We start from the raw sequence: 72,089 nt of genomic DNA, 5'->3' as shown, positions 1-72,089 counted from the left end.
ATACTGAATGCTCATATAAACCTCTATATGAGTGCATCACTACGGATAGTCACAGCATATGAAAACATAATCAAACCAGTTTCTTTATAAAAACAAGGGATTCTATTGAGACATTTATTTGAGCCTATGTTACCTATATTTACTTTTTGTGGCATTTTACTGATTATTACCACTCTTCTACATGCTATTGTACTATACCTGAAATGTAACTACTGATGTCTTTCTCCGACTGGTGATAATAAAGCTCCCTTAAAGCTCTAAAATATACAGCACGGGAGAGGTATTACCCCTACATGACACCCGAATCAGCTCACCTAAAGGAGTCTCCTTACACACTCCAATACCCACTGTTTTGAGCCGAACCTTAATTCACGGCCAACTCAAGTACGCAACAAACCTACATATGATCAGCACTAAATCTAACCATTCGATCCCAGTGCTACCCCATGGAGGAGCACTCCATACCACTCAACCAGGCCTCTAGACCTCACATTAATGAAACTAAAATATACTATGTTGAGTTTATTGTTCTCATGATATAATATAAAAATGTGCTGTTAATCTGCATGCTATATCGAATTTCATACTGATTGGTATTCCTGAAATGGTCAATGTTGAACTGGCATTGTATGCTCATGCATTATTCTTTGCACAAAAAAAATAAAGAAAAAAAAATTATTTTTTACAAATTTGAGGGACCTGCGAGTCTCGAATATAATGAATACAACATGTTGGACCTGCGATTCCCCAATGTTAACCCCTATCCTCGCCTATTGGAAACTTTTTTAATAAATAGATATTCACCTATTCTGTTTGAGAATCCATAGGTTTATAAAAGAACATGCTGTGAATTTCTTCTTTACCAAAACAGCATTACAAGATTGCCACCTAGTGTTTAAACTACTTTTTCTTAATAGTAACCATCAAAAATAAGTGTATATATATATATATACACACACATACACACACACACACAACATACAAAATACTTCCTTACTGGGCATCTCTGCAAGTCAAGGCTAAATAGAGCCCTGGAATGAGGCACCTGGACTCCCAAATATATAAATGAAACCAAGAGGGCTGCACTCACCTGAACATGCATAAATTATATGCATGTTCAGGTGACTGACGCCCTCTTGGTTTAATTTATATATATATATATTATTGCCGTTTATATAGCGCCAACAGATTCCGTAGCACTTTACAATATTATGAGAGGGGGGATTTAACTATAAATAGGACAGTTACAAGAAAACTTACAGAAACGATAGGTTGGAGAGGGCCCTGCTCAAACGAGCTTCCAGTCTATAGGTATATACACACACACACACACACACACACATTTTTGGGGTTACTTTTTCTCACTTGATCTGTGAAAATGCACCTGTCAGTGAAACAAGGGACAAATTTCAGTCCCACAAGCTAGACTTGGCAAAGGTCACATTGTGAGTCTTGTATCTGGTTATTTCAGTTAAAGACTGCTCACCACCTATCATGGTTAGCCCGGCCTGGTTTGTGGTTATAATCATTTAATGAGGATTGGCATTTTTGGTCACGGTTGCACCAATGGTGATTTCATTGAACTTCTAAAATATTCTGGTTCCAGTCCCTACCTTTTTGTGGATTGAAATATTCATGGGGAGGGGACAAAGCAGCTATAATATACAATTACAAAAAAATAAAAATATCTCATCAAATGGAATCTAGTCCTGTCACGCACAGAAAGAATCCAACTAGCAAAGTTAAGGAAAGCAAATACTAAAAAGCAAAGAAGGCGTATTATCTGACCTTAGAAAGGCCGGACTGAACGCTAAATAGAATGGTAGACAAGCTGAGGTCAGGGATTACATGAATCAGAGTAAACATTAGAATAGCCAAAGGTCAAGGACAATTAGAAGGTAGAGTAGTCAAGGAAATGCCAAGGTCAATAAGCCAGAAGAAAATAGAGAAAACAACGCACTCTCTGCTAAACCCAACTAATGAAAACCATGACATGGCATCTAACAAAAGGGTAAGAGTGTTTAAAAAGCCCTAGGAGGGCTCTAAATTTATAATTGGAATATATAGAGATTATATATATATATATATATATATATATATATATATATAGGCGCCTATAAATGTATAATATATAACAGGTTCCTATAAATTGCAGTCTTTGGAAGCGGCAACGCCAGCGCGACCAGTGGCTGTGAAACGTGGAGAGCAGGCCGGCAGCATGACAAGTCCATTGTGCCCATTCGATGACCTTCTCTTAAAAGCAGATCTACTTCCCTTCTACATTACCAGGGGTAGGCAACCTTCTACATTCCAGATGTTGTGGACTACATCTTCCACAATGCTCTTACAGCCTACTCCTACCATAGACTATAATGTGTGACTGCCCAACGTATATTATTGCATGGGTTGTGATTGGTCAACCCCATGGGCTTTCTATGAAAGAGAATTCTGATCATGTAGATAATCTGGTTACTAGAACGTCAACATTGTAAAAGTTTAAATTCCTCTTTATTGCAAATGGTGGTCAATATCCTTGATGAACAGTGACACTTTCAGTCAAAGAAATGATGACTGGGGATTTTCTTGTTTATTAAGATTATGATTTGTGTTAGGTTTCATATTTTCAAATGTTATTAAACCATCTCCAATCCTGATTTACTTTGCTGTTTTCAAACATTCCATTTAAACAGATGTGAAATTCTTATCACACACTTACCAATTAGTGATTTTTTTCCTGCGGTGTAAATTACTGAACTTGCTTTTTATATTAGTCTGTAGTGCTTGAGAAGCTTGTCATTCAATCAGCTTGATTATGCTTTAATTGCAGTTTTCCCATATTAAATCCCAATGGTATATAATACCACTACTCGTGGGCTGTAATCCAGACAGAATTTGATTGTGATTGATTTTATGGAGATACAACATCAAGTCTTGCAGAAAAAAAACAACTAAAAAAAAAAAAACAAAGTAAACGCCATTATTTATTCACCAAACTGGGAATTGTGGATAATTGACCAAAAAATTGGAAGAGAAAATCCCTTTTCATCTGAGAATAATAGCACAGGAGAGTAGAGCAGATTTGTGCTTATCACCAAAACCAGCCAAACAGTCCGCACTCATAAGGATCTCAGAATAATCCACAAGGTAGATCATGGTGTTATGGGCAAATGCAAATATTACAAGTTTTAGAATGAAATGTTGTATTTCTTAAACTGTGTACTTTGTCTTTAAGAGATATTGCAAATTGACAAGGTGTTAGAAATGGAACATATTGTTTTTCATAGATGTTTCTTTAAGCAATAACCTCAGTGCATAATATGTTTGCGCCATTTTGTCCCAGACGAATTACAATAACAATAATGCATAAACAAGCTTCAAGGCTATGCTACGACTCTTTCAGTACACAATATACTGTGGTAACCCCAAGTTAATGGAACTTCCCCAAATCCGTGAATCTCCCACGACTGTGCACTGACGTCTTAGTATAAACAACAGATAAGCTATTCAGACTTTAAGATGCCATCTTGAACTAAGTCAGGAAAATTTCCATGACGTATGCACCCTTTAGTTATGGCCTTGTATGTTTGCCAAATTAAGGGTGGTCCTAAAATGAATAAAGTAAAAAAAGTAACTTTTTCATATATGAACTACAGTGACCGTAAAATGACGACACCTAAGGTATAAATAGGTGTACTTTTTAAATGTTAAGACACAGAGGAGAGACTTGGAGACAGACGCTGCTCTATCTTAAAATGACTGAGAGGCTGACATGATGACATGTTCAGAAGGGTATGTTAACCTATTAATGATATTTGCAAGCATTTAATTTCATCTTATAAACTCTGCTATAATGGATTTTATATGTCTATGTATATTTTATATAATAAATATCTAAAAGACAAAACTATTGCTTCCAAGACAATCCTTATTTTATATTGTATTCTCAATTATTTACATATGTTAAATAGAGGATCTCTTACTAACTATATAAAATTATGGCTAAGATATCTGTATGGTTAGCCCTGCTAAGTTCTATGCTTTAAGACATTATAGTGGTAAGTAAGGGAACCACCTGCGGTTACAATGGAAAGTGCAGCATTTATTATAGAAAAATGGTTAACAACATGTCATAAAAATATGTGCAGATCTCACAAGTGACAGGCAATCCAAAATCTTCAGGCACATGTCAATTAATGCAGATCCTATCTCCCTCAGGGGAGTCTAAGGTTATAAAATAAAATAAATGCAACAATACAAAAATAAAAATAAAAAATGAAAAACCTGCACCTGCCAGAAGAGGGAGTAGGGAACAAAAATATGAAAAAAAACTTACAGTAACTCTGGACGCATTTTGCGCTTGTCATGACGCTTTGTCATCATATGTGCAGGTTTTTCCTTTTGTATCATTGCTTTTTATTGTATTTTATTTTTTAACCTTGGACTCCCTGAGGGAGATAGAACCTGCATTAATTGACATGTGCTTGAGGATTTTGGATTGCCTGTCACTTGTGAGATCTGCGCAGATTTGTATGACATAACCATTTTTCTACAATAATGCATACACTTTGCATGATCTACCTGGGGGAATATTCTGAGATCCTGACGAGTGCGGACTGTTTGACTGGTTTTGGTGATTTCTACATATGGGATTAATGCAGCACCAATATTAGTAGGATCTGGGATACAGCTAATCATGTAAGTATCCATATTGTCTTACATATTTAATTCCCCTGTGGAACTGGAGTTTTGGCGACAAGTAACAAAGATTTTTCCTGTAATTCAGCTGGTTTTATTACAGAACTGTGCTTAGGTCAGAGGCAAGTTCCATGCACCTCCTTGGCCTTACTTCAGCATTGGCAGAAGAGGAGAAGGCCTAAAATGGACCAGGTAGGTGCAGTGCAACTATGCATCTATCATTATAGAGAAACTGCATCCATTTCCCATAAGAACTGTGGCTCCTTGCAGTAAAATAATTTAAAGACTTCCCCTTGCCTCCACCTAGATATTAGCCTTTCCATTGCATCCGGTCATCAATATTGCATCCATAAAAACTCCCCTTTTTTCCAGTCTGCAGTTACTCAGATTCCTCTAGTAATAAAACACTATATAAAGCTCAGTAAAGGTGCCTGTGAGTTAAAGAACAGTTGTTTGCATTGTGTGGGCATTTTTAGGACAAGCTTATCTCTTTGACTCTGACTTCTCCTTTCACCCTCATATCCAGTCGGTCGCCAAATCCTGTCGCTTCCATCACAAAAATATAGCATGTGTCAACTCTTATTTAACACCAGACACGGCTAAGGTCCATGCCGCTATCCTCTCTCACCTTGACTACTACAACCTGCTGCTCAGTGGTCTTACGTTTTCCCATGTTGGCTTTAGATATAGGGCTCAATTTAAGATTTTGGTACTTGCTTACAAATCTCTATATAATGCCAAAGACCTGTATCTATCCTCTGTTTGTACTCCCACCTCTGATTCTCGCCTTCAAGAATTCTCAAGGGATGCAGCGTTCCTGTGGAATTCCCTTCCCTTCTGTGTTGGACTCTCTCCCAGTCTCTATTACTTAAAAAAAAAAATTTGAAAACAAACTGTTAACAGCTTTCCCTCCCGCACTCTGATTCTTCTTCTGCAATAAAGACATAACTTTATTGTTATTTAAACATAATTTAGGATCAGATTGGCATATTATGTAACCCATACAACACTATATAATGCAGTAATCAGTAATCCTAAAAAAAACACTGGCACAAAAATTAAATAGAAATGTCAAATGATTAACCAGAAGAGGAGAAGGTGGGCACGTGATTAACTGCTCTCTTGCAAGCCACGCTGCCTGCTTGGTCTACCTGCACAAGAGGTACAAGTTGTTCCTATAATAATCAAGGCCAAGGTGCCACAAATCTTCATCTGGTTCACTCTGCTGACTTTGCTACCAAAAGTTGCCCCCTTCTCAGGATTGCAGCCTTAAAGATTAGTATGCATGTTATGCACCAATAAAACCAATTTCTGACCAGCAAATGCATGTGGGGTATAATATCTATTTTTTTTAAATCAAATATTAAGACAAAAGACTTTTGATCAGTATTGATCGCCCCAGCATGAGGAATAATAGTGCCTGGCATGACGGCTGTGCCAGGCACATTGGGTATCATGCATAGTGTCGTTAACTCCCTTCTAATAATCCAAATGTAATTTCACAATGTAGCTTTAGCCCTCTTACAGTCTCGGTGTATACAAAAGTGACTAATTAACCCCTGAAGGGTGGGGGCAATTGTACAAGTTCTGATCAAAACAAAATCAAAACAAATCCTAGAATTTGAGCTATAGGTCTGTTCAACAATAATTCACCTCTTTCATATTAAGTGCACCCACATGTATATATCATTTTGTAAAGGAGAATCAGAGTTTTCATTTCACATAAAATATTTAAATATTAAACCATTTTATATGAATAAAAACGAAAAAAAGTGTAAGAAATGAAAAAATGGAGTTATTCGTTATTTTCTGAGTGTTCCGTCTAGGCCCTTACGCTCTGCTGAAGACTTGCGTCTATATTCTGTCCGTACTTTCACCTCTTATGCTCGCGTTCAAGACTTCTCAAGAGCTGCACCGTTCCTGTGGAACTCACTTCCCTACTCTGTTAGATGTTTACCCAGTCTCCACTCCTTCAAAAAAATCATTTAAAACCCACTTCTTCATAAAAGCGTATCAATTAAACTGTTAATAGCTCCCGACTGATTCCACTCTTGCAACTGTCATTAGTCTAATACTATCCTTACCTTTTCTGTCACTTTACCCCACTCCCTCTAGCATGTAAGCTCATTGAGCAGGGCCCTCAGCCCCTCTGTTCCTGTGTGTCCAACTTGTCTGGTTAGAGCTACATGTTATTTCGTCCACCCACTGTAAAGCGCTGCAGAATGTTTGGGCGCTAGGCGCTGTAAGGTAGACCTTTATCATACCAGTATCAGGGGCACGATACATGTTATACAGGTTTGTTTTTCTAATGCTATAGTGTTAAACACTAGTGATGTACCGAACTGTTCGCTGGCAAATAGTTCCCGGCAAACATAGCGTGTTCGCGTTCGCCACGGCAGGCGAACACATGCGCGGTTCGATCCGCCCCCTATTCGTCATCATTGAGTAAACTTTGACCCTGTGCCTCACGATCAGCAGACACATTCCAGAAAATTAGCAGCAGACCCTCCCTTCCAGACCCTCCCACCTCCTGTACAGCATCCATTTTAGATTCATTCTGAAGCTGCATTCTTAGATAGAGGAGGGAAAGTGTAGCTGCTGCTCATTTGATAGGGAAATTGATAGCTACGCTAGGGTATTCAGTGTCCACTACAGTCCTGAAGGACTCATCTGATCTCAGCACCCCCAACAAGCCCTTTTTAGGGCTAAAACATCAGTCTGCATTTTCTTTTTTTTCCTTTTTTTTCTGTGTAATGTAATTGCAGTTGCCTGCCTGTCAGCTTCTGTGTCAGGCTCACAGTGGATACTGTGCCCACTTGCCCAGTGCCACCACTCATATCTGGTGTCACAATAGCTTAAGCTTGCATTTAAAAACAAAAAAAACTTTTTCACTGTAATAGATTGAATAGCAGTTAGTTGTCTGCCAGCTTCTTTGTCAGGCTCACAGTGGATACTGTGCCCACTTGCCCAGTGCCACCACTCATATCTGGTGTCACAATAGCTTAACCCCTTAAGGACACATGACATGTGTGGCATGTCAAGATTCCCTTTTATTCCAGAAGTTTGGTCCTTAAGGGGTTAAGCTTGCATTTAAAAACAAAAAAATGTTTTTCACTGTAATAGATTGAATAGCAGTTAGTTGTCTGCCAGCTTCTGTGTCAGGCTCACAGTCGATACTGTGCCCACTTGCCCAGTGCCACCACTCATATCTGGTGTCACAATAGCTTAAGCTTGCATTTAAAAACAAAAAAAAACTTTTTCACTGTAATAGATTGAATAGCAGTTAGTTGTCTGCCAGCTTCTGTGTCAGGCTCACAGTGGATACTGTGCCCACTTGCCCAGTGCCGCCACTCATATCTGGTGTCACAACAGCTTAAGCTTGCATTTAAAAACAAAAAAAATGTTTTCACTGTAATAGATTGAATAGCAGTTAGTTGTCTGCCAGCTTCTGTGTCAGGCTCACAGTGGATACTGTGTCCACTTGCCCAGTGCCACCACTCATATCTGGTGTCACAATAGCTTAAGCTTGCATTTAAAAAAAAATATGTTTTTCACTGTAATAGATTGAATAGCAGTTAGTTGTCTGCCAGCTTCTTTGTCAGGCTCACAGTGGATACTGTGCCCACTTGCCCAGTGCCACCACTCATATCTGGTGTCACAATAGCTTAAGCTTGCATTTAAAAACAAAAAATGTTTTCACTGTAATAGATTGAATAGCAGTTATCTGCCAGCTTCTGTGTCAGGCTCACAGTGGATACTGTGCCCACTTGCCCAGTGCCACCACTCATATCTGGTGTCACAATAGCCTAAGCTTGCATTTAAAAACAAAAAAAAAACCTTTTCACTGTAATAGATTGAATAACAGTAAGTTGTCTGCCAGCTTCTGTGTCAGGCTCACAGTGGATACTGTGTCCACTTGCCCAGTGCCACCATTCATATCTGGTGTCAAAATAGCTTAAGCTTGCATTTAAAAACAAAATTGTTTTCACTGTAATAGATTGAATAGCAGTTAGTTGTCTTCCAGCTTCTGTGTCAGGCTCACGGTGGAAACTGTGCCCACTTGCCCAGTGCCACCACTCATATCTGGTGTCACAATAGCTTAAGCTTGCATTTAAAAACAAAAAAAAATCACTGTAATAGATTGAATAGCAGTTAGTTGTCTGCCTGCTTCTGTGTCAGGCTCACAGTGAAAACTGTGCCCACTTGCCCAGTGCCACCACTCATATCTGGTGTCACAATAGCTTAAGCTTGCATTTAAAAAAAAAAAAACGTTTTCACTGTAATAGATTGAACAGCAGTTAGTTGTCTGCCAGCTTCTGTGTCAGGCTCACAGTGGATACTGTGCCCACTTGCCCAGTGCCACCACTCATATCTGGTGTCACAATAGCTTAAGCATGCATTTAAAAACAAAAAAAAATTCACTGTAATAGATTGAATAGCAGTTAGTTGTCTGCCAGCTTCTGTGTCAGGCTCACAGTGGATACTGTGCCCACTTGACCAGTGCCACCACTCATATCTGGTGTCACAATAGCTTAAGCTTGCATTTAAAACCCCCCAAAAAATTTTCACTGTAATAGATTGAATAGCAGTTAGTTGTCTGCAAGCGTCTGGGTGTCAGGCCTTCAGCGTGTACTCTGCCAACCTCTGCAAGTGCACTTTGCCACTCATATCTGGTGTCACTATAGCGTGCCTTTAAAAAGCAAAAAAGTTTTTCACTGTAAGCTAATAGCAGTCAGTGTCCTTCAAGCGGGTGTCAGGCCTTCAGCGTGCACTTTGCCACTCATATCTGGTGTCACTATAGCGTGCCTTTAAAAAGCAGAAAAGTTTTTCACTGTAAGCTAATAGCAGTCAGTGTCCTTCAAGCGGGTGTCAGGCCTTCAGCGTGCACTTTGCCACTCATATCTGGTGTCACTATAGCGTGCCTTTGAAAAGCAAAAAAGTTTTTCACTGTAAGCTAATAGCAGTCAGTGTCCTTCAAGCGGGTGTCAGGCCTTCAGCGTGCACTTTGCCACTCATATCTGGTGTGTAATCTGATCGTACAACGCTTTGTGCATAAGTACACCGGCTTACAGGACGTCCTGAAGCAGGCCAGGAAGGTGTGTGGCCATTTCAGGCGTTCCTACATGGCCATGGCGCACTTTGCAGATATCCAGCGGCGAAACAACATGCCAGTGAGGCGCTTGATTTGCGACAGCCCGACACGTTGGAATTCAACACTGCTAATGTTCGACCACCTGCTCCAACAAGAAAAATCCGTTAATGAATATTTGTATGACCGGGGTGCTAGGACAGCCTCTGGGGAGCTGGGGATTTTTTTGCCACGTTACGGGACGCTCATGTGCAATGCCTGTAGGCTCATGCGTCCTTTTGAGGAGGTGACAAACCTAGTCAGTCGCACCGAAGGCACCATCAGCGACATCATACCATTTGTTTTCTTCCTGGAGCGTGCCCTGCGAAGAGTGCTGGATCAGGCCGTAGATGAGCGTGAAGAGGAAGAGTTGTGGTCACCATCACCACCAGAAACAGCCTTATCAGCATCGCTTGCTGGACCTGCGGCAACGCTGGAAGAGGATTGTGAGGAAGAGGAGTCAGAGGAGGAATGTGGCTTTGAGGAGGAAGAGGAAGACCAACCACAACAGGCATCCCAGGGTGCTCATTGTCACCTATCTGGTACCCGTGGTGTTGTACGTGGCTGGGGGGAAAAACATACCTTTATTGAGATCACTGAGGAGGAGGAACGGGAAATGAGTAGCTCGGCATCCAACCTTGTGCAAATGGGGTCTTTCATGCTGTCGTGCCTGTTGAGGGACCCTCGTATAAAAAGGCTGAAGGAGAACGACCTGTACTGGGTGTCCACGCTACTAGACCCCCGGTATAAGCAGAAAGTGGCGGAAATGTTACCAAATTACAACAAGTCTGAAAGGATGCAGCATTTGCTAAATAAATTAAAAAGTATGCTTTACACAGCATATAAGGGTGATGTCACAGCACAACGGGAATCTAACAGGGGAAGAGGTGAAAGTCATCCTCCTCCTCCCATGACCACGTCGGCATGGACAGGACGCTTTAAAGACGTGTTGTTGATGGAGGACATGCGGAGCTTTTTAAGTCCTACGCATCGCCACAGCCCTTCGGGATCCACCCTCAGAGAACGACTCAACCGACAGGTAGCAGACTACCTCTCCTTAACTGCAGATATCGACACTCTGAGGAGCGATGAACCCCTTGACTACTGGGTGTGCAGGCTTGACCTGTGGCCTGAGCTATCCCAATTTGCGATAGAACTTCTGGCCTGCCCCGCTTCAAGTGTCCTGTCAGAAAGGACCTTCAGTGAAGCAGGAGGTATTGTCACTGAGAAGAGAAGTCGCCTAGGTAAAAAAAGTCTAGATTACCTCACCTTTATTAAGATGAATGAGGGATGGATCCCGAAGGGGCGATACATTCGACTAAAAAAGGCCTGATGAGATGAGCTGCCTTGGGCTAAAAATGGTCCACACGCTGCGGTATTTTAGCTCTGAATGCCGGTTGACTTGCGTGACTTATCCGCCACCAACTAGGGTTCAAGCCGCAATGTTTTAGGGCACTTTCTGCCTGGGAAACAAACATCAACTTTTCTGGCCGCTGCTACAGTAGCGGCTGCAACAATACCTAATTTTTCAGGCATGTGTACATGCCTAATTTTTCGGCCCTCTGGTGCTGCACTGTGGCTTCAAAAACCAAACCCAAAAAAAAGGCACATAACAGGGATTAGACTGATAGGAATAGTACTACTTAACACACCACTCCTATCTGGTGGCACATTTGATTGCACGCACAGTGCCCCAAATTTGAAGTAGGAGGAGGACTGACCAAGCATCTTTTTCCATCTCCCGGTTCCTAAAATTGATGCCATATACACGTCCCCCGATAGGGCACCAGCTCGTTATTCTCTTTTTCATTTCACTAGGGACACTTTATTGCACTATGGGCACTTAGACCCACTCTTTGTCTTGCACACTGTTATTCCTAGCCAGCATCTGTGATGGGAAATCAGGCAGTCATCTAAACGTTTAGATTGAGCTTTAGCTTAGAACACCCGTGAAGGTATTTAAGGAGATTAGGGCTAGTTTAGAGGATTCTTCTTAGACCTCTCTGAGTCTTTATAGCCCTTCTACCTATCCAGCATTTCTGGAAACTACCTAAGAGAAAGGGTAGCTGTGTGTCTGTGATACATTTAACTTTATATCACCTTATTGACACTTTATCACTCCGGTCTCCATACTCTCTGCCTATACCCATCTATTTAGAGGGAATTTCCTTGCCCCTGCCAATATTATATAATAGGTAATAGTATTACCATTATTACACAATTAGGTCTCTGAGGACAGGTGTCAATCCATATCTGCCAAGTGACCCTATGTAGGGGGAACAGTCCCTGTTCTGCTCTGTGTCAGTGTGTATCAGGGATCCTTAGGATAGGTGTCAATCCATACCTGCCAAGTGACCCTATGTAGGGGGAACAGTCCCTATTCTGCTCTGTGTCAGTGTGTATCAGGGGCTCTGAGGACAGGTGTCAATCCATATCTGCCAAGTGACCCTATGTAGGGGGAACAGTCTCTATTCTGCTCTGTGTCAGTGTGTATCATGGTCTCTGAGGACAGGTGTCAATCCATATCTGCCAAGTGACCCTATGTAGGGGGAACAGTCTCTATTCTGCTCTGTGTCAGTGTGTATCAGGGTCTCTGAGGACAGGTGTCAATCCATATGTCAAGGTGTCAATATGTCATGTCAGGTGTCAATCCATATCCATTGTGATTTAGGAATGTTAGGTGATTTATGCCCTTTATGGATTAAAACCAGACTCTGCATCAACTGTGTAATTTTCCATGGGAGTTTTGCCATGGATCCTCCTCCGGCATGCCACAGTCCAGGTGTTCCCTTGAAACAACTTTTCCATCACTTTTGTGGCCAGAAAGAGTCCCTGTGGGTTTTAAAATTCGCCTGCCCATTGAAGTCAATGGCGGTTCGCCGGTTCGCGAACGTTTGCGGAAGTTCCCGTTCGCCAACCGAAAATTTTGTGTTCGCGACATCACTATTAAACACATCTGCCTCACCTGGAAAGTTTAAAATGAGCATGTGAGGGTGAATAAAGTGTCCAAAAGAGTTAGATTTCACCCTTATTACACATCATCCCACAATTCCAAACTTGCAACTGAAGGCAAAATGCAAACTGTCTAAGCACAATAAAAAAAAACGTAAAAGAACACTAAATTCAACCCCCAAAAATAAAATCACTATTTAGTAGATATAATCCCCATCCAAAATTAAACCATGCATGCCTTTGTTTCAGCTTTTTTAATTGAGTGAATATCTAAAAAAAACACCATTATAAGTTGCAGATTTCATTTACAACCTTTTAAAGCCATCCCCTTCTACCCCGCCACACACTTTCAGTCTCTGACAGGGAATTAACACAATAGGAAACTTTGCTACCAATATAAGGAATAGTTTCAATATCATTAAATACCACTCCAGGCACCATAACAACTTCATTACAAATAATTATTTGTGGAATGAGGAGGTACCAGTCTATGTCTTATCTTTGGAATACAGTGCTTGATCTCTCTTGCTCAGCAACTTCTTTTGGTGTTTCAAAGCTTCAATCAGCAAGGCTCAGAGTGCGCACTGCCGACAGGCTGAGAGCATTAGCTGACTCCCAGACCCTATCACAAGCCACACAGGTTTCTGAATGGTGAGCTGGGGATAGGCTGAGAGTGTTAGTTGATGCTATCAGAGGCACCCAGTCCAAGGCTTCCTTTTTGAAGGAAGGAAGTAACAGGGCAGAGCCATCGGTCAGATGTGGTCTTCCAAAGTTAGTAGTTAAACTGTTCATAAACAGTTTAGCCCCTTAATGTTGTAAGGCGCACTAGACCTCATCGCACCATTATGAATTAATTGCAATAAAGTTGTCATGGTGCCCAGAATTTGCCCTGAAATTCTTTATTAAGTTCTGTTCAAACTAATCCTGGGGCCACTTTTCTTCACATTACCTACCCTGTCAATAAATCTGAAAACCTCTATACAAACCAGTATTTGTAAACAGTTTTATGTGTCTTTGAAATCATCCTGAATTAAAGGTTTGGGAAACTTTTAATGAAAAACCTCTTAATGCCTTTTCAATAGAAGTTGCCACCATAACATGAAAATGAGGTTTCCTGTGTGTGCAAGCTAATGCCATGCACGTAAAGATAAATACATAAAACTGCCCATTGGGATAATCATACTATCAAAAACCAAGACCCCTCAATGACTGCATCTGTTTAACAGTCACTTCCTCTGCTTGCAGCTTCAAACCCTTCAATGTTTTAATATTCAATAATTCATCTGGCAGTCTACATTCCTTCGAGGCTGTATAGATTGTTATTCCAAGAAACTGCAACACTGTACAAAGATCATCTGTCTTGTCCTCAGCATGAAGTCTTCCACCCCCTCACTAAGCCAACCAAGATATATTTTTTAAAAAATGCCTGATATATTGAGGCCCTTCACTTTGACTAAAACAAGAAAGTACCTAGAATACATAATAGTTTACATAACAAAACTAGTTCCTTATCAACCCACACAAAAAAGAAAGAAAAAAAAGAAATATGAAAATTCTTCAAAATAAAAACAAGACAGTCTATGGGCAAAAAAATCTTAAAATAATACCCTATTTTGGGAGGGAGACATGAACTAGAATGCTCAAGATTTGTTGGTAGCAAGAAAAGGGAACAATTCATAGAGGAGAGGAGATCATTGGTTTGACCAACGCTAATGATAAGCCATAAGCTACAGTCCATCTCCAGATCAGACAAGATGTCACCTCTCTCCTTCACCAAGTCCCAGAAGAACAGCCAAACTGCATCCGTGAACGCACTGCTGTAACTTCATCTTCCTGAGCCGAGGCCTTAGCGGGAGCCTGCACTGCACGTCCACAGCATTTCAATTGGGTTGAGCACTGAAATTTGACTGGGCCATTGTAACACCTTGATTCTTAACTTTTTCAGCTATTCTGTAGTCTCTAGAATACTTTGGTATACAAAGGAGTACAAGACTAACTCGATGACTGCAAGGTTCCCCGATCCTGTAGCTGCAAAACAAGCCCAAGTCATCAACCTTCCACCACCATGCTTGAAAGTTGGTATGAGGCGTTTGTGCTGATATGCGGTGTTTGGTTTTTGCTAAACATGGCGCTGTGCATTATGGCCAGACATCTCCACTTTGGTTTCATCAAAGAACATTGTTCTAGAACTCTCGTGGCTAGCCTGTCATGTTCTTTTTAGAGAAAAGAGACTTTCTCTTTTGCAACCCTTCCAAGCTGTTTCAAATTGTGCGCTTAGACATGCTGATGGAGGCCTGTAGAGTTAACGCTTTTTTAAAAATTTATCTTAACATTAAATAGTCTGACCTTGGAGTGAATAAGTTGGGACGTTCACACCTGGAAAGATTGGTAACCGTCTTGAATGTTTTCCACTTTTATATTAAAGGGACACTATAGTCACCCAGACCACTTCAGCTCAATGAAGTGGTCTGGGTGCCAGGTCCCTCAGGTTTTAACCCTTCAAATGTAAACATAGGAGTTTCAGAGAAACTGCCATGTTTACATAGCAGGGTTAATCCAACCTCTACACCCTGTTCCAAATTATTATGCAAATTCTATTTAAGTGTCACAAAGATTAAATATTTTGTTTTTCAGTTAACCTCATGGATGGCATTGTGTCTCAGAGCTCTTTTGATCACTGAAAACAATCTCGGACACCTCTGATAATTAGATTGCCAGGTGAGCCCAATTTAAGGAAAAACTACTAAAGGAGGGTGTTCCACATTATTAAGCAGAGCACCATGTTCATGCAATATGGGGAAGAAAAAGGATCTCTCTGCTGCCGAAAAGAGTGAAATAGTTCAATGCCTTGGACGAGGTATGAAAACATTAGATATTTCACGAAAACGTAAGCGTGCTCATCGCACTATTAAGAGATGTGTGGCTGATTCAGAGCACAGACGAGTTCGTGCAGATAAAGGCACATGGAGGAAAATTTCTGCCAGATCCATGCATCAGATCAAGAGAGCAGCTGCTAAAATACCATTACATAGCAGCAAACAGATATTTGAAGCTGCTGGTGCCTCTGGAGTCCCACGGACATCAAGGTGTAGAGTCCTCCAGAGTCTTGCAACTGTGCATAAACCTTCTATTCGGCCACCACTAACCAATGCTCACAAGCAGAAACGGCTGCATTGGGCAGAAAAATACATGAAGACTAATTTTCAAACAGTCCTGTTCACTGATGAGTGCCGTGCAACCCTGGATGGAGTGGTGGATGGTCAGCCTGTTCCAACAAGGCTGCGACGTCAGCAAGGCGGTGGTGGAGTCATGTTTTGGGCCGGAATCATGGGAAGGGAGCTGGTCGGCCCCTTTAGGGTCCCCGAACGTGTAAAGATGACCTCTGCAAAGTATGTGGAGTTTCTGACTGACCACTTTCTTCCCTGGTACAGAAGGAAGAACTATGCTTTCCCTAATAAAATCTTCATGCATGACAATGCACCATCTAATGCTGCAAAGAATACCTCTGCATCAATGACTGCTATGGGGATAAAAGGAGAGAAAGTCATGGTGTGGCCTCCATCCTCCCCTGACCTCAATCCTATTGAGAACCTTTGGAGCATCCTCAAGAAAAAGATCTATGAGGGTGGGAGGCAGTTTACATCCAAACGAAATTCACATCCAGTGTGCAGAACGTCCATAGGAAAGCATTGAGATATGCTTTCCTATGGACTGTTTGAATGCACGCACGGCATTTGCCACGCATGCGCATTCTGCTCCACTCGGGAGCTGACGTCGGTGGGGGAGGAGAGGCCACAAGCCACAAGGTAAGTGGCTGAAGGGGTTTGAAGGAGAGGCCACAAGGTAAGTAGCTGAAGGGTTTTAACCCCTTCAGCGCCAAGGGAGGGGGCAAACTTAGGGCACTATAGTGTCAGGAAAGCGGGTTTGTTTTCCTGACACTATAGTGATCCATTAAAAAATATATTTAAAAAAAAAAGTCCAAAAATTAAAATACAAAATAGTAAGGCACAGTCTCAAATGTAATAGATCTTCTAATTGAAGTATGGAGCTTTATGGGTAGTTTCGCTTAGTACCAGCATATGAAACGAACGCAAAGACAGAGGTGGACCAATAGTGCAATATAATAAAGTGCAATAGGACAAAGAACACTGAGAATAGATGTCAATTCACATATGGTAGAGCTATAACAGCATGTAGAGGTTTTCAATCCTCACTTGTAGGATATTCCTCTAATTATGGTACAGTAGTAAATCACAGGTGGACAATGTTGAGGTAGATCATATGGAATGACAAAGGAAGCAGCGAATAGTGCTCTCTATATAAGTAATAGTAAGATAAGTGGAAATATACTTACAATAAAGTGAGACCTCTAAGATTCAGGCCTGAGTGGTATAATAAATAATTCCAGGTGTCGGGTAAAATATAAAAGAGCATTTTTGTCTGTGGTGATTGCCTTCCAAGAAATAAAGAGCACACTGTCACAGACAGAACGGTTACGTCTTTGTGATTGTAAACGTTGGCATTGTTTGCTCCTGCTGGTGTCATAGGATCCTGCCAAAGTGGTCATTGTGTTGGTCTGGGTTTGAGAATGTTCAACTAGGCAATTATGTATCTTGGTGAGTTATTTCACTTGTACTTGCTGAGAAAAACTCTGTTCCTCCTGCGTTCATAAAGCAGAGGGGTTCTCAACCCAGTCCTCAAGGGCCCCCTACCAATCCAGGATTTAGGGATTACCTAGGTGTGTCTAAGGTGTTTAGAGAGAGGGGAAAAAAAAAAAAAAACTTTGACACACCCAGGTAATCCCTAAATCCTGGACTGGTAGGGTGTCCTTGAGGACTGGGTTGAGAACCCCTCTGCTTTATAAACGCAGGAGGAACAGCGTATTTCTCAGCAAGTACAAGTAAACCATCTAAAATTAACATGCTCAGAGCGCTCATTTTAAATATTAAACCTAGAATCAGTCTTTTCAGAAACACCAGCTGTAAGAGTACTGATCTACATATGCCTCCTCGGAATTCTGAACAGGTCCTTGATCTGCTCACAGTTCCACTCATGCTTCTTGTGATATAAATTAATAAACCGACTCTAAGAGGAAGAATTAGCAGAGATGCAATTGTATTTTATATTTTAAGACATGCCTTTTTCTATTTCATGCCTTGAGCTTTCCTACGTTTAAAAGTACTTTGAAAAACAAACTCATCAGCGAGAACTGCAGATTCTAATTTTTATTTTTTTTTAAACTGTGATGCCAAAAGCAAATATTCAATTGTTCAAGTCTACTAGTTCAAAGAGGCAGAAATGAGACAAGTAAAGGATGACATACAGTTTTACATATTGCTCAAACGCAAGTTGTGTGAGTGTGTATGGGTCAATGGGTGCCATATCATTCTTCGATTCTTGTGAGGGGTGTACAGCAGCAGCAGATACCCATCAAACACAGCATTTCATTGTGCTTTTATATTTCTTCATTGAGTTTCCAATAAATCCCAGTAGATTTTAAATTTCATATTATAGATGTAAAGAAACGACAGTAAAGGGGGTTCATTGTTAGTGTAGGACGCACCTAAGAGGTTTTGCCTTGACATGGCAGGTGAGCTTACATTTAAATGACCATTGCAGTCATAGTAAAAACCTCCTGTTATTAAAATGTGCATAGGGATATGGGATAGTGTGCAAGTAACTTTTTCTTTGGTTTTTATTGTATGTATTGAGGCGGATATGCACTATAGTCATTGCTGCCGTGGAGGAGTCGTGAGAAGTTGAGTGCAGGACTTATTTTTTGTAAATTTGTATTGCATTACACAGCCAAGTTACAGTGCTGCCACCTATCCCATCTGTTCCCTATTAAGGGTAAGTAAGTGTGTATGGGTTTAGAAAAATACCCCTCTCTGAGAATTTCACCTTAAGCTGAAAGAGGCAATGTAAAGTGTTAGTGTAGGACTCGCCTAAGAGGTCTGTCTTGACACGTAGGCTTACACTTTAAGGGGCCATTGGAGTGATACTAAAAACCTCCAGCTATTTAAATAGGCATAGGGACAGTGCGCAAGTTACTCTTTTCTTTGTATGTATTGGGGCTGATGTGAACTGTAGTCCTTGCTGCTGCCCAGGAGTAGTAAGAGTCACAAAGCAGAACTTATTTTTGTATATTTATAGTCAAGGTGTATTTAAAAACAAAACAGTAGATAGAGCAATATTTTATTAATGCCATTTTTTTTCTTGCCATTTTATTCTGCGTTCTTACGTATATTCCTATGCATTTTTATCTGCTATATTTGAGTTCAAATATACCGTTATTTATTAGAGCAAATATGCAATACAGTTTTATTTCATGATTGATTGATTGCATCCGTGCAAAAGGTGAAGCGTCCGTGCATTTGCAGTGTGACTCCTCATCCTTTGGTGTGGACAACACTGGTCCTTGAACTAATTTTGAAAATAACTTTAAAGTCTCCAAAGTACATCAAAGCACTTCAGATACTTCTAGATCCGCAGTAACTCAGATGGATTCAAAATCAGCAGGTTACACAATGTAAGTAGCTGAGAGTGCCTGTTGGAAAAGAGAGCGGACACAAATAAAGCTGCTGCATAAACAACACGAAACACCAAGGATTCTCTTATTATACATTTATTTTTATACCAGTATTTGGAAATGGCCACAAAAACTCTGCAACAGAATCGTTTGGGCTTCATTAATAAATGATTGATTTACATTATGCTGTAAATAAAATGAAGAAAAAAAAAAAAGGGTGAGATTCACTTTGTTGGAATAGAAATCCAATTTATAATTAGCTCAATAGCTTTTCTGCACATTATGTTTTCTATGTTTGGTCTGCTGTGCCATTCAGTATTCCAAACTCCTGTCTGACTAATAACAGCACAGCTGGGGGTATTCAATCCGATAAAATATTAAAGGGAAAATCAGCAACAGTCTATATATATATAAAACTATCATATTAGCCATCTAATATGTGCAGAGCAATAGTTACTGAACGGGATATGGATATCTACTAATCCGGGGAATTTTCTGTCTTGGCGTCCATAAATATTAACGAAAATATCAAGCTGATGTTGAGATCCACATTTCCCTTTTAGTGCCCTAAGGGTACAAGCAGCTTGCCTTATGATCGAGAATAAAGAGAGAACACAACAAATCTCTCCGGTTTTAAGAGTTCATTGTATCGGTGGTGGTGCCGCTGCTGCTTCCTGTGGCGTCGCTGGATGATGAATTAGACAACGTGGAAACCATCAGTCTCTCTCTACCTCCAAAGGCTTCTTTCACTGAGAGCATAAAATAAAATAAAAAAAGGGTTACATTATTATTATTATCATTTTTTTAAAAAAAATGGACCTTGTAGTCCCACCACTGCTGAAATTATATCTTCTGAAGAGCACAGATTGGCCCCCAGGAATGGCAATATCTTTATCAAGCCATAAATTGAAAGTAATTTTTTTTTTTTTTTAAGCAATCAAAATGCACTATACACCATCTGTAGATATACAATTGTGTTTTATAATGGTCGAGTAAACTTTTTAAAAACACAAATCACCGATCGTTGCCTACATTTTGCGATCTGGATTTAAATTCACTACAGTTTGATTGTAGTGATTGAGCCCCTTAAAATAAAATAAAAACGAGGAACTACATATAAGAAGGGATGCAATATAAAGAAAACATTTTATGGTTTGTGATGGATTAAATTTTAATTTCAAATGTGGTTTACGCAGCCAAAATATCTCAAATTTGTGTTATTATCTATGAAACATTGCGCATTTTCCACTTTGTAACAGATATTTGTAATATCCATTTGACTCAGTGTGTCCTAATGTACCTGCTGGGAAAAAGCTATCCCTCTGACGTGCAGGTCACAGTCACACAGCAGAAAATAAATATGCTGATAGCATAGTCATGGAACATACTACATTTGGATGTTCTATGCAGTGATCAGCTATCAGCTATTTATTTTCTGCACTGAGTGTTTATGACCTGCATGCCACAGTGAAGCAGCATTTTCCCAGCAGGAACTTTTCATATTCACTATATAGATGAAATATACTTTTTGCCCTCGGGTTGCATCCCCTCTTCGCAGGGAGAAAGCTAGATTTGGTGGACAGCAAGCCGAATAACATTTGAAATAATCATGAACAAGGTTATTTATTAAAGCGAGACCTTTAAATCCCCTGATTCTTTTGTAGTTTAATAAATTGCAAACTAGAAAGACAGAAAGAGAAATATACATTGTGTGTCCGGTGACACATTGAACAGCACAGGAATCAAAGTAGTTAAAGGGACCCTCTAGTTACAGCTTAATGTAGTTCTGAGTATAGCATGTTCTGGCAGGCATTTTAATGTAAACACTGCCTTTTCAGAGAAATTGCGGTCTAGTAACACCTCTAATGGCAGTCACTCAGACAGCCACTAGAGGTGCTTCATATCTCATTGCTGCACAGTGTGCATCACTGAGTTTCTGCATCTCCACACCCTGCATGGAGGTGTTCAATGTTTCCCAGAGAGAGGCTATGATTTGATGCATCTCTATGAGGAAATGCGGTTTAGTGCAGTGCGGTGTTTTGCCGCACAGCGCAATAGCCTCCAATTGGAAGGCTTTGGATTGTCTTAAATCATCAAGATCGACGATCTCAGCCATGGGGTGGGGAAAGTTGTGACGAGACTGACATGGGAGAATAGGTAAGTTTTAAACCTTTAATCTGCACGGAGAGGGGGGGGGGGGGCAGGAATCTAAACAGTGATTCCTGCACTAACGTGTCAGGAATACATGTTTGTAATCCTGACACCATAGTGTTCCTTTAAGGGGATTCAGAGTAAAACAGATCACATAACTTGAACAGTGAAGGCACAAATCAAAGTTATAAACAACCCCTGGCTAAAAATATATTACAGGTGTAGCTAGTGTTCTGCCTATTTCATGCACAAAAACAAAGCATGTAGTGGGGGGAGGGACAAGACAGTCAGTAATGTATGCTTAATTATTCCCTTTATTTATCAATCTGTGTTATTTACATCTGTCCAGGTTTTGCATATTTCTGCAGTATAACAGCAAGCCCTGAGTCACACCTTTTTTCCCTCAAAGGAACTTCTTTAAAAGATGTATGTACTTTGGGTGCGTACACAGCTCAGCCAATGAGACGTTGGCCGTGGGGCAGAGTCATATCAGCAAGTAGGCCAACGCTAATTACTGTCCTCTTATTATCTCCCCACTTTTCCCAGGTTTTATATACTATAAAGATAAAATGAAGACAGTGCTACCATTTGCTGAGCTATACTGTGAAATCAAGAAGACGTTATTTGAAAGGCGAGGAGTGTCCAAGTGCTTAGCTACACTGCAGTAAGCTGAAAATGGTTATCTATATGCATGTTTGTATTCCTAACAATAGGAAACTACCAACAGTGCAGGAGATAGGAAAATCTAGATTAAATAGACTGTGCAATAAATTATCCAGGCTATTTCCCATGAAGTGTTTAGGAAGGCTGTACAATCAGATCTGATAAGCACAATGTTTTTACTTTAGAGGTTCCTAACTCCTGCTCTGTTAATTGAACTTCAATCACCACCAGGCTACTGCAATCTCTAGAATACTATCAATAGAACAAGAGATAAGAAATTCTAAATTAAACAGACACTACAAGAAAGTTTAAACATTACATCTCTCTTTACAGGAAATGTGAAGGTCACATGCTGGGGAGGTGTGGCTAAAGCTGCATAAACAAAATGATTTAACTCTTAAATAGCAGAGGTTTCAGCAGTGAGACTGCTGGGAAATTATCTATACAACAAAACAACTTAGTTTTAGCTTAAAGAGACACCTTAGGCACCCAGACCACCTCAGCTAATTGAAGTGATCTGGGAGCAATGCTTTTGCACCTAGTGCTGCAATGTAAAACATTGCAGGTACAGAGAACTGTAATGTTTACTTTGCAGCACCAAGTCTGCACACTGTGGCTGTCTATCAGACAGCCACTAGAGGGCTCCCTGAATTCAAACGGACCTTTGGTCTGGTATCGGACACTGGACGTCCTCACGCTCTGCATGAGGACCTCCAATGTTAGATTTTTTTTCCCCCATAGTAAATCACTTATTTTATAACCAGACACGGAGGATATTGCATATCCCTTTCTTTACTGTCCACCAATAGCAGCAAAGAATACTAACAGAATGAAAAAATAATGAACATACATTAACATAGGCCCCTCCCCGCTCAGGTCCCAGTAAAATAGGCAGCACTTCCCTTCCATTTCCCTCTTTCTTTGCTGCTCCGACACAAAGATAAGTACATGTCACTTTTGTCATATTTCCTATTGACATTCGTTTAATACTATCATTCCTTATAGATTTTATTATTATTAATAATTATTATTCTAGTTGCTATTGTACTATATAGCTTCTTTTTCTTTAATTTATTTTATTCTTATTACTTTCTGGTATATATATTTATATCTCATTATCTCTTAGCTTATTCGATCTTAATTAGAATCCTTTATTGCATACTTTTTATTGCTTATTGTGTCCAGGGTCCAGACCTCCCCTGCCATGTTTAGTGGCTTTTGCCTCCGTTTACCTCTTGTTTCTTCTGTTTCTCCTTTCCTTGAATTACCTCAGCGTCATTTTGCGCACATTTTTTCCCGTTTGGCCAATTCGTAGCACACAGCTCATCATTCGGCAGATAGGGCTATTCGGCTGTTTGCCGCGTTCGCTTAATTTTCACGAACGGCCCATTCGCCAGTTTTTTCCTATACTTACCTATTATATCCACGAATTCGTCTCTTTTACCTGCCGAACGTTCGGTTTCTTCTATCACTTCACATTTTTTGCCGCGAATCTCGCGAGATTACTGGCGGCCATTTTCTGACTTCCTGTCTTCTTTCCACTCCTCTGGGCCCTGGTGAGATCGTTTTTTGCTTATTGCTATCTGTTTGGGTGACTAACCCATACTATTCATTGACAGCTTACTGGGATTAAATTTACGGTTATCCCTATTTTATTATATCATGCCTAAACCCAGACTATCTTCTGGTTCCCCTCCCTCTGGGGAGTCTGATACCCCACTTTGTAGAGGTGAAACCCCTGTCACCTCGGGTAATTCACCCGCTCACTCAGATAGAACTACCCACTCTGATGGGGCACAGTTCTAAGCGCTTCAGTGCTCAGTGACAGACGCCATTATGGCAGCCATGGGGTCCATGTCATCTACTCTCTCCCACACCATTTCTCAGGCCCTCCTGCCACGTCCTTTGGACGAGCACTACTCGGGCTCCACGACGCCTAAGTCGCGTCATCCTGTGGACCCACAGGGAAAAATATCCAAGAAGGCTACCCATAAAGTTAAACATCCCTCTGCCTCCAGAAACACCATGACTGGCGTACCTTCGGTCGCCCCAGAAAGCGTGTCATACCCACGCAAAAGAGCCTTTCCGCGCCAGGCAGAACGGGCGCGGCTATGGAAATGTGCCAGAGCACAGGTAGAGATCGACTCCGACTCAGAAATCGGGTCAAGTGAGGAGGCGAAGATTGAGTTGGACAGCGACTCTGAGGTGGATGCCGCTAATACAGGCTTTGACCTCCTTTCCTCTGCTCAGGCAGAGAAGTCCGGAGGCGAGCCAGGGACTGGATACTCCGCAACTGCGGGATACACCCTCGTGGATCCGTCAGGCGTTCCACTCTTCGACCCGAATGACTTACATCATCCGAGATCGGCAAAGTGACTCCCGGCCGACCACGTATCTTGAGAATTGGGTGCGACGCCCACTTAGCAAAGCAGCCCGCAACAAATTGAGGGTGGAGTGTCCAAGGCCTGTGGTGCCTAATAAAGTTTGCGACACTCCCGAGGTAGACCCCAAGATGACTTAGTTTCTTACGAAACTAGGCTGGAACCCCCCGTAAAGGGCTTGAATCGGCCTTAAAATCATGCCAGGATAAACACCTGGATATATTCGGCCCATTGGCAAAATTATTTGATTTGGCTGAAGACGCCAAAGCGGAGAACCGCATGGTTAACCCTGAAGACCTGCTTGGTTGGGTCCAGAGAGCAATCTGTATTGCTGGGAGCGTTAACACCTCCCTCTCGATTGAACGGCGTAAATCCATGTTATTTAAGATAGAACCCAAAACTGGCCAATCTCGCCCTCACAGAAGCTGGTAAGGACGCCCAAGGTCTCCTCTTCGGCGACTCCTTTATTACAGATTTGGGGCATTTACTGCCCTAGATAAGGCACAAGCCTCCATGAGGCGAGTTTTCCAGGGACGGGTCTCCACCAGGGCCGGCAGATCCAGGAGCCGTCTGTCCGGCCGTAATTATTTCCAATCCCATAGAAAATCTGTGGAGGAAGCTGAAGGTTTGAGTTGCCAGACATCATTCTCAAAACCTTTAAGACTTGGAGAGGATCTGCAAAGAGGAGTGGGACAAAATCCCTTCTGAGATGTGTGCAAGCCTGGTGGCCAACTACAAGAAACTTCTGACTTCTGTGATTGTCAACAAGGGTTTTGCCACCAAGTCGTAAGTTGAAGGGGTCACATACTTATTTCACTCATCGACATGCAAATTCATTTATAACTTTTTTGACATGTGTTTTTCTGGATTTTTTTTTTGTATTATTCTGTCTCTCACTGCTAAAATACACCAACCATTACAATTATAGACTGATCATTTCTTTGTCAGTGGGCAAATGTTAAAAATCAGCAGAGGAACAAATACTTTTTCCCTCTCACTGTATACAGGTTTGTTCATTGTAGCAAGTAATCGTTTTGCACACATATGTAACATAAAAGCTACTTTTGTTTAGTGAAATAATGGTCTCTTATTTCATATATAAAGAGGAAAGGTACTCTGAACTATGTTCCCAACATCTCTGCAGCACCCTATATGATCATGAGTGTCTCCTCTGCCTGTCCTATCAAAATATTGGAAGTATAGCATAACACATGGATGTAGCATTACTCTCTACTGAGGGTGCCTCATTAACGGTGTCCAACAAACACTATAAATTACGGATCTGTCTTTGTGTATAGATTAACTTGCGCCGAAAGCGAGAAACCTACAGTAGAGTCTACAATGAAACAAATTAATCTCCTATGAAAGTAATTAAATTAAGACCTGTCAAAGCTTGAGTACTTTGATGCAGTGAATGGCTAAGCATTATATATATACACACACACACACACACACACACACATTACATAGACTAGAGTCCTATTTTCTATTTTACATAGGTGTTATTTGATAGAGCAATAGTTTTATATTGAGAGCTCTGATGCCCTTATGTAGAAGTTTAATACATCTAGTTTATTAATGAAAATTAAAATCCACACCATTAAAAACCATGCACACTTGAATAGTATAAGCACAAATGTTCATTTAAATTCCAAAGGCCACATTTCTCCTCTCTCCATATGTGAAGGTTATTTTACCTGCATTACGCATTAGACATACAAAAATCGTTCGAGGAGATCAGTTCCATTTACTTGATACACAGTTTGCTATAAAGAGAGCCCTCGCAAAGACAACACAAAATTATGCCCCATTTCCCTGCAAGACATTATTACCCACAGGCTGTGAAGTCTTTCAAAAGGAAGGAAATAATGTATTTCACTGCAGGGCCATGAATTATGAACATATCCTGTAGCAGGAATTTAGAACCATCCAGTCATAAACAAGAAATAACTGGGCATGCAAGATCTACATACGATCAAAAGATACATGGCCAACCGCTTAAAGTACACCTTTTATCTACATACAATATTTATAAATTAATGTTATCTGTAAATTTATGCTATTGAAACAGAACTACAGTACCGACAGGCAATTAAATTCATACTGTTTTCGTGACTCAATCCGAATACACTTAAGCGCACACACTCAACAAAAAAACAAAACAAAGAGACAGACCATCAAGAATCAAGTTTACTATGTTTGGGTTATTAACAAAAGTCTGAACAGTCAAGAATTCCAAGTGAATTTCAGATTTTTAATCCAAAACAAATTAGTTGAAATGGTAAAAATTACTCCATTCATTCAGTTTGGATATTTTGGACAAAAATTTGAAATTCACTTGAAATTACCAACAATTCACAGTTTAGGAAAGAACCCTGTATTATCTTGATTTGCACATAAAAGTGATTGGCTATTGTTGGTTCTGACCTACGTTTTTTTTCAGTTTAATATAGTGCTGGGCTACTGGTACAACATAAAATATAAGAGGCATCTACAATGCAATGGGAGGATTTACAGTGGCTTTGAAGTCAACAAGCTATAACTTCTTCAGGACCGAAAACACATACAATATATTTATATAACAAAAATAAAATATACACATACACAAATGACTAAATACTTCAAATCTCAATTAGAAAGCACTAATTGCACACCAATCGATAAAAAGTGATAGAAAAGCATACCTGCGGAGATGCTGCTTATGTCCCATACTCTCAGTCCATCTTTTTGGCCACCAAATGCATAAATGAAGGGAAAATCTGGACAACACTCTATGCAGAATAGGACCCCCTATAACAGACACATTAATAAGTTGGATCAGTAATAAAGTCTGACAGTGCAAAGAAAACACATTGATATGGTGAGGAAGTAGTGAAGTCATAGGGAGAGAAAGAGACATGAAAACTGGTTGCTGCACTCATGTGAACATGCATCAATGGGGTGTTGTGCTGGGGCCAATTCATACAATACACAAGATCCAGCACACTCACTCATCCACTAAACAGCAACTTCAAAGATCTTATAATTCTTTTATATTATTTTTTTAAACACCTAATCTAGGCACAAATAATGTACTGCAGAGAGCCCCAGATGGAAGTTTTTCCCCAAGTAAGTAGGTTAATCTCATAACAGCAGACATTAGCTTGCTAGAGTAGGGAATGCCAAAAATGGGGTAACATTGATGTTGTAGCAGGCTTGTGCAATGTGTGATCATATACTAACCCCCCATTATTTTTGCCTAGATTAGGTGTTAAAAAACAAAACAAAAAAAACCCGAATACAATCTGTAAGCTTTAAATTGCTGTTTAGTGGATGAGTGAGTGTGTTGGATCTTGTGTAAGGAGAGAAAGAGAATCCTTTCAAAGGTAGATTGCTCCCTGTCACGCAGTCTTCTGCATAAACCCATATGCTGCCAAGATAAAGATCTAATGCTTAGGCTTGATAGAAACATAGAATGGCCCATCTAGTCTGCCCAATTTTTTAAATACTTTCATTAGTCCCTGGCCTTATCTTATAGTTAGGATAGCCTTATGCCTATCCCACGCATGCTTAAACTCCTTTACTGTGTTAACCTCTACCACTTCAGCTGGAAGGCTATTCCATGCATCCACTACCCTCTCAGTAAAGTAATACTTCCTGATATATTTTTTTTAACATTTGTCCCTCTAATTTAAGACTATGTCCTCTTATTGTAGTAGTTTTTCTTCTTTTAAATAGACTCTATTGATAGACATGAGGAGGGACCAACACTTTAGAGGAATACAGCACACACACAAAACAACTTCATTTTAATTAAGTTGCTCCTGGAGGCTGGAGTACTTGCTTGTTAAAGCTGGTCCTTGGGAGTCTGTCTGCATGGTCCTCTGCTTAGCAGATGCTCTCAGCCCATTACTGGTAGCCCATTGTAAGTAAGAGAAAGCAGGATTATGGTAATCAGTGAAGGATGGTCTATAGCAGGGGTAGGACATTTTTGGCACTGCAAATGTTGTGAACTACAACTCCCATAATGCTGGCAACCGTGGCATACAGAGCGGGAGGGTGGAGGTGGCGGTCCGTCATGGTGAATGGCAGGAGGGGAGCTCACTGCACAGCACTCCCCTCCTGTCAGTCACTGCATGTAGCGTGACCGAGCAGGAGGAGGAGCAGGTCTGACAGGAAGTGCTCACAGAGAGCACAGAACTGCTTCCCCGTCAGACTGGGTACAGGAAACAGAGGCTCGCACCGGAGGGAGGACAAAGTAGTGCACAGGAGTGGAAGGGGGCTAAATAGGGTATATGAGGGGGGAAAAGGAAGGGCATAGGAGGGGAGGCTAAAGACAGCTGCCAGCCTTCCAGCTGCAGCATCCGGAGGTATGCAATATTACTATATAACTTTCTGGTCTATTCTGGTCTCCTCAAACAATTAGAAAAGGAGTAGAAAACTGAAAATAATGAAATAAAAATGATATATTGTACTATAGTTAACTTAATAAGTATAATAATTTATAAAATCTTACCATTTTCATGTCTTTGGAATGAACAAGACTTGGCTTATCAAGTAATATATCCCAAATCTTCACATATTTATCAGCAGATGATGTGACAAGGCATCCTTTTACTTGGCTACTTAACTCAAGACCTAAGAAAGGAACAGCAAAATTACACACTCCACAAGGAGGAAGAGGAGTCACAGAAGCTGGACATAATTGGAAACCAATAGAAACCTTTATATGTTTTAAGAGGGGACGTATTAAACCATCAATTGAAGCATTGAAAAACACCCCCAAAAACTTTGTTTTTAGTGCAGATTTATTTTAATTTTATATTAAAGATTTGGCAAATGACACAATCCAGTTCAGACACTGCAAAGCTAGGGCATAGATTGCAAATAAGGAGGAGAAATAGAAACGATGCATGATCACTCCATTTATCTGCATGTAGTTGGATTAGTGACCAAAAAGCTAGAGAGATAGAATTATTATTTTTAAATAGTTACTCGCCACTGAAAGCCTTAAGACTCTATGGCAGGGATAGGCAGCGTTTGGCACTCTAGGTATTGTGGACTACATTCATCATAATGCTTTTACAGCGGTAATGCTGGAAAAGCATCAGGGGGATGTAGTCCACAATATCTGAAGTGCCAAAGGTTGCCTATCCCTGGTCTATAGTATGGTTAGGGGTAAATATTATAGAAGGATAGTATTAATTTTGGACAATGTAAAATTTATATTATATTAATATTGTTTTTCTTTTTTAACGTTAGAGTGTCCCTTTAAGCAAGGTTCACAAACTATATACATAATTGTAGGCCTGCATTTACAATTACAAAGCTTAAAGATGTCTAAATGTCAACAGACAAAATCAAGACATTTTAATCTCACATAGTAAAATTTGTACAGGCAATGGCTTAGACAGAAGGAAAAAAATCTCAGAAAAATAAAACGTTTATCATTTTACGATTTGTGCTCAAGCTGCTGCACATATGCTCAGTTTGTTAAATAGGGATTACATGCAGACAGTGGGAAATCTTGTATAACAGGTTGGATGCGGTCATCAAGCAAATTATTTAACTTTGATCACAGCTGCATAAATTAAATAAAATAGCCTAGATCGATCTTTTAAATCCTAGAAATTGTGGTATTAGCCAAGATCCAAAAAACATTGATTTCAAAGGAAACAATCTCAATAGAAATCAGCACTTTTATAAATTACTGCTGGAACGGTCAGATTGCCAGAGAAGTTTTATTCCACTTCCTTTAGTTCCAGTGAGTGAACGGAAGCAGCAGGCGTGCTTGGCGTGAGAGAGCCCTGCTAACACTTAAGTTTACATGAAAAACTACACGTGGCTAGACCAGAGAGAAGCCTCTGACTAGACATTTCTTTGCGTAGACTGAAAATGTGTGCCGTCAAATGTTTTTCTTTCTAGGGTATTTTACCCAGCCTGGCCACTCAATGAAGGACCTAAAAATCTAAATACTGAAAGGGGGTTTTAAAAATACCCAATAAAGAAAGACTTCTAAAGCCAGAACGATCCAATTCTTTAACACCAAGAATAGAGAACTAAATATTGATTTGGGTTTCCTGTCCCACTACCAGCACTTTACATGAACACTCCCCCATATTATCTTACTGTTCGGTCATATGTATCAACACTTTAAAATGCATTCCAATGATGTGTATGCTATCAATATACAAAGTACTATTTGTAGACCTATGCTTTTCCATACTCTTATGCATGTATGCTTATATATGTCACTGCGCATTTATATTGGTGTTTGTATGTATATGTAAGCGTATACATACATACATACACATACGTGTGCATATATATATATATATATATATATATATACACACACACACACACGTATGTATATGTGAATAGGTGTATGTGTACATATACATATATAAGAGTCTATGTATGTGTAGGTACATGTATTGGTACTTGTGAGTGGATGTATGTGTAGATGTGCATGTACATATATTTGGTCACTTGGTTGTATTTATATGTCTACTGTTGTATGTACTTGTGTATACTCGTACAAATATACTACTTGTGTATATCTGTGTATGCTGGATATAGGCCTTAATGCATATCTCTCTCTCCCCTCACACTTATTTTTGATCCTTAAGAAAGTCCCGAACGGGGACTGAGACATTGGTAGTTTTTTAATTGCTTGAATAAAATTCAGAAGTCCGGAGATCAATATAAATATATATATATATATATATATATTATATATATATATATATATATATATATATAAAAATTCTATATTTTTTTAAGTAAGGAATGACTATTTATGATTGTTAAACATATAAAAAAAAAAAGTTTAACTTTGGAGCAGGGGTGGCATCATAATCTGGGATTATATATTCATTGAGAACAAAATTCCTTTCAGTAACTGAACACACCACAAAGTTTACAATTACATTAAAGGGCCACTCTAGGCACCCAGACGACTTCAGCTTAATGAAGTGGTCTGGGTGCCAGGTACCTCTAGGATTAACCCTTTTTTTTTTATAAACATAGCAGTTTCAGAGAAACTGCTATGTTTATAATAAGGGTTAATCCAGCCTCCAAATCCTCTAGTGGCCGTCTCATTGACAGCCGCTAGAGGCGCTTGCGTGCTTCTCACTGTGGAAATCACAGTGAGAGCACGCAAGCGTCTATAGGAAAGCATTGTAAATGCTTTCCTATGCGACCGGCTGAATGCGAGCGCGGCTCCTGCCGCGCATGCGCATTCAGCCGATGACGTCGCGAGGAAGAAGAGGAGGAGGAGGAGGAAAGCTCCCCGCCCGGCGCTGGAAAAAGAGGTAAGTTTAACCCCTTCCTCTCTCCAGAGCCCGGCGGGAGGGGGTCCCTGAGGGTGGGGGCACCCTCAGGGTACTCTAGTGCCAGGAAAACGAGTATGTTTTCCTGGCACTAGAGTGGTCCTTTAACCCCTTAAGGACCAAACTTCTGGAATAAAAGGGAATCATGACGTGTCACACACGTCATGTGTCCTTAAGGGGTTAAGACAACATTTGCACTGTAATCGTTATTAATGTTCAGTTAAGTCTTAATAAATAACACATACCAGACACTTCTCCATCGTGAGCCTTAAGTGTAAAAATTGGCTTGTCTGAACGGGCATCTAAACAGTACACAAAGCCATCTTCTGTACTTGCCTGAAAAAAAGAGCGGGGAAAAAAAGAAAATAATGACATCATCCTGCCAAAACCATTACCGACTATTGAATTCACAGTACAAAGTCAATGAGACTAATTTAATAATGGTTAAAAACGAACAGGCAACACTGCAATTACGGAACCTCTAATTTTGCTTGGAGGGAAAACCTTTTCTATAAATCAATATCTGCAACTAATCTGCCTGAGGACTCAACTCTCGGCCATCTGAAAGTTTAATGAAAAGCTAAAAAGGTATTGACTGAACCTTTTTTTTTTTTTTTTAAAGCTTGTTGATTCTCACTGTTTTTATGAATGCTGCCCATGCAAAATCCCAAACATTAATTGGCTTATTTATTTAACCGGAGGGTGGTTATTGCTACGTCTAAATTTCAGCAGTCCTACAAATTGTCATTGGCACTTAATAGATTTTTATTTTTTGTGAATATTTTCGGATACTTTTGTAGATGCTTCAGTAATTGTCCATGCTTTACAGACATATACCTCCCTCACCACTAGGTCCAGTTACATTTTGAAATGTTTTTCAAAAAACTGTTTTTAAAATGGATTTTCAACATAATCTCCCTGTTATGTCAATGGCCAGAACTGATTTTCAAGCCCTGGACTGCACTCGAGGTGCAATAAAGACTGAAAGACACAATGTAACGGGAATTGCAAAGTACAGCAACACCAGGATTCCTACTTAAGAGTATGGGGCGATGCAGACACCAGCAGCTGCCACCAATCAGCACCCCATTCCAATTTCACCTTTTGCTAGGAGGGGAGCTGGGGAGACAGACAGACCATGGTATTCTCTCTCCTCAAAGACTCAAGGAGAGGGTGAATTAAGGTCAGCTGTTGCAAGAATTACTAGAGAGTGACTCTCACCAATTTTGGGCAAACTGGGACAAGTATGTCACTTACTACCCCAAGATTAAAGTAACCCAAGCGCTAACCTTTCCTACTAGAAACATTAAATTACAAAATGCAGCAGCTAAAGCATAGTATCAAGGAATACTGGCTGTCTGATGGCATAGAATCCTCTCTGGACATTGTAGCAGCTTGTGAACACAGCTGGGCTTTAATAAGAGACTGGCAAAATAAGACATGGTTAAATTGCAAACACGCAGTCTGTATATAATCAGTGTTTTGTCTCTCTTTTAATATTACGGCCGTTTTACCCATTTTAGTAATTTCATTGTTGTTGTAATTAAAGATAAATGACAGAGATTTTAGATTTTTTTTTCAGATAAAAAAAAAAAAAAAACACTTACTAAGAAATTTCCTGGGGAGAAATGGTTCCAAGTTACCCTTTCAACCTGTCCACTAAACCGCCATGTTCTGTGACTCTCCTGAGGGCTTCTACAGTCGTACAATATTGCGGATCTAAAAAAATTTTTAAAAAATGGAATAATTGCAAAAAGTTAGCACATTTCTTCTTTTGTGGGCAGGATTCTAGGTAAAAAGAGGGGCGTCACTTCTTACTTCATGTCTACAGCAGGCTCATCACTTTACAAGCATATTATATAGACTGGAGTTCCCACTATTTCAAGACATTTTCGAGACTGCATCGCTCTTCCAAAGCATGGAAATCAAACAGCCCCCATGATGCTCTACCGGCCTTAAGTTTCCACGATATATTTTTTTTCCTGCTCCCAAGAAACCTGATTAACTTGTAGGTTTATCCCTTTTATTTTACCTTGGTGAAAGTAAATATATTCCAGCAGTTTGAAGAGAAAAAAAAATAAAAATAAGTTGAAAGCAGTGAGGCTCAAGTGGTGAGCAGATAATTCTGCAGCATTTGTAACTGAAAAATAGCCAAATGCAGAGTAGCAGAAGTGACAAAGACCCAGAGTGTTAGATATTTGAAACTAAACTCACATAATAATGTCAGTTCCTTACAGTTCCTTGTTACAATGCTGCTACCCATCCCATGTGTTCCCTATTAAGGGTTAATAAGTATAGGGGTGTGTATATAAAAAATACCCCTTTCTGTCTCATTAGAGATATCTTTGCCAGAAGCTCAAGGAAGCAGGCTGAAGGGTCAGTGTTAGGACCCGCTTAGGGGGGTCTGCCTTGACGTTGGCAGGGGGGCATTCCCTCCAATGGCCATTGGAGCAACTAAATGACCTCCATTTGTCTAAATATACATAGGGATTAAGGAGAAAGCGCAGGTAACGTTTTTCTTTTCTTTGATTTTTACTATATATTGGGGCTGATGTGTGTTGTAGTCCTTGCTGCTTAAGCGCAGGACTTCTCTTTTTGTATTTGTCCTTACAGTCACTTACTTTTAAGGAGATTTAACGAATAATTATATATGATTTCCCCAAATTCTAAATTGTGAACCAGGAATAGGTATATTCTTACAATGCATGTAATCCCTACCAACTGAGTGTAAAATGTATTATTTAGAGAAAGAGACAGAATGAGTGTAAAATATAATGAAGAATCAATATACAATACAGTCTGATAAGCTAAACTAAAACCATCCTAATAAAGTAGATTGTTCATTGAAGAAAAGATGAAAATATTTTGTTATAAATAATGCTTGAAAAGCCTACATTTGCCCATAAAAAGAATTTCAGACAATCATAGACACCGCACATACAATACATTCAGAAATGCTGTACCCGAAATATCTCAAATATGCAAGGAGACCATGCCGGAGCTAAATTTATTAAATTACACATCACAAAATACAATTTATATTCCACACAGGGTTGTGATGTACTAGATAAACGTTCTTAAAAACAACAGCGTAAACCCATCTGCTGCAGAGATTGGAGCAGTCCCAAATGAGCGTCCGTTCACACTGTCAGCGGACTCCATGACAGAAGAGGAAGATAATAAAATATGATTCAGAGTCTGTCCACTATAGTTAACAGATGGCATAGATGATTTCACTAGCAATTGCTCTCCTCATGGCAAATTTGCCTTTGGATATCATTGGAGGGGTTGAAAAAGAATGACATAGAATGGAAGTATTCGTATCGAGTGACAGATCTGACAATCGTAATAAACAGATTGAAACACTTCACCAGTATATTTTCGCTTACATCGTATATGAAGAAAAATTACTACGAAATCACATTATTTTGGCTAGTTAAAAGTGATTCATATATCCACTTTTCCTATTTAAAAGGACACTAGCGGATGGATGAATCTTACCCTTTCATTTTGATGCATCACTGAATTGATGTATTTTAATGTAAAACAAAAAAATCCAGTGCACTCCCTTATCCACTAAACAGCAACTTTGGTGCTTACAGATTTTGTTAGGTTTTTTTTTTTTATTTTTTTTTTTTAAAACTGCTAATCTAGGCAAAAAATAATGGGGATTTAGTTACATTATATGATCATACATTGCATAAGCCTGCCACAATGTCAATGTACCCCATCTTTGGCAGGTCCTACTCTTACAGCCTAATGTCTAGCTACTAATAGCTACTTACTTTGGGGAGGGGGGGGGGGGGGGGGGTGCCTCATACAATATATATAGGTCTAGCCAACTCCTTGGTTTTGCACCCCTCCCTATCACAGGTGCCTCATCCCAGGGCCCTATTTAGCCTTGTACTGCAGAGAACTCCAGATGGAATTTTTTTTTCCCCCAAGTAAGTAACTCATGGAGCGGACATTAGTCTGCTAGAGTAGGAGCTGCCAAAAATGCGGTACATTAACGTTGTGGCAGGCTTATGCAATATATGCTCATATAATGTAACTAAACCCCCATTATTTTTTGCCTAGGTTAGGTGTTTTAAAAAAAACCTAACAAAATCTGTCCGCACCGAAGTTGCTGATAAGTGGATAAAGGAGTGTGCTGCATTTTCTTTTTTATTGTATAAATTTGCTCCCAGCAGCACCCTATTTATGCATGTTCAGGTGAGTGCAGCCAGCCCCCTGTTTTCTCATATTATTTATATAGTGCCAACAAATTCCGCAGCGCTTTACAGTGGATGGACGAACAAACATGCAGTTGTAACCAGACAAGTTGGACACACAGGAACAGAGGGGCTGAGGACCCTGCTCAATGAGCTTACATGATAGAGGGAGTGGGGTAAAGTGACACAAAAGGTAAGGATAGTATTAGACTAATGATAGTTGCAAGAGAGGAATGAGTCAGGCGCTATTAACAGTTTAATTTATACACTTTTATGAAGAAGTGGGTTTTTAATGATTTTTGAAGGACTGGAGACTGGGTGAGCATCTAACGGAGGAGAGAAGTGAGTTCCACAGGAACGGTCCAGCCCTCGAGAAGTGACCAGCTTATGAAACTCCAGGAGTACAGACCCTGTTAATGGTAAGGAAAGCATCAACAAGGAGCTGTACCTACACTAGTTTTGATTAGTACATCTCCCTCAAGAAACAAACGTGGCAAATTACGCAAATTGAGTCAAGATGGCTGCCTCTTGTAAGATAAGAGTTTGTGATGGGGGATCCTTTTCAAACCCACTACTATCACAGTGTAGTGTTGGAAACATAGAAACATAGAAACATAGAATGTGACGGCAGATAAGAACCATTCGGCCCATCTAGTCTGCCCAGTTTTCTAAATACTTTCATTAGTCCCTGGCCTTATCTTATAGTTAGGATAGCCTTATGCCTATCCCACGCATGCTTAAACTCCTTTACTGTGTTAACCTCTACCACTTCAGCTGGAAGGCTATTCCATGCATCCACTACCCTCTCAGTAAAGTAATACTTCCTGGTATTATTTTTAAACCTTTGTCCCTCTAATTTAAGACTATGTCCTCTTGTTGTGGTAGTTTTTCTTCTTTTAAATATAGTCTCCTCCTTTACTGTGTTGATTCCCTTTATGTATTTAAATGTTTCTATCATATCCCCCCTGTCTCGTCTTTCCTCCAAGCTATACATGTTAAGATCCTTCAACCTTTCCTGGTAAGTTTTATCCTGCAATCCATGAACCAGTTTAGTAGCCCTTCTTTGAACTCTCTCTAAGGTATCAATATCCTTCTGAAGATAGGGTCTCCAGTACTGTGTACAGTACTCCAAGTGAGGTCTCACCAGTGTTCTGTACAATGGCATGAGCACTTCCCTCTTTCTACTGCTAATACCTCTCCCTATACAACCAAGCATTCTGCTAGCATTTCCTGCTGCTCTATTACATTGTCTGCCTACCTTTAAGTCATCAGAAATAATCACCCCTAAATCCCTTTCCTCAGATGTTGAGGTTAGGACTCTATCAAATATTTTGTACTCTACCCTTGGGTTTTTACGTCCAAGATGCATTATCTTGCACTTATCCACATTAAATGTCAGTTGCCACAACTCTGACCATTTTTCTAGTTTACCTAAATCATTTTCCATTTGGCTTATCCCTCCTGGAACATCAACCCTGTTACATATCTTAGTATCATCTGCAAAAAGACACACCTTACCATCAAGACCTTCTGCAATATCACTAATAAAAATATTAAAGAGAATGGGTCCAAGTACAGATCCCTGAGGTACCCCACTGGTGACAAGCCCAAGCTTCGAATATACTCCATTGACTACAACCCTCTGTTGCCTGTCACTCAGCCACTGCCTTACCCATTCAACAATATTCGAATCCAAACTCAAAGATTGTAGTTTATTGATAAGCCTTCTATGTGCAACAGTGTCAAAAGCCTTACTGAAATCTAGGTAAGCAATGTCTACTGCACCACCCTGATCTATAATTTTAGTTACCCAATCAAAAAAATCAATAAGATTAGTTTGGCATGATCTCCCTGAAGTAAACCCATGTTGTCTCTGGTCTTGAAATCCATGTGTTTTTAGATGTTCAACAATCCTATCCTTTAACATGGTTTCCATCACTTTCCCCACTACTGAAGTAAGGCTTACTGGCCTATAGTTGCCCGACTCCTCCCTATTACCTTTCTTGTGAATGGGAACAACATTCGCTAACTTCCAATCTTCTGGGACTACTCCTGTTATCAATGATTGGTTAAATAAATCTGTTAATGGTTTTGCTAGTACACCACTAAGCTCTTTTAATAGCTTTGGGTGTATTCCATCAGGTCCCATTGACTTATTTGTCTTTACTTTTGACAGTTGAAATAGAACCTCTTCCTCTGTAAACTCACGTGTAATAAATGACTCATTTATCCTTTTTGTTAACAGAGGTCCCTTTCCTTCATTTTCATCTGTAAATACTGAACAAAAATATTCATTGAGGCAGTCAGCTAGACCTTTATCCTCATCTACATACCTTCCTTCTTTTGTTTTTAATCTAACTAATCCTTGTTTTACTTTTCTTTTCTCATTTATGTATCTAAAAAAAGTTTTGTCCCCCTTTTTTACTGACTGTGCTATTTTCTCTTCTGTGTGGGATTTGGAAGCTCTTATAACTTGCTTAGCCTCTTTCTGCCTAATCTTATAGGTCATTCTGTCTTCCTCACTCTGGTTTTTTTTATAATTACTAAATGCTAACTTTTTGTTTTTTACTATTTTGGCCACATCTGCGGAGTACCACAGTGGTTTCTTGAATTTTTTTGAAGCCTGAGATATACAAATCGTTTAATTTGTAAAATACAAAAAGACTCACTTGTCATATGATCCAGATATTAGGGTTTGTGGTTCAAATGGGTGGAACTGTAAAGTCTGGACCTGGAAGAAAATAAAACATTTTAAGAAGAAAAGGAGCGACTTGACACAAAGAAAACGTGAAAGAGAATTGTAAACTGCAGTATGAATATACATCTTTAGAAAATGTCCAACTTAAAGTTTCCAATTTGTGTAAACAGTTTTTCCATACTCAATAACAGAATGAAATGTGAGAAGTGAAAAAATACTTCAGTCACAGCTTTAATGTAAAATAAGAAAATGTATTTGTCTACTAGCCTCTATCTACACACTAATGTTTGGCCAGAATAGAACTCTAAAGAGGTATGTTATGTACTTCTTATCCTGTGGCACTTCCCTGATGATGTGTCTGAGAGGCCCGGCATAAGCATGTGGTACCGCGAATGGACTCTCTCAGAGGCTCCAACCAGTAAGTTTCACAAAGTATGTAAATTAATATTATAGATCAATGCATATCTGGGGATTTACAACTGACTAACTCCATCTTCAATTATACAAATCCCGATAAAGGGACACTATAGTCACCAGAACTACAGCTTATTGTATTTGTTTTGGTGAGTATAATCATTCCATTCACGGTCCGTTTAGAGAAAAGGCAGTGTTTACATTACAGCCTAAGGATACCTCCACTGGCCCCTCCTCAGATGGCTGCTGGAGGTGATCCCTGGGGCAGTGCTGCACACTGTGCAGAAATGCCATTCAGTGTCTCCACCCCCCGCATCTCTATGAGGAGATATTGATTGTCCAGGGCTTTATATGACTTGTACTGGCTCTGCCTCTGATCTGCCCTTTGACAGCCTCAGCCAATCCTATGTGAAAGCGTTGTGATTGGTTCAGATCATCACTTCTGATGTCAGCCAAGCAAGCAGATCAGGGGCAGAGCCAGCAGCAGACCGCAATATAGGTAATATTTTGCTATATTTAGGGGGGGGGGGGAGAGGGGGCCAGATGGTGGTTTTAACACTATAGGGTCAGGAATACATATTTGTGTTCCTGACCCTATTGTGTTCCTTTAAATATATTTTTTTCTGTTAGATCTTCTCCCCTGTAGGTCTGTGCAAATGACAAAAAATTAACAGGAATGTCTGTACCTTGTCTGTGTGGAGCGTTAGGCTGGCAGCTTGTTTACCCACGGCCATATCCCAAAGAATTACTGTATTGTCTGCAGATGCACTGCCCAGCACATTTCTGGAAAGAAAAACATTTTCATAAATGAATGATTACACTGTATTTGACTAAAAGACAAACAATGCTGGACTTCTGTGTTCAGACCCAATACTATGCCCACTAGAAGCAGCTCAGGGGATGGGAATTATGCATAAGGATACTGCTCAAAGATTTAGGGCATGAAGAACAAAGTACTAAAACACAAGAAAGCAGGGGGTAGTCTGGCAAGCATCAGCGGCTCTATAATAGGCATGTCCAAGCTACATGATGTTCTTTTGCAGGTGGGATAGAGTTACTTGCCAACGGAGCTTTGATTCATTGACGGACTTCTCATACTGCTATATTTGGCTCATCCTTAACCATAATATTTTTGGACAAACAAGCAAATTTCACAGCAGCCAGGAGTAATGTATGGATAATGTTTGGAGCATATACCCATTCACCCCCAGGCAGTGAAATGACAACTGAATATGATGGGAGTTAAAGTCTGGCATTAGCATCAGGATAGCTGCAGAATGTTCAATAAAACATTTAACATCCACAAAAAGAATGTGCAAAGCAAGTGACACAGGCTCAGAATGAACTAGGTCAAGGCTTCTTGAAGGCTGGGTAGATCATCTGGATGAGAGAGTCTAGCTGGTAAAGCATCAAGGGAGATGTAGTTCACAATATCTGGAGTGCCAAAGGTCACCTACCCCTGCTATAAACTATACTCTAGCATATATACATACACAATACTATATACTATCAGAAAGAAGGCCTGGCAACCTGAAGACAAAGTATTATTGTTCTGTAATGGAGGCTGTTGCATGACAGCATATACTCTTTGGGGTTTTTTTTATCATAAAGCACCAAATATGTGTATAGCCATAACACACGACATATAACTCCACACTATGATGCAAGACAGTATTTCGAAGACAGTATTAGAACATTGCTAAAGGTCTAAATTAAAGACAGATTTGTGCCATTTGGAATAGTCAAACATTAGGTTTTTGATTGAACAGGCGAAATAAACAGTTTGGTTGACATCTGTGTGGATTAATTTGCTTCAAGAACACATGGAACAAAACATACCAAGTGTTTTAACTACTTCAAAGGAATATTAAGAGCAGAAATAGACCTCTTTTTCATACCTCCTAAAAATTAGCACACATGTTACCAGACAAGTGCGCAAGGAACTTGCTTGCATGCGGATAGTGAAAAACTGAGGGCATCGCTAACAAAATACTCATGCATTGACAAACACTTTGCAAGCTGCAGCCAAATGGCACGTGTATACATAGAGAATGCTGAATGATAACTTTTAGCAGAATCAGAGTGAGAACTCATTCAGCAGAGAGTGGAACATGGCTCCCAAAGACACCATGCTCCTAATATATGTTGCACTATCTGGGAAAGACATGATGATTCTGCTCATATCTGGAAGTTTCTTTAAAAACTAAAATTGTGTACTCCAATTAATTCCAGTGAGGAATGGCAAGCATTATCTGACCTAGTGGTTCTGCAAATGGCTGCAGTTTTATTCATGGAACATGAACATAAGGCAGTCAGTTTTCTACATGAACTATCAAGTTTGATGGATTAAATTATGGTAAGTATAAGTTAAACTAGAAATTCTGAATATTCCATGGTCATTTAAAACCTCTAATGTAATTAATCCTGATAATGCCAGATTTCAGATTTTACAATTGTCTTTTTTTTTTTTTTTTTGGAACAGTGGTGAGTCTATATGAGAACAACGACGGATTACAAAAATATATGCATGTTTAAAGTATTGGAAAGGGTTATGACCTAGAACATGAAATAAAAATATATACATAAAATAGGTACGTCTAGAGGTGATGCCAGGCTGGAAAAATTATTATTTTGCAATGGCTGATATGCACAAAATTTAATAAAACAAAGAATCTGGAGAGTAAGCTAACGATTTTTGTCCAGAAACAATGTGGGTTCCTTTTACAGCCACTGCATGAACTCTCAAAACTTTGTTTTAAAAAAAAAAAAACCCATAGAAAACCAAACTGTTTATCCAAAATAATGATCAGGTTTATAAATAAGTTTCCCTATTGTGGGGCATCATAGTATTTACAATAAGTTACATATTCTTATGCATTTGAATAGTAGTTATTTAAGAAATCTCAGAAAGATGAAAGGTTGAGTGGACTTGGTCATAACAGCAGCAGGCACATTAACCGCCAAAGGTCATGTGAGTGCCAAGACAGTCTGCGCTAGATGTTACTTTAGTGCAGAGTGATTAGGACAATAAATAGATAACAGAGGGATAAGGGCAGGCTCATGGCAGATGAAATTCAAAGAGGATCAATCAAATGTTATGCATTTTATGATGAGGAATAAACATACAACAAACTCTAAATGGTATTGTATTAGGGATATAGTGTTAAAAAAGGAACTTTGGATTAGTTAGTCAGCTTAAAATATATAAGAGGTATTTGCGAAGGAGGGTGAGCTGTAACCTGGGCCTCTAATTGCTGCAGAAAATCTCACATAAAAATCCAGAGCTGCACTTCAGGAATGGTCTATGAGAGCTGCTATTTTGTGTCACAATTGCAAAATGACCTAACAAAACAAAACAAATATAGAGACCATAGACAAATTGTAGTGATTATGGTGCTATGAGTGCCTCTTTTAAAATGTAATGTATTAATGGAGAATGTCTCTTTCTGAGCTACAATTGAAGAGATGTGTGAAATAAACTTGAAGGATCTTGGTATTTCTTTCCCCCCCAAAACAGATATTATGCAATCTGTGCCTACTCAGCTCTGGTTTCCAACCATCCACTATTTTGTGTTTCAAAAGCCATATATATAGTTTTACCTGATATGCCTATTCCAGGAGAGGTCTAGCACGGCATCAGTGTGTCCTTCATGGGATTCTTCTGATGACGCACCCTATGAAATAAAACAATAGTTCTAAGTGTACAGTTGGATTCTAATCCTCTAACAATAGATCTAGGTCTGTTTAATTTCCACATAGGAAGAGAGAGGATTAATGTACGTTGAAAACACAATGTTGCCTACAGCAGTGTCCATTAAATGTTACAGTTGGTGCTTTTTGTGTTGAGTTACTGCTGATCACAGCAACATTTATGTAATGCAACATCTCAAACAATGGCAAAGTTGAGAACACAGCAATTTGTAATAACTAAAATGTAAAAGAATAAAGTTCAGTATCACCAGAACCTGCTTCCCGGCAGTTTAATGCAACATGTTTTTTAACCATATGGGAGCAATACAGTCATCGTCTCTACACATCAAATATGTGTATAATCAATTTCAAACACTTAACTTAAAAAAAACACTAAGCACCGTAAGCTATGCATATTGCACAGGTTATAATACTAGGTGCTATCGTCACGGTGTCCAGCAATTAGTTGGTAATATGTCCCATTCATCCTTTTGACACAAAAAGGGGAAACTATTTCCCTCCTTTGCCACCAAATCCATCCAGCTTTTGCAGATTTGAAAAATATTGAAGTAAAAAATCATGTGCATCTGTACCTAACTTTCCCCTTCAGTTCTCATCCAGAGCTACTGCTATGATAGTGTGGGAGATAATCAGGAACATCTCGCTGCAAAGCTGAAAAAGGCAGTCGGACATTTTAACAAAATTCTTATACAGGTCATGTTAGCTCAGTTATAGTGACTAGTGTCCCCAGAGTGTAGTTTCCACATTTGATAGATGGGATGAGGATGTAGAGGGCTTCATAACCCCGAAGACCTGAGGTAAACCACATATAATAGCTTTGGATGGAGAGAATCAATATTTACAAGTTAGCCGTCAAACAATGATTATACCTAGGTCCCATCTTTTCATCAATATCTGATTGTTTGTCACTGTAGTCTAACTTCTAATGCATCCTCTTGGTTTTAAAAATAAAATATTATTTTGATCTACAGCAATAAAACATTTCTTCTAGAGTCTAACTGCCATTATCACCTTGGAATTTATTAATTTCAATATATTTTTTTTTACGTGTCACTAAGGTAAATAAATATATGAAAATATAATTAATATTATAATGGGAAAATTTGTATGTACCTTCTTTCCTTTCTTTTTCTTCTTTTTATTTTGTTTACTTCCAAGTGAAAAGACAGGCTCTAAGCAATCTACCAGATCGAGATCCCATATGTCAATCACTGGGGTCATGTTGCCAACTGCAACATAATTTCCTAAGGAAACACAAATAGCCAACATTCCATATAAAGATCAAAACAAAAAGATTGTAAGGTATTGTCTGTGCTGCATGGATGCACATGTAGCAGGAAACAAACATATACTGAACCTTAATGAGTATCGAATGATAGGACTTATTAACATGCAGGAAAGCTCAGTGTGAGACCCCCATTTAACACCACAGTCTTTCTTAAATGTAAAGTGAGTTAGTGGACATCCTATCTCATACCAAGTTTTCAAAAAGGTAAATTATATATTTCAAATCAAGGTCAAGGTTATGCAAGTCATAATCTGTTATTAAAGGGACACTAGTCACCAGAACAACTACAGCTTATTGAATTTGTTCTGGTGAGTAGAATCATTACCTTCAGGCTTTTTGCTGTAAACACTGTCTTATCAGAGAAAATGCAGTGTTTACATTACAGCCTAGTGATAACTTCACTGGCCACTCCTCATATAGCTGTTAGAGATGCTTCCTGGGACATGGCTGTCTAAAATGCATCCATTCAGTATCTCCTCCCTCTGCATGCAGACACTGAACTTTCCTCATAGAGATTCATTGATTCAATTCATCTCTATGAGGAGATGCTGATTGGCCAGGGCTGTGTTTGAATCATGCTGGCTCTGCCCCTGATCTGCCTCTTTGTCAGTCTCAGCCAATCTTTTGGGGAAGCATTGTGATTGGATCAGGCCACCACTTCTGATGTCAGCAGACTGCTTTTTTTCCTGAAGCAAAAGTCATGCAGAGTTACAGCTTCAGGCTTGAATACAGTAAGATTTTGCTATATTTATGGAGGCATGAGGTGCCCAGGGGGGCTAGATGGTGATGTTAACACTATAGGGTCAGGAATACAGGTTTGTGTTCCTGACCCTATAGTGATCCTTTAATACATAAATGTATAACAGTGCTGTACAAGAGGATTTTGAGATGAACCACTTCTGTGCATCAAAGTATTTATAAGATGAGCTAACCATTATTTAAAAAAGCATGCATGTATACAGGTTAATTTATGAATAATGTGTATGCATTCTAAAATTAAATATTATGCATTTGTCTTATATAGATAGAAATCAAACACACCACTGATATTTTAAGGCATTTTTTTTTTTTTTACTTACCTACAGACTCTTCTGGACTTGGATCAAAATTGAGCCATTCAGAACAGAGGGGATACGCAGGTAGAAGAATGTCATGATGAACATAGAAAGAATCCTCTTCATGGTTGTACACTGTCCCAGGTGACATGGGGAAGGGAAAACATGATTATTTTCATATGGCGCAGCAAAATCTGCAATATTAATAGTTCAATTGCAAAGACTTATTGGATGACATTTTGTAACTGGAGCAGTCAGCTGGACTAATTAATGTTCTAAAGGGGACTGCTCTGATCTTAGCAGCAAACGGGAAATTAAAATGCAAAAGGTTTAGACAACATAACCCATTTTTTTAAGTAATTCTTTAACACGGTTATAGTCACAGCTTGTCTATTTCAGCCTCATATTTTGCTATTTATCTTTCCATTTTCTACAATTAACACTTTAGCGAATAAATCACTGATATTTCCAAAGTCTTGAAATATATACGCAAAACAGCTCTGTCCATCCTTTCATCTTTGGATAACAAGAATCCTAAAAATCTGATTAAAGTTAAAAGGTACGTTTTTGGTTTTGCTCAATATGGAATATTGTGTCCCTTTACATATGCAAGACTGCACATTAATATGTTTTTATGGGGAAAGCGTGATTAAAGCCTACCGTGAATTTCAAGACTACACTGGTCCTCTTCTGCACGGCCACAAATCAAAAGATTGTCAGTGGATTTAATTTCAAAATCCTCTGTCTCGTATTGCTCCTTTAAAATAAAAATACAAAATATGAACAGTCATACAGGACAAAAAGTTAATTATTTTAGAAACATAGAATGTGACGGCAGATAACAACCATTCGGCCCATCTAGTCTGCCCAATGTTCTAAATACTTTTATTGGTCCCTGGCCTTATCTTATAGTTAGGATAGCCTTATGCCTATCCCACGCATGCTTAAACTCCTTTACTGTATTAACCTCTACCACTTCGTCTGGAAGGCTATTCCATGCATCCACTACCCTCTCAGTAAAGTAATACTTCCTGATATTATTTCTAAACCTTTGTCCCTCTAATTTAAGACTATATCCTCTTGTTGTGGTAGTTTTTCTTCTTTTAAATATAGGGAAAGAGGGGTTATACTGTGTGTGCATATGATGGGATAGAGTTGGTGTAACTATATATATGAAATAATGGCTGTAATGTGTAAAAGCGAATTAAGAACTGTAGTTTGGGAGAAAGGGGTTGTAAGGTAGAGCAGCCGCAGTGTATGCTGGTGGGGAATATTGGCTGGTGTGTATGAGGGTGAAATAAAGGTTGTACTGTGGGTATAGGGGCTGCACTGTGGGAGAACAGGGATGTAAATGTATGTGGGCTACATGTTAACAAATAAATAATAAAAGTTTACTATCCCTCCTTCCTTGGGTTACCTGGGGCAATTTAAACCCTGGTGATTTCGTGGACTGATTATTGGGTCTGTAACATCAGTAGGTGAAGTCCATATGTAGTGCTCAAGCTCTCAGGTTGGCAGTAAGGAATAAGAGCGTTGCTATGATAACATGTAGAAATGCTCTAATCCACTCCAGGTAAAGATGTGCAGACAGAAAGCCAAGAATCTCTCATTGCGGCCCCACCGGCTGTTTGCCCAACGGCCAGTTCTCCATCTTCAGAGACAGACAGTCTCTCTGATGCCAGCAGGTCTCCCCATCAGACCAGCGTTTTCACCCCCTCCCCCTCGCTACAACTATGACCATAATTACGGCTAGGTATAACAGGTGCATTTTAGAAGAGATGCAGAGACACTGTTTATAAACACATTACATCTAAAGCATTAGTTATACGTACTGTGTCTTTTAGGGTGATATAGGCATCATTTTCATTGCTGCTATATACAGCCAGACCAGCCAAGCTGTCACCGAGGTTTCCAATCTCTGGGGAGGAAATATAAAAATAGTACATATTATCAAGGTTACTAAACAGTTTACATTTTTTTTTTTTTTTTAAATTAACAAAAAAAAAAAGGTTATTTGCCTGTCACTTTTCAGCATTTCACTATGCATTTAATAACCCAGTATCAGTGTTAATTCTGTTGACTAACAATTTTAGACGACTAAAACATTTTGGATTTAGTCGACTAAAACTAAAACAAATCAAAATTACTAAGATACCACTAAAACTAAAATGGTATTTTAGTCAAATGACTATGACAAAACTAAATTGAAATTTGCCATTAAACTTAACACTGTACAGAGGGGCTGTGGAAAGGGCAAAAGAGACAGACCAGGGCTTGGGAGAGAGAGACACCTAGAAAGGCTTAGAGGACCCAGAGGGCTGGGGAAGGGGGCAAAACAGACAGATAGAGGCTTTAACTAAACCCATTAAATTTTAGTCTTGTCGACTAAAGTCTACTGGAGATTTAGTCGACTAAAACAATTCAGGTGACTAAAATACGACTAAAACTAAAATGGCTTTTTAATCAAAAGACTGACTAAAACTAAATTGAAGTTTGACGCCAAAATTAACACTGCCCCAAGTCTAGGTTAACAGGATACAAAAGAAATAAGCAACAGCTAAAAGGATTTATATGTGGATCATACGGGTTTCATCATCGTTGTCATAATTATCCAAATCATATTCCGCAAGTTCATCTCGAGTAAGTGTTGAAAGGCTTTCTTCCTGATCTCCAGCTTCTGGGGGGTTTTCATCTGACTCTTTTTCTTCCCCGTCCATGTCTTGGTCACCGCCATCTTCACTATCATTAACTTCTTCCCTGGAAGAAGAACAAAATATGAAGAATTATATACAAGCAGAACAAAGAGATGCTCTCTAAGAAAAACAAATTTTTACTAAAATCATAGAGACTATTTTGGTACTTTTGCTATGCGTTTGTTCCACTTTACCACATATTGTTTAGATTAATGTAATGGTAAAGTTTTTAATTACAGCTAGTTATTTTTTCTGAAACCCTTGCTGTATTGTAAAGTAATGTAAATGTACATCATAATCATAATAAATTTCCTGATGTAAAGCTTCTAAAAGTAGCAACGATATTAGATACACCAAACCTGCGCTATGTTCAAAGAAAAAGTGACAATTTGTCATTGCTCCTTTGCCAACAGGGAGATTATACATGTTATTAGTTAAACGGAAGGCTTTGTAAAAGGCTATAAAAACAGCAATTTTAATGAATGGTTCTAACTTGGTGCCCCAGTTTCCAGGCCTGGGATCTCTCTGTAGAAGCCACACCCAACATCCCCCACCAACACAACCATCTTGGATCCCGGTACAGGGCAACTTTTTTTAATGTTGTGGAAGTTCGCCGGGTCTTCATTCATGGCTCTGCAGTCTTTGAATTTCTAGGATGGCTGTGGGCTGGAAATTTTATGGTTTGCCCTTCATTGGCCATGCGCGTCAAATGCACACACAGGCTTCTAATGTGTGTGCGCAAAAGTCAACATAGAGGATCAATAATGCGGCCCTTCCTAAAGCAATGCAATGACAGACGGAGAGAAAGAATACAGGTTGACCAGCCAATAACCTTGATCAAAGCTCCACCCTTTGTCAAGTTATACATTTGGAAAAACAGTCATTTGTTTCTTTATGTATAAAAAAACAACATAAAAGTACATCTTGGGGGGAGGGGGGTGGGGGAGATTTTGGAATTACCAATGGGGAAGGAAAACAAAAAAAAGTGAGAGCCACATTAGGTTCCATAAAAAATAATTAGAGCTCTTAGCAACTGGCTTTTTAGATAGTAACTTCCGGTTGCTACTAAAATTTGGTAATAGTTGCCCTTTAACCCCTTAAGGACACATGACATGTGTGACATGTCATGATTCCCTTTTATTCCAGAAGTTGGGTCCTTAAGGGGTTAAACAGTCACTGCTTGCTAAACGGAGCATCAGGTACTTTTTCCAAGTAGTGGCTGGCCGGTACAAAGTATGCCAACCCTTCACCCGCACGCAACTTGTTTATTCTGATAAACATTTCACTATTATGATCTAGGCGAGTTTTTTCACTCGCTTGGTGGGTGATTTCTATGCCAGCATAACTGATTAGATACAGAAACTAGTAAGTCATTTTTTAGGGGTTAGTATTTAAGGTTAAAGGGATACTATAGTGCTAGGAGTAAAAATGTGTATTCCTAGCACTATACTTCCCTCAGCCTGCCCCCATCTTCCCCTTGCAGCACCCCCCCCCCCCCTCCCCCCTCCCCCCTCCCCCACACACACACCCCGCCAGCACTGTAATGGTTAATAAATGCATGCACAGCCAAGGAGAAGAGTGCTAAAGAAGTTATAAGCTATACATCTGCTTGCACATTTGCAAACAGCTAAAAAAAACATAGCATTTCATTTGCTATCTTAAGAGGATCTAGAAGTCATCTATTAATTTGTTGGCAATAGATATAATTTAAATGCAAATCATTGGAAAGTTTAAATGTCTTACAAAATGGAGTGCAATGAAGCACCTTATATTGTTATCTTTTGGCAAAGAAAACCAACTACTGTGCTTGAGTTCAGAACACTTAAGAATCTTCAATGACACAGATAAGATTCTTTAGAGCTGCCTCCAGTAGCAATAAAATAGATGGGCAGTAGAACGATGATAACTGCTGGCATAAATCTTTGCTCCTATCCTCATTGGAGAAGAACTACAATACAGGGGATGGAGAGGAAAACAGATTATTTACAACTTCTGCCCTGTAAATGCCAAATAATAACCTGTTTTGGAAAATCACATTCTATGTGATAAAAATGAAAACAATAGAAATATATCAGTGAATTTATCATAGTGTAAAGCAGATTGAAAATAAAAAGTCATGGAACAAATTCCAGTAAAAAAAAAAAAATACATTGAAAACAATTAAAATCATAGGAAAGAAATAACGTATTGCGAAGTTATTTTTTTTTATCTGCAGAGAGTCCCAGGAGGAAGCATTTCCCTAGTAAGTGTAGATTAATCTCAAAGGAGTAGACATTAGGATCTGGAAAGAATGGGGTACCTTGACATTGTGGCAGGCCTATGCAATCTATGATGATATACTGTAACTAAACCTCCATTATTTTTTGCCTAGGTGAGGTGTTTTTAAATAAAACTATTACATTCTGTGAGACTTGGAATTGCTGTTCAGTGAATGAGCGAGTGTGCTGGATATTTTGTATGCTGTACGAATTGCCCCAGCGGCACCCTTACAAGTATGCATGCTCAGAAGAGTGCAGCCCTTTTGATTTAGTTTTGTTTGTTTTTTTACTAAAAGGGGCATCATATGTTGAAAATGAAATCAATGTGAATGCATATTATAGATCATGAATTAAAATAAAAAATAAATTACAATGAAAAAATACTCACAATTGTGAAGCAGTCCCTCCTAGACCAGGAAGAGGCTCCATCAACCAGGAGCCACTTTTATACTCAGAGTATTAGTGAAAAATCTATGACTGCCCTCAGTCTAATCAAAGACTAGTTCACAGTTTTATGCAATGATCACGCATTTAGAGCAGAGGGGTAAAGAAGTGAAAGATATGCTCATTTCCTAAATGCACGGTTAGGACAAACCTTGGACAGCAAAGGAGGAGGTACATTTCCTATTCTGAAGCCATTAATGCAGTGGGCAGATCTAAAGTTCCAGGCTGGCTTATATTAAATCTTTGCTCATTTAAAATCTTTCATCAGCACGCACATCATGATAGCAATAGACAACCCATGGCGGTACAGCCTTCCCTTCAATACCTCAGAAGTCTCTCCCCTCAGTCCATCCTCCCAGAAATAATTCCACCCAGAGTCATATAATGAGAGGAGAATATGACTTTGGCATAGATTCACAGACAAGTTGGCTTTTTTTTTTTTTTTTTTTAAAACACCTTTTAGGCTAAGGGACCATGCCAGTGGGCCTTCCTTTTATTAAAAAGTGGTTTATTGGGGGGGCGGGGCCGGACCAGCATGGCGGATGGTCGCAACATGCAGGAGCTCCACAGCACACTACCTGCCCGAGCGACTAACCGAACCTCCTGCCGCTCACTACTGGACCCCAAAAGAGACTTCCCCAACATAGACAACGGCCCGCGTGTTCCGGTCCGAAAAACCAGGATGCCGGCTGCCAGGGTCCTTGCCGAGCGGTTGCAGCCTTGCGAGGACCACGGGCGGGTGAGGCGGCCGATCACCCGTCCCGGATCTTCTCACCCAGCGGGACCACACAGAGCTCCGCTCCCCCCCCTCTGGACCGGGGGGGATATCCCGGTCCGTACTACACTGCTTACAGAGCGGATGGCCCCCAGCGGGCTACGCAGCGGAGCCGCGGAATATACCTGGACGCACAAGGTGGCGGATTCACGCGCCTGTCACAGCCAAACACAGAGACCAACAACTAAAAGCAGGCAGGTGCCCCAAGGGAGCCTAGAGGCTAAGCTTGATGCCACCTTCTAGGCGAAATTGGCGGCAAAAGCGAAAGGTCCCCAACAACAGCCCAGTGGAGGGCAGCCCAAAATGGCCGCGGACAACATAGCGGCATCCCACGGTGCCCAGCACCTGCCATGAGCGGCAACCACCCCCATGAGCCGGGAGCCACAAAGAGAATGGCTCGCCAAAAACGACCAGGAAAACTAAACATAACACCGACACCTACCAGCCGCCATCTGGGGAGACCAGCACTGACGGCGGGGAGGCCTACACAGTGGCGCTCAAGCAGACAACGGGACACCGCAAAACGCAGACCGAAACAGAGGAAGGTACCGACCATGACCAACATTGGACCCCCTGTGACCACTCGGTCCCACTGGCCCCCACATGTGTTCAAGGCCCTGAGGGACTGCCCAACAGATCACCAACGTCTCCCGGTATCAGGAGTCGGCTGAACTTGAACTGAACATACAGTCCGTGCCCAAGCTGCCAGACCCGATATATACTGATAGCAGCCACCTTACCTGACTGTGCAAACTGTTATGTATTTAATCCATGGTTTACCTTGTTCATTTACAAGCACAGATGTCCTAGCTAGAGACTTCTATGTTACAATATATATCCCTCTGCAGGGAGTTCATCCATAGTTAATTATGAAGCCAATGTCAATCACTCTTGTTTATTACATCTAAGGATGTGTGCAAGTTAAAACGCCTGCATTGCTATATAGTTGGTGATCAGAGTTCTCTTTTTCTCTGCTTAAAGGGACACTGAAGGCACCCAGACCACTTCTGCCCATTGGAGTGGTCTGGGTGCCAACTCCCACTACCCTTACCCCTGCAAGTGTAATTATTGCAGGTTTTTATAAACTGCAATAATTACCTTGCAGGGTTAAGTCCTCCCCTAGTGGCTGTCTATTAGACAGCCACTAGAGGAAACGTCCTGCTCTATAGCACAGGTTTTCTGTGCTAGAGCGTCGCTGGACGTCCTCACGCTGTGTGAGGACCTCCAGCGTCGCTCAATTCCCCATAGGAAAGCATTGAAAATCGCTTTCAATGCTTTCCTATGGTGTGCGCTAATGCCGCGCATGCGCATTAGGTCTCGTCGGCCGGGATCAGTCTCGCCCACCGGCCGACGTAGGCAGAAGGTGGAGCGGCAGGGGAGGAGCAGGCAGCGACGTGGGACATGTTGCTGCCTCAGGTAAGTCACTGAAGGGGTTTTCACCCCTTCAGCAACTGGGGATTGGGGGGTGGGAGGGAGAGGAATACTGCAGTGCCAGGAAAACTGATGTTTTCCTGGCACTGGAGATTCCCTTTAAAGTAATTAATATGTCTGAGCTAGCATGAAGGTCCGATGATCTGCTGCCCCCTGGTGGTTAACCTTAATTAAGCTTATAGAAACCTGTTCTTGAGGATGACCTTAGCTCCTGTTTTAACGGCAAAAATAAGCTCACTGTTTTGTTTCTCACACATATGCCTAGCACAAATTCCGATTTAGACAAGTTAAGCATAATTTATCTTTCTGTATTTTATTTAACTTCACGCTAACGATACAACAGTTTAGCCTAGCTTGCTAAAAATATAAAAATGTGCAGACTCTCATGCCACTGTTTAACCAATGTTTATCTTGCAATACGCTGTTGTGGCATCTGTTGATTCCTTGTACCCACCTGCACAGCAAAAATAAAGAATATTAGAAAGAAAAAAAAAAGAAGAAAAAAAAAAGTTGTTTATTGGTTGAAGGAACCCTTTAACCCCTTAAGGACACATGACATGTGTGACATGTCATGATTCCCTTTTATTCCTGAAGTTTGGTCCTTAGGGGGTTAAGGCCTGACATTTCTCTTCATTAGAGAATAGGAATCGCAGATTTTCTTTGCAACTGTGTTGCTGTAAGCCCCACAACCACTACATCCACTATTTGAGGATATGTGTTTCTAGGAAAAGACTGCATAGTCGCTGCCTCAAATCATCAGCAGCCTAACTTGTCCAATAGCGTTCCATGAACTGACTACTGCACACAATCACAACTCCGATACATGCTCAGGTTCATTATAAAGCCCATGTCATGGTGCCGCGGGATTCCGTCAGCGTGGCCGCACAGAAACACAGCGGTCATGCCGACAGAAATAACAAATACTTACCCGCGGCAGGTAACAACCCGACCTCCTTCCATCCCGGTCCCCAGCGTGTGCAGCATTCCTAATATATCTTGAAGAAAAATCTACTTAGAAAATAAAAACTGTGGGGAGGAGACTGGAGGTTTTATTGCTGCTTTGAATAGGACATTCCAAGCAACATAACTGCTACATCCACTCATTCTAGTGGTATGATGGCCTAGAAAGACATGGTAGCCTCCCCTGTTTCATGTGAACCCATTTAAAAATAATTTTATATTACTTTTACCTGTGTGGAAGGACCACCCCTACCCACTTTTCAGCAACGCAGATCATGCAATATTAACACCTCTCCATTTTGGTTTACATTGACAGCATAAATTGGCTGAGAGTATTGAATTATATTATACTCACTCAAGTTGTTCTTTAGCTTCAGTGATGAGTTTATTCAACTCTTCCTTGCTAAGCTCAACCTGGAACAAAACAGATATATGAAAAAACATAAATTTTGCTTACCGAAAATTTCTTTTTCCTGAAGATTAGAGGCAGTGCTTATACCACAGGGATATCCAATCTGGAGGGAAAAAACAGGCAGGCAAATCTCCAAACATTTTAATCCCTCCCCTAATTACCTCCTTTCCCATAAGTAGCAGCTCCTCCTGATCATCCCCAGACAATACATAAGCCAAATAGCTGCAAAATTACTTAGTTTATTAGAAAAAAGGGGCGGGAATTGTAGCACTGCCTCTAATCTTCAGGAAAAAGAAATTTTCGGTAAGCAAAATTTATGTTTTTCCTTTCAGATTAGAGGCAGTGCTTATACCACAGGGATATAATAAAGCAGATCCAGAGGGCGGGTTCATTTCACTACTGCTTGAAGCACCTTGCGCCCAAAAGCTGCATCCTCCGAGGCCAGTATGTCCAACTTGTAGTGTCTTGAGAAAGTATGGAGAGAGGACCACGTAGCCGCTGAACAAATCTGAGAAGGAGAAGCAGCCGCTCGCAGTGCCCAGGACGTTGAAACAGCTCTAGTAGAATGAGCCTTTAAAGGGCCTGCATGATTCATGCCATTCTTGGAATAAGCCAACTGAATGCAGTCCTTCAGCCATCTAGCCAGAGAACTCTTCGAAACCTTCATGCCTTTCCTTGTGCCCTTGAATAAGACAAAAAGACTTATCCTTCCTGAAGGATTCTGTCGCTTTTAGATATTGCAAAAGACATCTCTTTACGTCTAGGCAGTGAAATTTGCTTTCCAAAGCGTTAGACGGATTCTGACAAAAAGTTGGTAAGACCACTTCCTGGTTAACATTTGAAACAGAAAAAAACTTTCGGGCTGAACGAAGGATCGAGCTTTAGAACCACCTTGTCCTGATGAAAAACTAAAAAAGGAAAATTTGCCCTAAGAGCTTGGATCTCACATACTCTTTTAGCAGATGTAATAGCCACCAAAAAAAACAGTTTTCAATGAAATGATCTTTAGGGAAGCTTCCTCCAATGGTTCAAAGGGCGGCTCACAAAGCGCGGAAAGGACTAAGTTTAGATCCCAGGGAGGACAGGTTTCCCTAGCATAGGGCACCAAACGAGTCAGAGCTCTGAAGAACCTAGAAATCAGAATATTTGAGGCCAGGCATCTGAGGGAGAAGAAACTGATAGCAGAAACTTGTAATTTCAATGATGCAGGTTTAAGGCCTTTTGCAAATCCCATCTGAAGGAAACTTAGGATCTTCTGTATGGACGCGGAAACCGGGTTGACTTTAAACCTACAACACCACTGACAAAATATCTTCCAAATTCTAGTGTAGATCTTAGATGTAGATTCCTTGTTAGTTGCCAACAGGATTTTAATCACTTCAGGATCCAGACCTTTGCTCTCTAAAATCTGGAATTCAGAAACCAAGCCGTCAACTGGAATTTCCGAAGGGTCGGAAGAGGCACCATGGCGTCCTCTAGAATTTCTCCTGAAAGAGGCAACTTCCAAAAGGTGGCCCCTGGAAAGTTCAGGAGAACCGAGAACCAACTTCTTCTCGGCCACCATGGAAGGATTAGGATAATTCTTACATTCTCCAGCCTTACTTTTTGAAGTATTCTGGGAATAAGCACTACTGGCGGAAAGATATAAGCCAGGTTGAACTTCCATGGAACTGACAGGGCATCTATGAAATCCGGCCTGTCTGCTGGATTTAGGGATGCAAACCGTCTTGTCTTCCTGTTCATTCTGGATGCCATCAGGTCTATCTCTGGAACACCGAAGCGGTCTGTGATGAAATCGAAAGTTCTGCATGACAGGGACCAATCTGCTTGTTTCAAATGATGCCTGCTCAGGGCATCTGCCACCACATTGAACTTTCCTAAAATGTGAACTGCAGAGATGGACATAAGGTGCACTTCTGCCCACAGCATGATCATTGAACACAGGCTTTCTAATCTTGTCGATCTCGTACCTCCCTGTTTGTTCAAATATGCCACTGTCGTACGATTGTCTGAACGAATTTGAATATGTCGATTTTTGATGAGAAACTGAAACGCCAAGAGAGCCATCCATACGGCCTTTAATTCCCTGAAGTTCGAGGAACTTCTCATATCCTTCTCTTGCCAGGACCCCTGCTTCTTTATGTCTCCCAGATGGGCCCCCCAGCCCAGCGCAGAGGCGTCTGTTGTTATGATAGTGAAGGACTTCATCCGGAACGACAGACCCTCGTGGAGGAATCGAGAAGATGTCCACCACTGCAGACTTTTCAAAGTTAGATTGTTGAACCTCATCAGCCCATCTAGGCCGAGTTCCTGTCGATTCCAGACTAGCAGAATGTTTCTTTGTAGAGGTCTCATTCTGGCTTTTGCCCAACCGACTGCCGGAATTGAGGTTGTAAACAGACCGTGCAAGCACATGGCTTCTCTGATTGAAAACACACTCTTTACTCTGAGATTCCGGATTAACCGCTTGATCTTTAGTTTCTTTTCTTCTGGCAGGAATAACTTCATTGCGATAGAATCCAAAATTAGACCCAAGAACTGGATCCTTTGAACTGGCACTAGTTCCGATTTGTTGAAATTTATTAGCCAGCCATGCTTTTCCAGCGATTTGATGGCTGTCCCCAGATCTAACTGTAGTTGAACCTGGGACTCTGCAATCAACAGCCAGTCGTCCAAATACGGAATGACAGCGATGCCCATACCTCTTAGAAAAGCTGAAACGACTACTAGAAGCTTTGTGAATACTCTGGGCGCTGATGATAGGCCGAAAGGCAGTGCTCTGAATTGGTAATGTTTGGTTACCGATTGGCAGCATACCGCAAACCGTAGAAAACTTTTGCTGGATTCCGCTATGGGTACATGAAGATAGGCATCTTTCAAATCCAGGGACGCAAACCAATTTTTTGGGTGAATAAGCAGAGCCGCTGATTTTACTGTTTCCATGAGGAATTTCTTTTTGATAATCCGCTTGTTTACGGCTTTTAGGTCTAGAATAGGTCTGAACGAACCATCCGGTTTTGGCACCAAGAAAAGTCTTGAATAGGTGCCTTGATGTCTTTCCTTTATAGGAACTTCTTCCACCACTCTTTTTAGTAACAGAGTCGACACTTCTCGCATCAGAGAGAGTTCCATATCTAGAGACTGAACCCTGGAACATAGAAACCTGTTCATTGGGGCTTGTGATAATTCTAGAGCGTATCCGTGCTCAATCACTGTAAGGACCCAGCGATCTGATGTCGTCTCTTTCCAATGCTCTAGGAAGTGACTCAACCTTCCACCCACAGGCCTGGCGTCATAATTTTTTATTTCTCTTGGCAGTAAACCTTTCCTTCTTCCTATAATCAAAGGCTCTTTGCTGTTGACCCTTGAAATAGTTTCTACGAAAGGAACTTCTAAATGAGGGACGTGTCTCTGCGTTACGGCTTCTAGACTGCTTCCTATATGATACTGGTAAAGCTTTCCTTCCTTCCTTCATCTGTTTCAACAGCTCATCCAGTTTAGAACCGAAAAGTCTTCCTGGTTCAAAAGATAGTTCACACAGTGAATTTTTAGATGCCGCATCTGCAGACCAATTTCTAAGCCAAAGCGCTCTCCTGGCGACTGTTGAAATACCTATATTCTTGGCCGATAATTTCAGGCTTTCTGTAGAAGCATCCACTAAAAAATCAGATGCCATCTTGATATTTTTTAATAGCTTTAACGGGTCTTCCTTAGCTTCTCCCGTATATACCTTTTCTAGTTCTTCCAACCAAAGTTTTTGGGCCTTGGCAACGGATGACCCCGTAATCAAAGCTTTAGCTTGGGCTGCAGAAGAGATGAACAACTTCTTTAAAGAGGAGTCCATGCGTTTATCCATGACATCCTTGAGCCCGCTTGAATCTCCAATTGGTAATGTAGTCTTTTTACCTATTTGAGCAATAGGGACGTCCACTACAGGGACCGTATCCAGCTTACAGTCTTGCTCCGTTTCTATGGAAAAAAAGAGTTTTAAAATGCTTAGAAATAAACGGCTTGTGACTAGGGAACTTCCATTCTTTCAAAATCAATTCCTTAATCTGTGGGTGAAAAGGAAACACTTTGGACTTTTTCCCTGTTTCCTCAAAATCAAAGATGCACTGCACTTCTTTAATCAATTTCCCAATGGCTTCATCTGGGAAGGCAAATTCCTCATCTGAGGAATCACTGCCTGAATTATCTTCATACTCAGAACCACTAGTTCCCGAACTAGTATCAGAAGCTTCCCAAGATCTCAGTCTTTTCTTAGCATGTTTTACAATCTGCGAATCTTGGGCAACAGAAGCCTGGACTGAATGTAATGCAGCTGACTGCATATCCACAAATGTTTGCTGCATACTTTGCTGCAACCAGCTGAGAAAAGTGGACATTTCTGTTCTCTTTGCTTCCTCTGAAGCTTCTTTTGAACATACTGAGCAAAGTTTCTTTTTACAACCATCAGGCATAGGTTGGCCACACACAGAGCACATTAAATGCTTGGTTTTAGATGCACATTTCCCCTTCACAGCAACTTTATCCATATTTTCCGGATTAGACATACTGGGAAAACAAGAAAACAAGAAAAGGGAAAATAATCAAAATTTTCTCCTTACGGATTCAGGCTAAGAACCATTTAAAATGAAAACTTAGCAGTCTTACCTTAAATGGCCTGAGAGTGTGTTGGAGGGCAGGTGAGAAACACACTTTACAACCGTTCTGAGAGCTCCTGGCAAACAGAGGTTGCTGCTGGTAAATGCTCATATAAGTCCTGTAACCAAACGAAAACGCCCAGTTCAAATTTGGCGCCTGAATCCAGGTTCGCATTGCGCATGTGCATAGCGCTCTGCGACTCCCTGGTGGAACGCAACGCAACCTGTGCGTGCGTTCCACCGACAGGACCTCCCAGCCTACGCACGCCTGCGTCCTTCGTCATACCGGCACCTGGCACGGCAAAAGACGGCAAAATAAAATTTGAGGGACCACGCCGGCCGGCGTGTTGAAGGCTACTTACCGGACATCAAGGAAGCAGAGCCTCCAGAGCCTCAGCCCTTCTCACCTACTTCCTGGAGAACCTCCTGTCTAACCTCCCCTGCCGAAGGCAGGCAAAGAACTGGGGATGATCAGGAGGAGCTGCTACTTATGGGAAAGGAGGTAATTAGGGGAGGGATTAAAATGTTTGGAGATTTGCCTGCCTGTTTTTTCCCTCCAGATTGGATATCCCTGTGGTATAAGCACTGCCTCTAATCTGAAAGGAAAATATAAATTTAGATTAGAGCATATTTCACAGAGAACATCTACAAATCACACAGTAGACAGTGTACTTACAGATTAAAGAAACAGTCCAAGCATCATAATCAGCTTTAGTGGCTATGGTGTCATGAGTTCCTCCATTGTAAGCAATTCGTTTTAGAGTTATACCTGAGGTCTGTTAGACTCTTTCCCACCCCTCCTAAGCTACCAGGAGCTTCTGTTAGCTCTTCTGAGAGAAGTATGCCAAAAACAGGGAATCAGCAGCAGTGCTAGCTCATTGGCTGAGAATGTCAATCATTTAGTCTCGCAGGATCCTCCATAGACCTCAATGCTGTACGCTCACGCATGTTTAAAGAGTACAGCAGTAACGTCAGCTCCTGGCACTAAGAGGAGCAGACCTAGGAAGATGGCGTCACCTGCGAGGGACAGGTCCAGGTAAATAAACTTCACCTTTACATGCACTTCTGGACACTGGACCCCAAGCAGCAATGTCACCTTCAGGGGTCATTGCAAACTTGGCAAAGTCCCCACATGGTGACAGTGCCAATTTAAGCAGTGCAACATCATGCTTAGGACAGTTAAAGCGCTTCTGGTAGCCTGCAATGAAGGCAGGGATCAGTGTATAATGGTCCCCAAGTAAGAATTCAAATTGATCTAAAAATGGTTTGACTACTTACAATAGGGGGACGGGAAGCCTAGCAAAACAACCACTATAATGGTTATGGTGTTTGGAGTGTTCATTTAATCTGCGGATGTTTAAACAAATTTGACAGTCAATTTTTCATTTAAATTATGTCGCTCATAATTTGACAGAGTCATATTTTAACATCGTATCACAGTGCTACTCAAATTGCTTGCAAGTTTACTGACTGACAGATTCAAATACAATTTTATTACCAAATATCTAACTCCAAACAGTGCACAGGGAATGTCATCCTCTGCAATAGCCTGGGGTGGTAGGGGGGGGGTCTGTATATGCTTGAAACGAATCCAGCTTCTATTTCGATGCTATTTTTCCCCACAATTATTTAAATGATATTCACACATTGTGATAAAACCACATTTGGTACATAAGAAGTGATGACATGAGGAGTATAAACTATTCTGACATACCAGATATATAACTGAAAGAGTGCAATATGCAGGGTCTGATTCGTGTAACAATAAAGTAGTCAGATATAGCTCTTATCCCTGCTCAATGGGTTTCGATGAATATTCCACTGACTAAAATTAGTTCAGCAATTTCTCCAGCAGTTATTAAACTACAGTTTTCAGATGACAGCAAAGCAGTATCACAGATGTAGTCTACCATCAGCTGGACTAGAGTTCTTTATCCATCACTGCAACAGCAAAGAGCTCTACTTAACTCCACTATTATAGCAACATTTAACACTCTTACGATCACGGACCCTTTTGCTTCGCTTCTAAAACAGCACTGTGAAAGCAAACGAGATCCTCCCCAACTGGGGTGCCAACCTTCAGCTTTCAAAGCAGTCCAGGATTTGGCTGATTTGTCACTATCACGGTACTGTTAGGATCGCAGACAAAAACATGAAAATGGTCATATCTCACCTTGTCAGGGACTTCCTTGGCGACTCCTCGCTGCACCCATGAAACACACGTTATTTGGCAGCTCATCTTATAACCTGTTGTTGTGGTCTGCTGTTATGAGTTTCTAGAGGAAGATTCCAGCTGCACTTCCGGGAGAATGGCTGCCTCCAGTACACAACACGTGGGTTCCTGTCGGACACGCATATGCAACTAGTTTACTTCCTGTTAGAAAGCATCTCTGCATTGAGCGCTTGGAGAGGGGTCGAAAATGAGTCATACTACACTATATATTTTTTTTTTATGCATTATTTTTTTATACAGTCAACATTAGTATTGCAGTAAATTAGTAGCTAACCTAAAAGGAAGTACATATTAGCAGTGTAGTGAAAGAGCTGCTGTACACTTAAAGGTTTATTCACTAAACGGAGAATTGAAAATCGAATTTAACGTTTTTACCCAAATGTTGAAATCGTTTTCAGATTACTGTAATTTGGTGAATAACCCTGTTTTTGTTTCAACTTGGCTACTTTCTCCTAAATGCTTGAATTTCGCTATAAATTCACCAGTTTTCACAGTTGGTTTTATTCATTAAACAGTGAATTTAAAACCAAATTGCTAAATTCTGAAAATCTATTCTAAAATTGTGTTATTGTTAGGCTATTTAGCAATTTGGAGTTTCAATTTATTGCAATTCAGTTATAGTTTTCAATAGATTTACAGGGTTATTTTCTAAAGTGAGAATTCAAAGTGAATTTCAAATTTAAGGCAAGCGAAGCTGCATGGAAAGTATAGTTAACAGTGGCGTACATACAGGGGTCGCGACTGCGACCGGGCCCGGCCCACCAGGGGGCCCGGCCACCCTGCGACCCAGGTATGTAGGTCACTGGGCCAGCCTCTTCTGCTGGGGGGCCCAGGAGCCGGCCACCTCCGGGCCCCCCGAGGCTGGCCCTGCTGTCACCCGGCTGGCTGGCGGGCGCGCGAGGGAGCACTGTCCCCTGGGTGCTTCCTCTTCAGCTCCCTCACGCACCTCACTGAAACCGGAGCCGGAAGATGACGTCATCTTCCGGCTCCGGCATCAGTACGCGGCGCGCGAGGGAGCACCCAGGGGACAGTGCTCCCTCGTGCGCCAGTCAGCCAGCCGGGTGACAGCCTGGCCAGCAACACCACTGGACCCCAGGGAATCCCCCCAGCTCTCCCACAGGTAAGGAGGCTGGGGGGATTAAATTTAAAAAAAAAACGTTTGAGTGTGTGTGTTAGTGTTAGTGAGTGTGTGTGTTAGTGTTAGTGTGTGTGTGTGTGTGTTAGTGAGTGTGTGTGTGTGTTAGTGTGTTAGTGAGTGTGTGTGTTAGTGTTAGTGTGTGTGTTAGTGAGTGTGTGTGTTAGTGAGTGTGTTAGTGTTAGTGAGTGTGTGTGTTAGTGAGTGTGTTAGTGTTAGTGAGTGTGTGTGTTAGTGTTAGTGAGTGTGTGTGTTAGTGTTAGTGAGTGTGTTAGTGTTAGTGAGTGTGTTAGTGTTAGTGAGTGTGTGTTAGAGTGTGTTAGTGAGTGTGTGTGTTAGTGTTAGAGTGTGTGTGTTAGTGTTAGTGTGTGTGTTAGTGTTAGTATGTGTGTTAGTGTTAGTGAGTGTGTGTGTTAGTGTTAGAGTGTGTTAGTGTTAGTGAGTGTGTGTGTGTGTGTTAGTGAGTGTGTGTGTTAGTGTTAGTGAGTGTGTGTGTGTTAGTGAGTGTTAGTGTTAGTGAGTGTGTTAGTGTTAGTGAGTGTGTGTGTTAGTGTTAGTGAGTGTGTGTGTGTGTGTGTTAGTGTGTGTGTTAGTGAGTGTGTTAGAGTGTGTGTGTGTGTGTGTGTGTTTGGGTTAGTGTGTGTGTTAGTGAGTGTGTTAGTGTTAGTGAGTGTGTGTGTGTGTGTTAGTGTTAGTGAGTGTGTTAGTGTTAGTGAGTGTGTGTGTTAGTGTTAGTGAGTGTGTGTTAGTGAGTGTGTGTGTGTTAGTGTTAGTGTGTGTGTGTGTTAGGGTTAGTGTGTGTGTTAGTGTTAGTGAGTGTGTGTTAGTGAGTGTGTGTGTGTGTTAGTGTGTGTGTGTGTGTTAGGGTTAGTGTGTGTGTTAGTGAGTGTGTGTGTTAGTGAGTGTGTGTGTTAGTGTTAGTGAGTGTGTGTTAGTGAGTGTGTTAGTGTTAGTGAGTGTGTGTTAGTGAGTGTGTTAGTTTGTGTGTGTTAGTGTTAGTGAGTGTGTGTGTTAGTGAGTGTGTTAGTGTGTGTGTTAGTGTCAGTGAGTGTGTGTGTTAGTGTTAGTGAGTGTGTGTTAGTGAGTGTGTGTGTTAGTGAGTGTGTTAGTGTTAGTGAGTGTGTGTTAGTGTTAGAGTGTGTTAGTGAGTGTGTGTGTTAGTGTTAGAGTGTGTGTGTTAGTGTGTGTGTTAGTGTTAGTATGTGTGTTAGTGTTAGTGAGTGTGTGTGTTAGTGTTAGAGTGTGTTAGTGTTAGTGAGTGTGTGTGTGTTAGTGAGTGTGTGTGTTAGTGTTAGTGAGTGTGTGTGTGTCAGAGTGTGTGTGTTAGTGAGTGTGTTGGTGTTAGTGAGTGTTAGTGTTAGTGAGTGTGTTAGTGTTAGTGAGTGTGTTAGTGTTAGTGAGTGTGTGTTAGTGTTAGAGTGTGTTAGTGTTAGTGAGTGTGTGTGTGTTAGTGTTAGTGTGTGTGTTAGTGTTAGTGTTAGAGTGTGTTAGTGTTAGTGAGTGTGTGTGTGTGTGTGTGTGTGTTAGTGAGTGTGTGTGTTAGTGTGTGTGTGTGTTAGTGAGTGTGTTAGTGAGTGTGTTAGTGTTAGTGAGTGTGTGTGTTAGTGTTAGTGAGTGTGTGTGTTAGTGTTAGAGTGTGTGTGTGTGTTAGTGTTAGTGTGTGTGTTAGAGTGTGTGTGTTAGTGAGTGTGTTAGTGTTAGTGAGTGTGTGTGTTAGTGTTAGAGTGTGTGTTAGTGTGTGTGTCTGTTACTGAGTATGTTTGTGTGCGTCTGTCACTGAGTGTGTGTCTGTCAGTAAATGTGTGCGTCTGTTCATGAGAGTGTGTGTCTTAAGCACTTACCTTTCTCCAGCGCCGGACTCCCTTAACGCTGGGGATCTCTCCGTCCCCATCCGCCTCTCAGCTCCGAATGCACATGCGTGGCAAGAGCCACGCGCACATTCAAACTGCCCATAGGAAAGCATTACTCAATGCTTTCCTATGGACGTTCAGCGTCTTCTCACTGTGATTTTCACAGTGAGAATCGCAGAAAATCCTCTAGCGGCTGTCAATGAGACAGCCACTAGAGCCTGGATTAACCCTCAGTGAAACATAGCAGTTTCTCTGAAACTGCTATGTTTTCAGCTGCAGGGTTAAAACTAGAGAGACCTGGCACCCAGACCACTCCATTGAGCTGATGTGATCTGGGTGTCTGTAGTGGTCCTTTAAGTGTATGTGTTTATGCATGCACTGGCATACATACCGCGGTCACACGGGTCGCAGCCCCGGATCAGTTTTCGCACCGGGGCCCCATTGGTTGTGTGTACGCCACTGATAGTTAACTTGAAATAATTTTCCATTTGGCTATTTTGACCTTAAATTTAAAATTCACCTTGGAATCTCACTGTAACGGAATGCAGTATTATAGTCCACGATCTCCGTTGGTATCTTAGGTAATCCACAGTCAGAATAGAAAGCACGGCAATATTCCCAATCCTCCCAATAACCGGACGAAACACAGTTTGGGAGTCAACTAACTTGCTTTATTCACAGACTTCCATATTTATGCAGTTCCCCTTGCAAGGGGTTTCCTTACAGATGTTACAGGGGATTTCTCCCATCAGGCAGTATGATTATCCCAACAGGCATTGCTGCACGAGAGGGATACTCCCACTAAAATGGACGATTAAGTGGATTATCTCCTCGTGCAGCAAAACTGGCAATTTATACAGAAATCCATATTTTACACAATTTTACTCGCTTTTATACGAATGACCGTTCGGTAGATAGCTGGGGTCGGCGGGCACATTTAGTGAGAATACCGCTCCGATCCCAGCTAAACTAACCGAACGCCGCACCAAATACATTTAACCATCGAGTTCGGTTTGAAACTACCGAACATCGATGGGGAACAGAATGTGGCGAACGCGGAGCTCCCGAACACTCTGGAAGTCCAGCGGTGTTCGGATCATTGAGTAGCCGTTTTCAGTTCCAGGCTCTCGACGACCGAACACCGCTGCAGAGACGAAGGATCCAAGATGGCCGACCGCCGCATGGTCGGTAGCCGAACGACGGCCACCTAGGAGAGCCTATAATTACCGTTTGCAACATTGTTGCAATCGGTTAATTGGTGCCACACGACTTGTGAGTGTGTGGTCTACCTGGGGAGCCTGCATTCATCTGGCGAACGGCCCGGATAGCCGTGTTTCGTCGAACGAAAGGTTTGCATGCTGGTAGCGTACGGCGGCCAGCATGCGAACGGCCATAATACATTACATACACAGTTCAAGATATACAGTACACATTCAGCCTACGGACAACCTTTAGTAACTATGTGGTGGAATCTCAGTAAAAATAAATTTACTAGGACAAGATTGCCATGTGGCATATGTGTAAATGTTGTATCAGTTAGTTAGTTTCACGTAGCTAAGATACAATCAACACCGTATTGAGCAAATGCAGGAATGCAGAAACTGAAAACACTTCCCCCCTCCTCCATTGTTCTGGGTGAGCCATGTGGTCTAACAAGTAAGGGAAGTTAGGCTTTGTTCAGCTGATTGTGTAAAGAATATATGTGGGTAGAGTTAACTATAGGAGGAGCTATATGTCTATATCATGCATTTACACAGTCAGTTCTGGGCTCAGATCTTTGCTGTTTTTGGTGACATAAGTCCCTCTGAGCCCCGGTCGGTGAATCGAATAAAGAATCTCTTCCTTCCTGAAGAAACCTGTGTCCATCTCTCTGTGCTTGGCTTCCGTCAGTTTCTCCGGTATCATTTGGTGCATTGGGCCGGGAAGCTCATCGTTCAACGGTAGCTGAGAAGCAGAGGCGTGAGACGGTCTATCTTTGCCCACGTTCTCTACGGCTGCACCCCTGAACTTCTGCGTGGACCTCCCTTCGTCTCGGCGCCACTGGTCTTTTGTCCAGGAGATCATCGGCCTCTACGTAGTAAGTGCTGGGGTGTCCCCGTCGATGAGTGTGAACCCAGGTTCAGGAACGAGGAGGTAAGACAACTGCTGTTTTAGACGGCAGACCCACTAGGGGTATACCGATTGTGCGGTAGGCCCAAAAGGGGTTTAAATCTGTGTATGGAATCTGCCCCCTCTGTCGGAGGGAAGGAGCGAAGGCGCACCGCTCAATCGAACGCTCTTTAGTAAGACCGTTTGATTTGGTTAGTCAGGCGGGGTTCTGGTGTAAATAGCCCTAGCCGGACACCGGTGTCTTGTCTAGACTAGCGTTCTAGGGTGTATATTACGTTCGCTAGGTCGGAGGGACCGGGAGACTAAGCGGCGTCTGTGTAAATTCGGTTCGCTAGCTCTCAACCTATCTTGGCTAAGTGGGAAGGCGTGTAAATTTGGAACCCACTAGATTTTTGATAGTAATCGACTAAGAGGCGTCTGTGTAAATTCGGTCCTCTAGCTCGCTATATGTGGTGCTTGGGCAGTGTGGCTAACCAAAACGGATGTAGATAGTTTTAGGTAGTCCATTCAAGGTACTGGCCAATAGTTTAGTTGGGATTGTAAATGTGTTAAAGATTGTTTAGTAAAGTGTATATCTTGTTAGATAGCGCGAGCTCAGCCGTCTAGCGAGAGTGTTAATAGTGTGTTGCTGTATCATAGTGCACGGTACCATAACCCTGTATATTTACTGACACTGTATATAAGTACTAATCATTGTCGTCTAATGCATGTTTAACACCATAACCACTAATAATTGTATTGTGACCTTAAATTGTGCTTTGACTTATGCTAACCGTACTGTAACCGCTATTTGTAAAAGACGATGTTACTGGGGTGTGTTATAGACAGGTAATTCATATATAGAGAATTATAGCGTGGGTGACTGTATAGTTTCGCCAAAGGGCACAGTATTAGTTACTTAGTGACTGGTGTAACAGCTGTGTGTGTACGGGAATTCCCTGTATGTTTTGTTGTATGAGTTTGACCTAGTAACTGTGCCACATGGTGCTGTTGCCAGGGAAACAAATGTGACTGTTGTAGGTGTGTTTGTTGTGTTTCTTTGAATTAGACGCTCCGTTGCTAAGTATGGCAGCGCCGATTTAAAGATTGTTGATCCCTTAGAATGTATGCTAAATAACTTTAAAAAGGGATATAATGTGTGTGATTTTGGGGACTACCTTATGTAGTAGAGAATGACCAGTTTTTGACTGTTAACACAGTTTGTGTTACTAGATGGTTATCAAAACTGGTCTGTCCATCCCCAATGGAATCTGACCCATCTGACCATCCCTCAACTAAATTCTTTAGCAAAAACTGGTGCAGCTGGTATGTCCCCCTGTGCTCTAATTGTCTCTGGCTCTCAGATGCCTGTCCCCTCCTATTTCTGTGCCTACCTACCCCCCAACTGGTTCTTTGTATTCAGTTTTATTATTAGCAGTCAAAATTGTGAGGAGAATTCTTAATAACAGTAACTGAATCCACTGAAATCAGATAATTCTCAGCAATTACAAAACACCATAACCACTGATAATACCATAACCACTGAAAACACCATAACCACTGATAATACCATAACCAATGAAAACACCATAATCACTGAAAACACCATAATCACTGAAAACACCATAACCACTGATAATACCATAACCACTGATAATACCATAACCACTGATAATACCATAACCACTGAAAATACCATAATCACTGAAAACACCATAACCACTGATAATACCATAACCACTGATAATACCATAACCACTGAAAACACCATAACCACTGAAAATACCATAACCACTGAAAATACCATAACCACTGATAATACCATAACCACTGAAAACACCATAACCACTGATAATACCATAACCACTGATAATACCATAACCACTGAAAACACCATAACTACTGAAAACACCATAACCACTGATAATACCATAACCACTGATAATACCATAACCACTGATAATACCATAACCACTGAAAACACCATAACCACTGATAATACCATAATCACTGAAAACACCATAACCACTGACATAACACTATAATTACTGAGCCTTGTGTGCCTTTAGTAACAGTAAATTAGTTTTGAAATACAACTGGATGAAATGGTCAATGGTATAGGACGCTGGAATACACTTTTACCATTTTTGGTTACTGGTCAGGCTCCTCCTAGCCCTGTCCGAAACATTTTGTTAACCAAGTTACTGACCAGTAAAATTTATTTATCCATTTCCACCTACCTCACCACTCCCCGACCGGAACCTATGACTAAACAACCCTATCTAAGTCCCACCCTAACCTGACAAATGACTGGTGCCCTCCAACTTTGACATTTACAAATGCCACTGCAGCTTACCCCTGGTCCCCCACACATTGATATTAATGGTCAATTACAGTTGGCAGACCCTGTATTTGTTTATGTCCCGTTCACCATGACTGATCTGTTTAATTGGAAGACCCATAATTCCTTTACGAAAGCAGACGAGTCACCTAATGCTTTCTATGAGAGATTGCTGGAGTCATATAGATTATATACTCCTTTTAATCCAGAGGCCCCTGAAAACTCTCGAATGAACAACTCAGCATTTGTCAGCCAGACCCAAGGTGATATCAAAAGAAAATTGCTAAAGTTAAAGGGATTTGTAGGAATGTCCATATCACAGTTCAGGTGTATATGAACAGGGAGATTGAAACAAAGCAGGAGGAAGAACGTAAAATGAGGATGAAGGCAGATATGCTAGCTGTAGCTATCATAAGTGTAGAGAGACAGGGAAGGGAGGTGAATAGAGGAGTTGAGAATAGGCTGAGTAAGGGAGGAAGTAGGAATCACTGTGCGTATTGTAGAGAGGAAGGATATTGGAAAAGTGACTGCCCACAGAGGGAATATAAAGCAAGTTATAGATAAGACAAGAGAGAAGGTTACGAGATGGTTACAGAGGTGGCTATAGAGAAAGTCTTGGAGGGAATGACAGTAGTAACAGAGGAGGTGTTCAGGGAAGTAGATACTATTCCCCTACCCAGAGATTAAGGGATAGAGAAGATAGAGATTTTGTCGGTCTGGCTGACACTGTCATGGAAGACTATTGATACCGACTGGGCTCCATCCCCCTTTAGCCGAGTGCAGCCTATGGTCGATGTATCAATAGAGGGAAAGAGGAGCTCTTTCATGATTGACACTGGTGCTGAGTACTCTGTGGTAACTAACCTAGTTGCTCCTCCTTCAGGAAGACTATAATTATGATAGGAGCTACTGGGAAAAGCGCTGCTAGACCAATTCTCAGGAGTCATACTTGTATTCTAGGAGGCCATTTTGTTAAGCACCAGTTCCTATATATGCTGGAGTGTCCAGTTCAGCTTCTAGGACGAGATCTATTATCAAAGCTTCAAGCCCAGATAACTTTTAAACCCAACGGATCAACGTCTCTGAAGTTTTTTTTTTTTTTTTTTTGTTTTTTTTTGTCAATCTTTCTTTTATTGAGGCATTTGTTAAATGGGGTACAGAATAAAGAGGGGGTGTACGGTTTTCATACAGCTTGGGGTAACGTCAATACAGTACATCATCACTCATGAGGAACTGCCTCATTTTATATTTTTTAAAGCATTGGATAAGATTACTAGCAAGAGTAAAGCATATACAGTAAAGTAGAGAGCCTTAAGCAGATCACTAAAGCCTCTCCATATGGTCAAAATAAAGGACATAAGCGCAACTTGGATGGGTCATGTAAAATATGCTAAACATTGTTCAAACAAGGTAGCTTAGGTGATAGTTAAGATTAGGTTACATGCTGGACAGGGTTCAACTGTGATTACTTGTGTTGTGTCTGTTTGGGTACATGCTAGGTATCACGCAGTCGGCCCTGTGGAAATGTTAATCGATTACAGAAATATATTTAAAACAAGGTGCAGTAATATGCAGTATGACAGGTGTGGCCTTTCTATTGTATCTAGTGTCGTGGTGTCTCACTAGGTGTCTTAGGGTCATCTAAAGTTCGGTGTGTTCTGTCGGACACCGGACATGCGGTGTCTATGATGTCGTGATATTGAAGACTAATCGTGCTGCGGTACCAGCCTAACCCTACTGCATAACCTGCTGTGCGTCTAGGGGATTGTTGCGGTCAAGATGTGAAATCTAGGGTGGGCAAGATCTATATAAGCTGGTCTGGTGGCACTACAGGGACCGAGGGTATACTATGCTAGGTATTTAAACAGGCTAATGTGGTTAGGATCTGTAGTATTAGAGAGTAAATACGGGACACAAGCCTCTGTCTAACACATGCAATACTCTCACATGGCAGAAACATGTCAAGTTGACCACCTGCTGAGCCAAGACATACAGTGTGCGCCGCGGCAGGTTTAGGGCGCAGAAACAAATGGAAAGCGAAAAAGCATACATGAGAGCAATGGTTAATAGACCTAGCCGGTTATCTAAGCATAAATATAACGAGGACATTGGTCTACCACATTGATGCCCACCGGCAGAACCCTCGTTACGCTGCATAGTCTTGTTGAGGCCTGCTCCCCCCTTCAGCAAACACAGCAGGAGAGGTCGATTGCTAAGAAAAATATAGAATATAAAGGTTGCAGCGGCAGTGTTATATTTACGGCTGGCAGGTTGAGTAGTCTTGATTCAGCGTAAACCCGGCACTTCACTCCGATGCTCGGTAACCGGGGGTTATAGTCCAACAGGGACTTGAGGCAAGTTCTTAATCGAATGTTCTATGGGGTGCGGGTGTGTGTCCGCTGTCGCCTGCTGAGCTGATCCCAGGGCCCAGGAGTAGTTGCGGATCATCCTATTCCCACGGTTGGCAGCTGTGATGCAGTCGCTTGGTAATCCTGCAGTCCGCTCAGGCTTGAGGAAGGTTGTAGCTGCATGCTCCGGTCGGAGAGGAGCCCAGAGGCCCCTGCGGCTCTGCTGATGGTGGCAGTGTTGCGTGGGCCGTGGCGGACCCCGTTCCAGCCCCAGGCCTTGTGGAAGGTCCGCATCTGTGTGCCACAGACTCGGGTATGCAGTGCAGCCGGGTCTTCCCTTTTATGGGCGCTGCGGAGGGCCCCGATAGTTAAGCGCCGCCAGCGGCGGGTGGTCCTCCGGCGTCGTGGGCGATGCTGTGGGGATATACCCCATTTGGCCTTCGGCCCAGGAAGGCAGGGAGCCTGGGTAGCGTGTGCTCCGGGTCGGAATCTGCCCGAGCGGGGCGCGCTCGGCCCTTTCTCCTTGGCCTCCCGCACATACTCTGGCGACTGTAGTGCCATGCGCTGCTCCAGTCTCTCCCAGAAGCGCTGGAAGGCCTCGTCTATACGTCGGAGGGAGCGCTCAATCATGTCTTCGCCGGGGTCAGTGTTTGTAGGCGCCATTTGTGTTGTGGCCTGTGCACGAGGCCCGTCTTGCGTCGAGCCTGATACTTCATGCAAAGTGAAGGTGTGGGTGAGGACTTGTTGCTTGTCGGTGGGGACTGGGATAACCCCCGCCGGTCCATAGTGGGGGGAACGGGTATCTCTACAGTAAAGCTTCTCTCTATGCCGCGGCGGGAGAGCGGCCGTCTCCCCCACCCCGGCCATGCTTGTAGGCCGCAGAGGTCGCTTGGGTGATGTCGGCTCGAGGGGCTGCATGTGTGGTATCAGTAGGTAGGGCTTGCTTTCGCCCTGCCTCCAGCAGCTGGCATCGAGTCCGTAGTCGCTTGGTGTCGATAAATATCGCCGCCAGGAGCAGGAGCTTTGGTATCGTGCGACTGCTCTGCTGCAAGGTCAGGCCCCGCCTAACGTCTCTGAAGTTTAATAGATCACCAGGCATAATATCAGTATCGGTGCAAAGGGAAGAAGAATGGCACTTCTACTCCATAATAACAAATACAGACCCTAAGAGTGATGAATCCTTATTTGACATTTCAAGAATATGGACAGAGAATAATCCTCCAGGACTTGCTCGCAATATTCCACCAATACACATTGAATCAAAGCTTGGAGCATATCCTGTTAGCCTT

The 72,089-nt window shown here is 41.2% G+C and overlaps 1 protein-coding gene across 1 annotated transcript; it reads right to left on the bottom strand.

The window, feature by feature from the left end:
* Positions 1-19,410: 19,410 nt before the first annotated feature.
* On the bottom strand, positions 19,411-61,127 carry PWP1 (PWP1 homolog, endonuclein). The gene is made up of 15 exons (XM_063445375.1): positions 60,979-61,127; positions 54,106-54,164; positions 47,774-47,946; positions 47,022-47,107; positions 45,850-45,946; positions 45,214-45,324; positions 43,960-44,090; positions 42,736-42,809; positions 39,822-39,918; positions 38,693-38,754; positions 33,420-33,531; positions 32,058-32,148; positions 28,995-29,116; positions 27,184-27,289; positions 19,411-20,053 (listed from the first exon to the last, which is right to left on the bottom strand). Exons 1-15 carry the CDS (start codon positions 61,042-61,044, stop codon positions 19,938-19,940), a joined length of 1,503 nt encoding a protein of 500 aa, XP_063301445.1. The 5' UTR covers positions 61,045-61,127; the 3' UTR covers positions 19,411-19,937.
* Positions 61,128-72,089: the final 10,962 nt, after the last annotated feature.

Source organism: Pelobates fuscus, chromosome 3, assembly GCF_036172605.1.
Source record: "Pelobates fuscus isolate aPelFus1 chromosome 3, aPelFus1.pri, whole genome shotgun sequence".
Taxonomy (NCBI): Eukaryota; Metazoa; Chordata; class Amphibia; order Anura; family Pelobatidae; genus Pelobates; species Pelobates fuscus.
Note: the sequence above shows the minus strand (reverse complement) of the source record. Positions and strands in the feature narration are given on the sequence as shown.

Excerpts from the sequence above, each read along its gene's own strand:
- PWP1 (XM_063445375.1), bottom strand. The coding sequence starts at position 61,044 with ATGAGCTGCCAAATAACGTGTGTTTCATGGGTGCAGCGAGGAGTCGCC. Across the intron at positions 54,165-60,978 it reads CCAAGGAAGTCCCTGACAAG|GTTGAGCTTAGCAAGGAAGA; the intron begins GTGAGATATGAC and ends GTTTTGTTCCAG. Across the intron at positions 47,108-47,773 it reads TGACAACGATGATGAAACCC|AGATTGGAAACCTCGGTGAC; the intron begins GTATGATCCACA and ends TTTCCTCCCCAG.